At 52.7% G+C, this 71395-nt stretch overlaps 3 protein-coding genes across 5 annotated transcripts in view; 1 reads left to right on the top strand and 2 right to left on the bottom strand.

Moving 5' to 3' along the window:
* The window catches only part of CFAP119 (cilia and flagella associated protein 119), a 21723-nt gene extending 14879 nt beyond the window's left edge, over positions 1-6844 (top strand). The window contains exons 5-8 of the mRNA XM_077494032.1: positions 999-1069; positions 1291-1407; positions 1958-2012; positions 6406-6844. Coding sequence (XP_077350158.1) covers positions 999-1069; positions 1291-1407; positions 1958-2012; positions 6406-6650 — 488 coding nt within the window. The 3' untranslated portion in view covers positions 6651-6844. The remainder of the gene's footprint in view (positions 1-998; positions 1070-1290; positions 1408-1957; positions 2013-6405) is intronic.
* Positions 6845-20043: 13199 nt separating this feature from the next.
* PHKG2 (phosphorylase kinase catalytic subunit gamma 2) lies at positions 20044-38197 on the bottom strand. 2 transcript variants are annotated; one of them, XM_077494029.1, is made up of 9 exons: positions 37995-38197; positions 30798-30973; positions 28657-28711; positions 25732-25797; positions 25144-25307; positions 21763-21853; positions 21531-21684; positions 21248-21373; positions 20044-20649 (listed from the first exon to the last, which is right to left on the bottom strand). In XM_077494029.1, exons 1-9 carry the CDS (start codon positions 38087-38089, stop codon positions 20389-20391), a joined length of 1188 nt encoding a protein of 395 aa, XP_077350155.1. In that variant the 5' UTR covers positions 38090-38197; the 3' UTR covers positions 20044-20388. The 2 variants fall into 2 exon arrangements, with proteins under 2 accessions (XP_077350155.1, XP_077350156.1); XM_077494030.1 differs by lacking the exon at positions 30798-30973.
* Positions 38198-54864: 16667 nt separating this feature from the next.
* On the bottom strand, positions 54865-66795 carry TMEM265 (transmembrane protein 265). Of its 2 annotated transcripts, none has more exons than XM_077494027.1 (3): positions 64460-66795; positions 59263-59436; positions 54865-55540 (listed from the first exon to the last, which is right to left on the bottom strand). In XM_077494027.1, the coding sequence occupies exons 1-3, from the start codon at positions 64748-64750 to the stop codon at positions 55388-55390; spliced, it is 618 nt and encodes a 205-aa protein (XP_077350153.1). In that variant the 5' UTR covers positions 64751-66795; the 3' UTR covers positions 54865-55387. The 2 variants fall into 2 exon arrangements, with proteins under 2 accessions (XP_077350153.1, XP_077350154.1); XM_077494028.1 differs by lacking the exon at positions 64460-66795 and adding an exon at positions 61300-62219.
* Positions 66796-71395: the final 4600 nt, after the last annotated feature.

The following is a 71395-nucleotide window of genomic DNA, read 5'->3' as shown; positions in this document are numbered from 1 at the left end:
CAGCTTTATATTTTCCACCACACCACTCAGCCTTCTGTTTGTTCATATCACCTCCATGGTTTCCTAATGCCGCGTACACACGACCAGACTTAGGTCCGACGGAGTTCCAACAGACTTTCCGAATGAACGGACTTGGCCACACACAATCACACCAAAGTCCGACGGATTGGAACGTGATGACGTATGACCGGACTAGAATAAGGAAGTTCATAGCCAGTAGCCAATAGCTGCCCTCGCGTCGGGTTTTTGTCCGTCGGACCAGCACACACACGAGCGGATTTCTCAGTAGGAACTGGGTCCGGCGGAAAAATTTGAAACATGTTCCATTTCTAAAGTCTGTCAGACTTTTGCAAATCAAAAGTCCGCTGCGGCCCCACACACGATCGAATGGTCCGCCGGAATCATTCCGTCTGACTTTTGATGTTGAAAAGTCCGGTCGTGTGTACGGGGCATAAGTCATCCCACCTCTATGGTTTCCTCTGCACCTCGGCTTTTGTCAGTGGTCTCCTCTTCTCCTACATGTCCTCTGGACCCCCTTCATTAGTTTCATCTGGACTTCAGTTCTCTTAGCTTGTCGTAGTTTTTTTCTTTTGAGATGTCATGTAGACCTTGGTTCCTCTGTAATGGTTTCCTCTGATCCCATATCAAGTCTTCTCATATTCCGTAGATTTGGGTTCCTTTGTCTAGTCATCCCTCCTTCATGGTCCCTTCCAGACCGACATTTTCTGTCTAATCATCCGCCCCCCCCATTGCTTTCCGCCAGACCACCTTTTCCCTGCCTAGTCATCCCTCCACCATGTTCTCCTCTAGACATCCATTTCCCCAGCTAATCTCCCAGGTATCTTCGTAGAGCTCAGTTCCTATGTCTAGTCTTCTACAAGGTATCTCCCAGACCTCGGTACCCCTTTCTAACTCCTCGTTCTGAAGAGCACTGTTCTTACCTCTCCCTCTCTCCCTCTCTCCCTTAATATGCAGATAATTGTGTTTGTCCCATCTAGAGACCTCACTGGGAAATGTGGACGAGTGTTATCAGTACTTCAAGGAGCTGCTGCTGTGCCATGCTGTCCACGTGAGTGCCACAAACATTGGTAATACTAACACGGGGAGGGCGGGCATTCTGGATGGTGACATGGGGAGGGCGGGCATTCCGGATGGTGACACGAGGAGGGCGGGCATTCCGGATGGTGACACGAGGAGGGCGGGCACTACGGATGGTGACACGGGGAGGTGGTGACACAGCAGTATCGGGAGTATATGAAGCCCGATGTGACTCTCTTCTTTGTTTTTCAGAGACCTCCATTCAGTATCGCGGTTTTCACGCAGCAGCAGCTTCCACACATATCAGATTATGTTCTGAACACTTATTTCCGCCACTTCAAGCTTTATAAATACGTCTTTACACCTCAGGTAAGTGATCAGAGGGGGAAATCTCACACCAGTAGGGGATGTTTGGGATATATTTGGGGCTGAATTCAGCCATGGTGAGCCCATCTAAAGAGCATCTATCAGCATAAGGGAGCCGGGAAATTACTGGCAGCTTGAATGTATAACCCTTTTGTCTGGGGCTGTAATATGTATATCTGGTAACAGGAAGGGTGCGGGGTGTATATATGGGGGCGGAAAGGGTGCGGGGTGTATATCTGGGGGGCGGGAAGGGTGCTGGTGTATTTCTGGTAACAGGGTGTGGGGTGTCTATCTGATAATGGGAAGGGTGCGGGGTGTATATCTGGGTGCGAGGTGTATATCTGGTAACGGGAAGGGTGCGGGGTGTATATATGGGGGCGGAAAGGGTGCGGGGTGTATATCTGGGGGCGGGAAGGGTGCTGGTGTATTTCTGGTAACAGGGTGCGGGGTGTCTATCTGGGTCCGGGAAGGGCGCGGGATGTATATCTGGGGGCGGGAAGAGTCTGTTTGGCTCCTGGTGGTGATTCTTATAAGCGCCCCTCTTTTCTCCTAGGTGTGCTTGGACCTCACCGTCTCTTATGAGGAGGACTCGGAAAGCCCAGAACAAGGTGTGTACACGAAGGTGACGTACATATTTATGTCGGTTGCTGTTCCTTTGTACCTCTGTAACTGGGGCCCCACCTGGTAGAGAACACTGGGGTCCCTCCCCATCCTGTAGCTGTTGTAGAAGTGGATGGAAAAGAATGCCCCCTGTAGGGGGTTGTTGGTGCTCATCGTGGTTTTCTGCTCCGCTCTCCCCCACAGGCAGTTTTTGGGGTGCTTCTATTTGTTCCATCTTATTGCCCTCATGCTGCTGGGAAGGCATCTCATCTTCTCTGGTAGATATAATCCTCCCCCTACACACCGTGAGAAGATACGGTTTCCTGCCAGTAGGTGGAGCTCCAGCCTAACCTTAAATGCTTTATTGAAATAAAACCTTTTCACACTGAATAGCAAAGCTCAGATTACACACACAGCTGAAAGCATTAAGAGTGACTCCTCCCCCTTCCCCCGCTTTGACGCCTTATCTGAGATCTGATGTAGAACACCTCCTGGGTTCTCCGTGCCCCCCTCCCGCCACGCCTGCTCCCTGCAGGAAATACAGTATATGTGAGATAACAAACCATTCTTGTACCTCCATTGGTCACCACACAGCCCTCTGCCCTATATCCTCATACAGTGGGAGTGGCATGCAGCATATCAGGAAGCACATAATCACATGATTGGAGGGTTGTCATGGCTGCACTCAACGCGTGGAAAACCAGTGAGCAGTAAGACTTCTGCTTGCCCTGAATGGTATGTGAGCAGCTCCGGAGCAGAGAATGATGGAGAAACGGGGGGGGGGCTGGAGGAGGTACAGGAACATGTGATCCCCCCCCCACCACCACCTATCCACCTAGGACACTGACAGAAAAGACAGGAAGGCCCCTCCCTGTAACGAAAGGCTTCAGTTTCTGTAGCAAGCCACGGAGGGGTGGGATCTCCGTGTCCAGGCATCAACTGTACAAACTTGAGGTTCTAAAGACTGATGTCAAATCGCCCAAGTGGCCATCACCGAAAATAATGGATCTATACGGGATCCAACAAGAAATGTAAGACTTGGAAGCTGTATGACCTCCTCCAGCCAGCGAATCTGACTGACGAATTGCAGCAATCGATATCCGGTAACACCTGATCGCATAGACCACATTCATCGTGAGAAGAGCCTTGTCTCCTGACGGCTGCAGCTTAACATAGAAAGACTCTCCAAGGGAAGCTGGGTTCCACAGGCCCCCCACCCAAAGTGCCTCCCGTCACAAACGTTAACGCTGTGTCCAGGTTGGGCTGGAAGGACGGTGTCCAGGTTGGGCTGGAAGGAGGGTGTCCAGGTTGGGCTGGAAGGACGGTGTCCAGGTTGGGCTGGAAGGACGGTGTCCAGGTTGGGCTGGAAGGACGGTGTCCAGGTTGGGCTGGAAGGACGGTGTCCAGGTTGGGCTGGAGGGACGGTGTCCAGGTTGGGCTGGAGGGACGGTATCCAGGTTGGGCTGGAGGGACGGTGTCCAGGTTGGGCTGGAGGGACGGTGTCCAGGTTGGGCTGGAGGGACGGTGTCCAGGTTGGGCTGGAGGGACGGTGTCCAGGTTGGGCTGGAGGGACGGTGTCCAGGTTGGGCTGGAGGGACGGTGTCCAGGTTGGGCTGGAGGGACGGTGTCCAGGTTGGGCTGGAGGGACGGTGTCCAGGTTGGGCTGGAGGGACGGTAACACGGTGTCCAGGTTGGGATGGAAGGACGGTAACACGGTGTCGCTGTGTCCAGGTTGGGATGGAAGGACGGTAACACGGTGTCGCTGTGTCCAGGTTGGGATGGAAGGACAGTGTCCAGGTTGGGATGGAAGGACGGTAACACGGTGTCACTGTGTGCAGGTTGGGATGGAAGGACAGTGTCCAGGTTGGGATGGAAGGACGGTAACACGGTGTCACTGTGTGCAGGTTGGGATGGAAGGACAGTGTCCAGGTTGGGATGGAAGGACGGTAACACGGTGTCACTGTGTGCAGGTTGGGATGGAAGGACGGTGTCCAGTTTGGGATGGAAGGATGGTAACACGGTGTCCAGGTTGGGATGGAAGGACGGTGTCCAGTTTGGGATGGAAGGATGGTAACACGGTGTCGCGGTGTCCAGGTTGGGATGGAAGGACGGTAACACGGTGTCCAGGTTGGGATGAAAGGATGGTAACACGGTGTCGCTGTGTCCAGGTTGGGATGGAAGGACAGTGTCCAGGTTGGGATGGAAGGACAGTAACACAGTGTCCAGGTTGGGATGGAAGGACGGTGTCCAGTTTGGGATGGAAGGATGGTAACACGGTGTCGCTGTGTCCAGGTTGGGATGGAAGGACGGTAACACGGTGTCCAGGTTGGGATGGAAGGACGGTAACACGGTGTCCAGGTTGGGATGGAAGGACGGTAACACGGTGTCCAGGTTGGGATGGAAGGACGGTAACACAGTGTCCAGGTTGGGATGGAAGGACGGTGTCCAGTTTGGGATGGAAGGATGGTAACACGGTGTCGCTGTGTCCAGGTTGGGATGGAAGGACGGTAACACGGTGTCCAGGTTGGGATGGAAGGACGGTAACACGGTGTCCAGGTTGGGATGGAAGGACGGTAACACGGTGTCCAGGTTGGGATGGAAGGGCGGTAACACGGTGTCCAGTTTGGGATGGAAGGATGGTAACACGGTGTCGCTGTGTCCAGGTTGGGATGGAAGGACAGTGTCCAGGTTGGGATGGAAGGACGGTAACACGGTGTCACTGTGCAGGTTGGGATGGAAGGACGGTAACACGGTGTCCAGGTTGGGATGGAAGGATGGTAACATGGTGTCGCTTTGTCCAGGTTGGGATGGAAGGACGGTAACACGGTGTCCAGGTTGGGATGGAAGGATGGTAACACGGTGTTGCTGTGTCCAGGTTGGGATGGAAGGACAGTGTCCAGGTTGGGATGGAAGGACAGTAACACGGTGTCGCTGTGTCCAGGTTGGGATGGAAGGACAGTGTCCAGGTTGGGATGGAAGGATGGTAACACGGTGTTGCTGTGTCCAGGTTGGGATGGAAGGACAGTGTCCAGGTTGGGATGGAAGGACAGTAACACGGTGTCGCTGTGTCCAGGTTGGGATGGAAGGACGGTAACACGGTGTCCAGGTTGGGATGGAAGGACAGTGTCCAGGTTGGGATGGAAGGATGGTAACACGGTGTCGCTGTGTCCAGGTTGGGATGGAAGGATGGTAACACGGTGTTGCTGTGTCCAGGTTGGGATGGAAGGATGGTAACACGGTGTCCAGGTTGGGATGGAAGGACAGTGTCCAGGTTGGGATGGAAGGACGGTAACACGGTGTCGCTGTCCTTCCATCCCAACCAGGACAACAAACTGCAAAGCTTTTTGTCATCTACCTCCAAGGAGTGATCATTCAGTTAGATGATTGAGAGCTTGGAAAAGCACAAATTTATTTTGGTGGATTCAAAGAACCATTAGAAAGCATGAACCTTGGAGGGGGGCGGCTCTGAAATTCCACCCAATCTTCAGCAACCTCCACAAAAGCCTGCAAACATCCCCGTGACCCAAGCGAGTGTGGGCACCTCTTCATTGAGAAGGACTTATCCCTGAATTATAGGAGTCTTGGGAATTCACAGTTTCTGGGGTCACTGTGCCTGCGGAGGCCTGAGACTTCCGAAAGGAATGTTTCTTGGTAGAGGAGGGATCGGCAGGTTTTTGAACTGTAAGTAAATCCTTTTCAAGTGGTACCAGAGTACTTACCGTGTTACCGTCCTTCCATCCCAACCTGGACACTGTCCTTCCATCCCAACCTGGACACAGCAACACTGTGTTACCATCCTTCCATCCCAACCTGGACACCGTGTTACCGTCCTTCCATCCCAACCTGGACACCGTGTTACCGTCCTTCCATCCCAACCTGCACACAGTGACACCGTGTTACCGTCCCAGAGGCTTCACTAGTCCCTCTCAGCATATGACTATTCCAGGGCTCCCTGAATGGGTCCAACCTTCAACCATCATGGTGGGATTTGCCACAAGTGCCTTCGGGTACTCCTCTCCCCAGCTGGGGATCACTGCTTTGGGGTCCAGGTACCATTCCCGTGAGTGTTAAAAAGCTGTAGGAAAATGGATCTGGGTAAAACCAAATCCTTGATGGAAAGTTGAGAAACTATTTTCATGCAGAGAGCAGCACCGGCATGACCATCACTTAAGACACTAGCAAAAAACTGGAGCCTGGCCTACCTGGGAGGGGTTGTGGCTGGGAGGGGTTGTGGCTGGGAGGGGTTGTGCCTGGGAGGGGACTTCCTGTCTTTTTTGCCACTGTCCAATCACTTTAAGATAAGGTGGCAGCATAACCCTATTGTAATGAAGATGTGATGTACAATAATGAAAGAGGTTTTGTAGTTCTGATAACATTTCTCTGTTCACTTTTTGTATTCAGAAGAGAATGGAAATGTAACGTCTACATCTAGACCTCTGCAAGAACACGAGGACCAGCTCCTGGGCCAGGTAGTCCAGGAGGAAGGAGTGGAGACGAGAACCACATCTCCTGGAGGAAGGACTGAGGGAAGAGTGGAGACGAGTACCCGATTTCCCAAAGGAAGGACTGAGGGAAGAGTGGAGACGAGAACCACATCTCCTGAAGGAATTGCAGGGGGTAGAAAAGGGTCTGGCAGCCTGAAATGACCCCATCAGATTATCGCTGATCTTCTAACCCCAGAACATCGTATTCTGGATGAAGCTAATGGAGACCCAATACAAAGTCTTCCAGTGTCTCGGCCTCCCTCATCCTCCCTCATCCTCCCTCATCCTCCCAGCATGTTTTCCTCTGAATGCTTGTAGGATTTCCCATCTGGCAATAAAAGACTCATTATAGACTCTCTGGTGCCTTGCTGTCCATTTGGTGGCTAATTCTATTAACCGCTCGCCGACCACATCACTTGCATGCAAAGCGGCCTCTGCGCTGGATCGCATACATGATCCAGCACTTCCCGGTAGCGGGTGTGTGCACACGTGCCCGCCACCCCGTGATTGGTTACAGCACAAGCTGATCAGTGGGTGCCGACCAATGATTGACCGCCAGCACCCACTGATTGGCTCCGTCACTTCAGGGAAGGGAGCTCTGTGATGTAAAGCGAGCGCTAAATACTGACAGGCGATCTTACTGTGTTTTTTATTCCCTGCAAAGCAGGAAACGCAGCAAGATCACTTGGTAAAAGCACCCAGCCAGTGTCATTAGTACAGTGACAGTGTATAGTATTATCACTCATCTCTGTATTGGTGTCACCGGTGATGTCAGTGCAGTGGGAAATCAGACACTATATCACAGTCCCATTTATAAGTCGCTGATCATCGTCATTACTAGTATATAAAAATAAATTAATCCAGACCAGACGCTGTAAGTTTCACACAAACCAAATAACATCCACATATTGGGATTCCTTCTTTTTACCAGACATGTAGCGGATTCGATTTTGGCCTAAATTTATAGCAGAAAATATATAATTTCTTCTTCAGACATATCCAATAAAAATTGAAAAATCTAAACGGAAAAAGATGTTTTTTTTTTTTTTTTTTTTTTTTTTTTTTTGGTTTATTATTGCAAAAAATAAGAAACCCAGCGGAGATCAAATACCGCCTAAAGAAAGTTCCATTTGTGTTAAAAAAAAAAAAAAAAAATAATAATAAAATTTATATATATATATATATATATATACACATTTTGGATTCAATGTCACATGTCCGGGCAGTTATCAAAGTAGCACATTGCTGAATAGCACACAATGGCCTGGTCATGAAGGGGGGGGGGGGTAAATCGTCCGGAGGTCATGTGGTTAAGGCCAATGTATAGTTTCTCCTAAGCCGCCCTCATTCTGTCAGTCCCAGTAACAGCCCCCCCCCCCCGATCTAAGCGAAATGAACTGTTGTTGAGGCCGGGTTTGCACCTTCCCCGCATCTAGTAGGCATGACAGCAGATTGTGACTGGCTCTCCTCTATGGCTCGTTCTCTGGGGGCTCTCCTCTATGGCTCGCTCTATGGGGGCTCTCCTCTATGGGGGCTCTCCTCTATGGCTCATTCTATGGGGGCTCTCCTCTATGGCTCGTTCTATGGGGGCTCTCCTCTATGGGGGCTCTCCTCTATGGCTCATTCTATGGGGGCTCTCCTCTATGGCTCGTTCTATGGGGGCTCTCCTCTATGGCTCGTTCTATGGGGGCTCTCCTCTATGGCTCGCTCTATGGGGGCTCTCCTCTATGGCTCGCTCTATAGGGGCTCTCCTCTATGGCTCATTCTATGGGGGCTCTCCTCTATGGATTGCTCTATGGGGCTCTCCTCTATGGCTCATTCTATGGGGGCTCTCCTCTATGGCTCGCTCTATGGGGCTCTCCTCTATGGCTCATTCTATGGGGGCTCTCCTCTATGGATCGCTCTATGGGGCTCTCCTCTATGGCTCGTTCTATGGGGGCTCTCCTCTATGGCTCGTTCTATGGGGGCTCTCCTCTATGGCTCGTTCTATGGGGGCTCTCCTCTATGGCTCGCTCTATGGGGGCTCTCCTCTATGGCTCGCTCTATGGGGGCTCTCCTCTATGGCTCGCTCTATGGGGGCTCTCCTCTATGGCTCGCTCTATGGGGGCTCTCCTCTATGGCTCGCTCTATGGGGGCTCTCCTCTATGGCTCGCTCTATGGGGGCTCTCCTCTATGGCTCGCTCTATGGGGGCTCTCCTCTATGGCTCGCTCTATGGGGCTCTCCTCTATGGCTCGTTCTATGGCTCGTTCTATGGGGGCTCTCCTCTATGGCTCGTTCTATGGGGGCTCTCCTCTATGGCTCGTTCTATGGGGGCTCTCCTCTATGGCTCGCTCTATGGGGGCTCTCCTCTATGGCTCGCTCTATAGGGGCTCTCCTCTATGGCTCATTCTATGGGGGCTCTCCTCTATGGATCGCTCTATGGGGCTCTCCTCTATGGCTCGCTCTATGGGGCTCTCCTCTATGGCTCGCTCTATGGGGCTCTCCTCTATGGCTCATTCTATGGGGGCTCTCCTCTATGGATCGCTCTATGGGGCTCTCCTCTATGGCTCGTTCTATGGGGGCTCTCCTCTATGGCTCGTTCTATGGGGGCTCTCCTCTATGGCTCGTTCTATGGGGGCTCTCCTCTATGGCTCGCTCTATGGGGGCTCTCCTCTATGGCTCGCTCTATGGGGGCTCTCCTCTATGGCTCGCTCTATGGGGGCTCTCCTCTATGGCTCGCTCTATGGGGGCTCTCCTCTATGGCTCGCTCTATGGGGGCTCTCCTCTATGGCTCGCTCTATGGGGGCTCTCCTCTATGGCTCGCTCTATGGGGCTCTCCTCTATGGCTCGCTCTATGGGGCTCTCCTCTATGGCTCGTTCTATGGCTCGTTCTATGGGGGCTCTCCTCTATGGCTCGTTCTATGGGGGCTCTCCTCTATGGCTCGTTCTATGGGGGCTCTCCTCTATGGCTCGCTCTATGGGGGCTCTCCTCTATGGGGGCTCTCCTCTATGGCTCGCTCTATGGGGGCTCTCCTCTATGGCTCGCTCTCCTCTATGGCTCGCTCTATGGGGGCTCTCCTCTATGGCTCGCTCTATGGGGGCTCTCCTCTATGGCTCGCTCTATGGGGGCTCTCCTCTATGGATCGCTCTATGGGGCTCTCCTCTATGGATCGCTCTATGGGGCTCTCCTCTGTGGCTCATTCTATGGGGGCTCTCCTCTATGGGGGCTCTCCTCTATGGCTCGTTCTATGGGGGCTCTCCTCTATGGCTCGCTCTATGGGGGCGATAGCTCAGATGTGTGGTTTGAAAGCCGTTTACATTTGTGGGCGGGGCTTGTGTATGCTTCTGCGAGCTCAGGAGGGATGGGGCCCTTAAAAGTAAATATCCCTTGTACTAGGAATATGGCATGCCCGGGGCGGCACAGTGGTGTAGTGGTTGGCACTTTTGCCCAGTAGAATCCCGACTACGACACCATCTGCCTGGAGTTTGCATGTTCTCCCTGCACCTGCGTTGGTTTCCTCCGGGTACTCCGGTTTCCTCCCACACTCCAAAGACATGCTGGGAGGTTAATCAGATCCGGTCTAAATTGGCCCCAGTATATGAATGTGAGTTGGGGATCTTGGGTTGTAAGCTCCTTGAGGGCAGGGACTGATATCGATTGTAGATTCACAGATGTAGCGCCGTCAGTTTACGCAGCGCTTTACGAGTACCTGAAATAAACAATTATATATATTTTTAAATGACCGGTCCTCTTTAGAGTGAGATATGGAGTCAATAAGTCCTGGCTTCCCAGCCGAGGTGCATTTTTTTTCAAATGCAGTGGCCGGATGTGACGTCATACCATCGCGCCCGACCTCCGAACGATCATGTGATGTCGGGGACTTGAAGTGGAGATATCGGGGAGACGGCTGCAGCTGCAGGCATCACCCAGATGTCGTGTGTGTTTTTTTTTTTTTAGCCGGCGATTCCTTAGAATATAAAAGCCGTCATAGCGGCTCCTCCCATCTTTACAAAGTGATTTGGGAGCCGCTGTAGTGTCACATTTTGCTGCCTATCACAGGATGCTGCGGAAGTGACGTTGCCGCCAGAAATTGCGTACTGCGCATGCGCGATGCATTCCAAACACTCGCGCCGTGCGTTCCAACATAGTTTCGGCAATACAGATTCTGCGAAACCATCACATAATGTTACGGAAGTGACGTTACACACAACACAAACACTGGGCCGTGCGTCACAACACTAATACTTCCCTTGTTACCTAGTATCATTTACCAACCATGCTGAGCTACGTGCCGTGTTAGGTTCTGCATTGCTGGGACTTGTAGTGCTTATCCTGAGCTACATGCTTCAATGTTCAGTGTCCTCATCCCTATCCCCGAGCTTCAATGTTCAGTGTCCTCATCCTTATCCCCGAGCTTCAATGTTCAGTGTCCTCATCCCTATCCCCAAGCTTCAATGTTCAGTGTCCTCATCCCTATCCCCGAGCTTCAATGTTCAGTGTCCTCATCCCTATCCCCGAGCTTCAATGTTCAGTGTCCTCATCCCTATCCCCGAGCTTCAATGTTCAGTGTCCTCATCCCTATCCCCGAGCTTCAATGTTCAGTGTCCTCATCCTTATCCCCCTGCTTCAATGTTCAGTGTCCTCATCCTTATCCCCGAGCTTCAATGTTCAGTGGCCTCATCCTTATCCCCGAGCTTCAATGTTCAGTGTCCTCATCCTTATCCCCGAGCTTCAATGTTCAGTGTCCTCATCCCTATCCCCGAGCTTCAATGTTCAGTGTCCTCATCCTTATCCCCCTGCTTCAATGTTCAGTGTCCTCATCCCTATCCCCGAGCTTCAATGTTCAGTGTCCTCATCCTTATCCCCGAGCTTCAATGTTCAGTGGCCTCATCCTTATCCCCGAGCTTCAATGTTCAGTGTCCTCATCCTTATCCCCGAGCTTCAATGTTCAGTGTCCTCATCCCTATCCCCGAGCTTCAATGTTCAGTGTCCTCATCCTTATCCCCCTGCTTCAATGTTCAGTGTCCTCATCCCTATCCCCATGCTTCAATGTTCAGTGGCCTCATCCCTATCCCCGAGCTTCAATGTTCAGTGTCCTCATCCCTATCCCCAAGCTTCAATGTTCAGTGTCCTCATCCTTATCCCCGAGCTTCAATGTTCAGTGTCCTCATCCTTATCCCCGAGCTTCAATGTTCAGTGTCCTCATCCTTATCCCCGAGCTTCAATGTTCAGTGTCCTCATCCCTATCCCCGAGCTTCAATGTTCAGTGACCTCATCCTTATCCCCGAGCTTCAATGTTCAGTGTCCTCATCCTTATCTCCGAGCTTCAATGTTCAGTGTCCTCATCCTTATCCCCGAGCTTCAATGTTCAGTGTCCTCATCCCTATCCCCATGCTTCAATGTTCAGTGTCCTCATCCCTATCCCCATGCTTCAATGTTCAGTGTCCTCATCCCTATCCCCATGCTTCAATGTTCAGTGTCCTCATCGAAGCAGGGGATAAGGATGAGGACACTGAACATTGAAGCTCGGGGATAGGGATGAGGACACTGAACATTGAAGCTCGGGGATAGGGATGAGGACACTGAACATTGAAGCATGTAGCTCAGGATAGGCACTACAAGTCCCAGCAATGCAAAACCTAACACGGCACGTAGCTCAGCATGGTTGGTAAATGATACTAGGTAACAAGGGAAGTATTAGTGTTGTGACGCACGGCCCAGTGTTTGTGTTGTGTGTAACGTCACTTCCGTAACATTATGTGATGGTTTCGCTGAACTGTATTGCCGAAACTATGTTGGAACGCACGGCGCGAGTGTTTGGAACGCATCGCGCATGCGCAGTACGCAATTTCTGGCGGCAACGACCCTTCCGCAGCATCCTGTGATAGGCAGCAAAATGTGACACTACACCGGAGAATGAATCCGGCGGCAGTTTACCATAGAGAGGGCCGGGAGACCATCTGGTCCGTGGCCAGCTCTATGACCCTTAGAGGCCGAAAGCGAAGTCACGACGTCCCGTCCAGCACCGGCAGATTTAAACACCGACTTTTTTTGGTTTGCTGTCAGGCTTTCCAGCATACTGGAGAGAGATGTGAGAGCTTCTAGCCCTCAGATCTCACAATAAAGAGGACCCGTTGTGCCCTATTCCTACAAGGGGGTGCTGATCTGTATTGAGCTTTACCCAGAAAAACGAGGAAGCTGTAAATTGCCGGGTCTACTGGCCAATTTGTCTATATTCAATGGTGCAAAAATCAACAACTTATGGTTAGATCTTCTCTCTCTTCTTCAGGTGCAAAATGAACATGGCAGAAACATTCAATGTAGAAGAGCACAGGACCAGGATCGTGTTCCTGCCCCTCCGAGGGAAAGGTGCGAAGCAGATCCACCATGAAGTGCCACTAACGTTGGGTGACGGCGGCCCTTCATATGCAACAGGTAAATGTTGGGCTGTCAATTTTAAAACTGCCCATTTCGGTCTTGAAATTGAGAAAACCAATGGAAGGCCCTCTTTCTGTCTCTGTGAAAGCCACCCATGACATGATCACGGAGAACCGCCGAATATCAACCAAAAGTATTGCTACATATCTGGGAATATCACGTGAGAGAGTTGGTGCCGTTATCCACGATTTGGAAATGAGAGCTTGCAGCAAAGTGGATCCCAATAATTTTGACAGAAACTGGCCTTGCGCTGGGATGCTCTGGCCTTGCGCTGGCCATTTCGGTGTTGAAAGCCCCAGTGGGAGGCCTGTTTCTCTTTCATTCATCGACGATCACAGCATCTTCACCTTGACCTTAGGGTTATATCGCCACCTTCAGGAGAGGACTAGGCAAAACATGTTAAAAACAGCAAAACCGCACAGCACTGGCCAGGGGGCGGTCCTACTGGCCATTACCCCTCGCACTGCATCCAGCAGCTCAGTATTTTTCTGCCTAGTGTAGGAGAAGGACCGGTGGGGACCATTGATCCTGGGAATTTTTTCTGCATTTTTGATTATTGTAGATCACAGAAAACAGCCGGGCTGTGTAATAGATCCTTGTAGTCTTCCCAGCTTGGCCATTGAGCGCCTGCAGACCTTAGCTATGTGGTGGGTCGGCCACGACGCGGCCGGTGAGCTATATGCTTCGGGGCACACGTATGACTGGGCTATTGCTGTTGGCCGACAGCCACCCCGTACTGCTCGGGCGATGGGTCTGTCCGTGGAATGCGTCCAGCAGTCCCTACAGGAGGGGCAGGTATGTTTCCACCTTTCTCGGCAGGATGGAGCAGCTGGGCATTTGCTGGAAGGTCAACTAGGGGGTCTCTCTCTCTCTTCCCCCCCCCCCTTTCTCCTCCCTCCACTGTGTGACTGGGCACATGGGGGTGTGGTGTATGTAGCTGGCCGGGGGGGCTCGGGTCCTAGCAGGGGGCTGCGCTGGGTGTTGGGGGGTCTGCTTGTCCTCTTCCCTGTTCCTGGGGCATGGCGGGGTGTTTTGGTGTGTATGCCATGTGGGGAGGCCGCCGCGTGGACCGCAGACATTTTGCTGTAGCCACAGCCAGTTTTTTGTTTTTTTGCCTTTCAGCCATTTTCTGGAGGTCCGGCAGCCATTTTCCCGGTGCCGTCAGATGTTTTTTTTTTTTGCTGAGGCAGCTGGTGGCCATTTTCTAATAGCCTCAGGTAGTTTTACCTCTAGTGCTGGGTGCTTGTTTCTTTCTAGAACAGCGTGCTTTTTACACAGAACACCTTGTGACTGATGCAGGGGAGAGCGGACAGCAGCACAGTGCAGTACCTGGGTCAGGGTGGTGAGTCCTGCGGAGGGGCCCCTCAGTCTGTGGCAGCTAGGAGGGTGGACATTTTGTGCCACTTGCCTTAGGTTGCTAAGTGGTGACAGGTGAGAGTGGGTCAGCATGGTATCAGAAGCTGGTGCTTCTTCCCCAGACATCCCTGTTATGGCAACCGGTTCCCCCTGCACCTGCGGTGCCTATAGCCGCTCTGTCGGCGGTCCTGACGGCCTTTGTTGCCAGGGTGGAAGCAGCGTACGGGCTCAAGGGGGGGTAAAAAACACCCCCCACCGTCTTCTGGGGAAAGCTTAGGCTCCTTTGCCTAAGGTGGGACACGCCAGATGTGGATCTCCTGGCCTCTCGACTCAATCTGAAAGGTACACAGGTTTGTGGCTAGGTCAAAAGATCCCTGGGTGGATGCGGCAGATGCGTTGGTGGCTCTATGGGGGCGTTATCGGCTGATTTATGCCCCCCCCCCCAAACTTCTACCACATCTGCTTCGCAGAGTGGAGGCCGAGGGGATTCCGGTGATCTGATTGCCCCAGAATGGCCTCGGTGTCCCTTGTACGCTGACATAGTCAGAATGGTGGCGGATGTGCTTTGGGGGCTGCTGATGCGAGAGGACCTTCTGTCTCAAGGTCTAATACTTCATTCCTGCTTTACCGTCACTGGCTTTAATGGCATGGCTGTTGAAAGCCCGGTACTACGGGACTGAGGTCTGTCGGATTCAGTAATCTCCACAATGCTGAGGGCACAGAAGTCATCGTCTCTGAAGATTTATCATCGTACGTGGAAGGCCTACATCTCCAGGTGTGAGGAGATGGGGTGGCGTCCGCGCACATACTCAGTTTCCAGGATCCTGCTTTTTTTTGCAGAGAGGAGTGGATCAGAAACTGATCTGCCCCTTAATGGTGCTTGAGGTATCAGCTTTGGCTGTCTCTTTTTTCAGTGATCCTTGGTCAGTACGTTTGTTCAGGGGGGTCGACATGTGGCCCCTCCGGGTTGGACCACCGCTGCCTCTGTGGGATTTGAATCTGGTGCTCTCGGTGCTTCAGAAACCGCCGTTTGAGAACATCAGGGAGATCCCCTTATTGACACTGTCAGAAAGTAGTCTTTCTAGTGGCCGTTACATCTGCCAGGAGGGTTTCTGAGTTGGCGGCCTTGTCATACAAGTCTCCCTACTTGGTCCTCCACAAGGATAAGCTGCGCCCACAGCCTTCGTTTCCTCCAAAGGTCGTTTCGGCTTTTCATCTAAATCAGGGATCCTCAAACTGCGGCCCTCCAGCTGTTGCCAAACTACAAATCCCATGAGGCATTGTAATACTCTGGCATTCACAGACATGACTAGGCATGATGAGAATTGTAGTTCCTGAATAACTGGAGGACCATAGTTTGAAGACCCATGATCTAAATGATGACATTGTGCTTCCGTCCTTCTGTCCTCGGCTGTCACACCCCAAAGAGGTGGCTTTGCATTCCTTGGATGGACGTGGTCCGGGCTCTGCGGGTGCATCTGTCTGTTACGGCTCCTTTTCGGAGGTCGGACTCGCTTTTTGTATCAGTGAATGGTCCGAAGAAGAAGGGCCTGGCGGTCTCATCGGCCACCATTTCTTGGTGGAGCAGGCAGATCGTGGTTCAGGCTTATGCCATAAGGGGGCGGCACCCCCCCCCCCCCCACCTCTTTCCTGTCAGGGCACATTCTACCAGGGCAATTGGTGCCTCTTGGGCTTTCCGACATCAAGCGTCTGTTTCTCAGGTGTGTAAGGCGGTGACGTGGCCGTCCGTTCTCTTTCACTAAATTTTACAAGGTTGATGTGAGCGCATCTTCGGATCCTTGCTTCGGCCACAAGGCTTTGCAGGCGCCTGTTTAAGGTTGCAACTCCTCAGTGGAGGAGCTCTGGTTGTTATGGGTGGAGTTGTTGTTTGTTTGCTGTTCCCACCCCTCGTTTCTTTGACACTGTTTGGGGACGTCACTAAGGTCAAGATTAAAGTGGTGTGTCCGTCAATGAACGAAAGAGAAAATAGGATTTTTGTACTCACCGTAAAATCCTTTTTCTCTGAAGTTCATTGGTGGACACAGCTCCCTCCCCTCGTATTCATGTTTGTACTGCTTTTTGACGAACTGAGCTGCTGGAAGCAGTGTGAGGGGGTATAGCCAGTAGGACTGTTTTTTTGTGTGTTCTGCCTAGTCCTCTCCTGAAGGTGGTGATATAACCCTAAGGTCAAGATTAAAGGAGCTGTGTCCCTCAATGAACTTCAGAGAAAAGGATTTTACGGTGAGTACAAAAATCCTATTTCCTGTCAAGTTTTGGGATCCACTTTGCTGCAAGCTTTCTCATTTCCAAGTCATTGTGGATAACGGCACCAACTCTCTCTCACGTGATATTCCCAGATATATACCAATACTTTTGGTTGATAGTCGGCGGTTCTCCGTGATCATGTCATGGATGACTTTCACATTTGCAGGAAAAGAGACAGAAACAGGGCCTTCCACTTTCTTCACCGAAATGGGCAGTTCGAAAAAATTGGCAACCTTACATTTGAAAGCGGAGTTCTGGGCTGTTAGCAAACAAAAAAAGTAAGCAGCTACAAAAAGTGTAGCGGTGGACTTTCAATAACCAGCCACTTACCTGTTCCACGGTCCAGCGATGCGGCCGCACGGAGCCTCGCTCCTCTCCCCGGCGCCTTCATTGGAACTGTGGACACCTGGCCCTGACAGCTTGCGGCTGCACTGCGCTCTCCCAGTGAACAATCTTGCCGAGAGGGAGGGGCCAGCTAGGGGGAGAGGAGGAGTCACCTAGGCGGCCCGTAGGTGGAAGTGGGACAGGAAGTCCCACTCAAAACTAAGCCCCCCTCCCCCAAAAAAAATGACATGCCAAATGTGGCATGTAAGGGGGTGAGGAGTGTTTTAAAGCGAATGTTCCACTGTCGGGTGGAGCTCCACCTTAACTGTTGCATATGAAGGGCCGCTGTCACCCAAGGTTTGTGACATTTCATCGTGGATCGCGCCTTTCCCTCGGAGAAGCAGGAACTCGATCCTGGTCCTGTGCTCTTCCATATTGCATTGTCCTGGAGGTTCCGCCATGTTCACAACTTCCTCGCTCAAGTATTGAACCTTTACCCAGAAAAACGCATCGGCACTCCTCATATCACAAGAAATGGAAACGTCCCGACTAGGAAAAGAAATGCTTTTCAGCACTTTAAAATTGGAGCCGTTCCACAAGCGCTTTGATTTCTATTAAAGTGGGACATGTTTGTTATCTATTTACTCGGCTTAACATCTTTCACATTATAGAAAAAAATTGGGATAGAGTGTGAGTTATTTATTCCCCCCCCCCCCCAAAAATATTTTTTCTTATTTTTTTTTTATCACATTCAATAATTAAAAAAAAAAAAAATTGCAACGACCACCATTTTATTAGCTGGGGCCTGTGTGTGTGTTTGTGTATATAAGGGGCTGAAACGATTAATCGATAATAATGAAAATCGTTGTCAGCAGGCCAACTAATCGATAATAATCAATGAAAATTGTTGACAACGATTTTCATTGATTATTATTATCGATTAGTTGGCCTGCTAACGGCACGCACCATCTTCCCTGCCTTTCAGTCCCGTGTCCGAGTGTTACAATGCCCTGTGTAAAAGGCCGACGCCGCTGTATACCTCTCATGTGACCAGGCACGTCTGCCTCTCTCTGCTGACGTCAGCGGGGTATTCTCAGCCCCGCTCGCTTTGCTGCCTCGAGAGAGGAGAGAAGCAGCCGGTGACCGGTCACGTGAGCGCCGAGCTGCAATAAGGTAGCAGCCAACTTTTAAAATATAGTGAACTTTGCAAAGCATTCATCTTGGTATTTATGGGAGGACAAGTGCACCATCACTGGTGTTCTGGGGGGGGGAGCGCCCCATCATTGCTGTTTCCGGGGGGGGGGGGGAGATAGTGCCCCGTCATTGCTGTTCCTTGGGGCACTATTCCCTCCCCCCCAAGGAACAGCAATGACGGGGCACTATTCCCTCCCCCCCAGGAACAGCAATGACGGGGCACTATTCCCTCCCCCCCCCCCCCAAGGAACAGCAATGACGGGGCACTATTCCTCCCCCCCCAAGGAACAGCAATGACGGGGCACTATTCCTCCCCCCCCAAGGAACAGCAATGACGGGGCACTATTCCCTCTCCCCCCCCAAGGAACAGCAATGACGGGGCACTATTCCCTCCCCCCCAAGGAACAGCAATGACGGGGCACTATTCCCTCCCCCCCAAGGAACAGCAATGACGGGGCACTATTCCCTCCCCCCCAAGGAACAGCAATGACGGGGCACTATTCCCCCCCCCCCCCCCCCCAAGGAACAGCAATGACGGGGCACTATTCCCTCCCCCCCCCCCCCCCCCAAGGAACAGCAATGACGGGGCACTATTCCTTCCCCCCCAAGGAACAGCAATGACGGGGCACTATTCCCTCCCCCCCATCATTGCTGTTCCTTGGGGGGGGGGGGAGGGAATAGTGCCCCATCATTGGTGTCAGTTTGAGGAATACACAGAACTCTCCCACCCCCACTCTGATCCAGAGCCACCACCACTCCTTCCCACAGTCCAGTCCCTCCGGCCCGCTCCCTTGCCCCAGCCCACTCCCCGCTTTTGGGTCTGGTTCTTTGTCCAACCAAATTCTCTTTCTATCCCAACCCCCTCTGGTCCGGTTCCTCTCCCACATGCCTCTCTTCCAAACTCTCTCCCAACCCCCCCTCCCTCTAACGCCTGGTCTCCAAACGAGCCAAATCCCTCCCCCCCACCCTCCAGTCCGGTCCCCTCTCCCACTCAGGGCCGGCCCCCGCTCTGCATTCTCACTAATGAATGAGGAATTTACTTTAATCGTTATGTTGTGATGCAGTTTGAGTGCAACACTCCGTTTTGTCATTATTATTTTTATAAATGTTTTTTTTTTAATGATTGTTACCAATTATGAAAATAATTGTTAGTTGCAGCCCTAGTGTAAATCTATACATATCTGACAAGAAATGTGAGCGAGGGGTGTACTTACTTTTGTCTGTGTATATACACAAACAAAAAAATGTATTCAGATTATATATAAAAATCTGATTTTAGCAGTTTCATTACAATGTGGAAGAATGGAGAGGTAAAGGGATATATCAGAGGATGGCCGGTGTCTTGTAAAATAGCGTCCCCCATCAGATGCTGTCCCCTGCGTACTGCGCATGCGCAGTACACAGGAACACAGATTCCGAAAATTGCCGAGGATGAACGGCGCCTGCGCCGTGAGTCCAGGTTCTATCCCCACCATCCAAGTGGACATAGAGTTAGAATAAAAAAGAGCCGAGCGGAGCGAGGCCAAGCCCGAAGCGTGGCGAGCGAAGCTCGCCCGCGAGGGGCCCTCTAAAATTCTTAACCCTATGTCCGCTTCGATAGTGGGGCTACCTCCTCCACTCACGGCGCAGGCGCCGTTCAACTTCGGAGTTTTTCCGAAGCTTCGGCTGCTCCGTACTGCGCATGCACAGTACGGAGCGGACAGCATTTGATGGGCGGACTGTATTAGGCAGAACACCGGCCTGGCTAGACTGGTGATGAAAATCTAATAATTGGGGGGGGGGGGGGGGGGAGGGGCGACTATATCATTCTGTGGTGACTCTGCTGGACTTGTCATCCATTTCTGAGACTGTAATTTCCAGAGCAAAGCCTTTTTTTATTGGATAAGAGACAAGGTGGCCTGGACCTTGCTTGAAGGTTCTGGATACTTTGCCCACATTTTGGTGTCGTGACCCGAACCCATCACAGCCGCGGCAGAAAAAAAACGCAGAGCCCCGTCTTCTGTGGTTATCGATCATTTGACATTTTATTTTACGTTGTAACATAAATATGAATAAAAAAAAACACACGAATGGAAGTTGATGGTTAGTGCATCTCTTGTGACTGATGTACCCACAGAACGTGTCGTCCAATTCCCCTCTCACCACCCCAATCCTCCAGTCACCAGAACACAGAGAGACCACCATGCAGTAAACAGAGGTCTCTGAAGTTGGTCCCTGGCCAACCCGTCGAGTCCGGGGGGACGGCGTGTATTAGGAGATGGAACGTGGACAGGATTGCGGCGATAGATCACGATTCTTCAATCTGGGCCCATTTCCGGGCCACTGGACCCAATAAGGTGCAGTCACAGCTCGCCATCCTGATCCTCGTCCTCCCCCAGCGTCAGCAGCAGAGCCTTCGGCTGGTTCTGGAATAAAGCTGCCCGATTTTGTCTCTCTCCCTTTTTCACCCAGTGCCCATAGATCCGGAAGGCGCAGGCATCGATCAGCCGCCGTACACCCTTTATACCATACGGGTCCAGAACAAGAAGTTCGCTTGTGACGGGTCGGGCTCTCCGCCACCTCATCAGTATTCGCACACATGCCAAAGCTGCCCAGGCTGCCCTCTGCGGAGAGAAGATCCGGTTATTACAAAGCTTAAAAGGGGTTGTAAAGGTTCATTTTTTATTTTCTACATAGGTTCCTCTAAGCTAGTGCATTGTTTGTTCACTTACCTTTTCCTTCGATTTCCCTTATAAATGTTTTTTTTTCTTTGTCTGAATATCTCACTTCCTGTTTCTCCTCAGTAAACTTCTCACCATTATCCGAGCGGTGGTTAGTCAGCCAGAACAGCTTACTGAGAAGGAACAGGAAGTGAGAAATTCAGACAAAGAAAAAAAATATTTATAAGGGAAATCGAAGGAAAAGGTAAGTGAACCAACAATGCACTAGCTTTTAGGAACCTATTTTAGAAAATAAAAAACGAACCTTTACAACCCCTTTAACGCAGAACAAACTTCTGATTCTTCCAATCAGGTAGGGCGGGGGAAGAATTGGAACCTATTCTTCTCTGTATTCTCCTCAATTCCTGTCCAGGTGACCGGGGGTCAGACTGTACAAGAAGAGCAGAGGCGCTAACCCTTCTCCACCTCAGGGTGAAGATAATTTCATCATCACAATAAGCTCCTCCCCTCCCCCTCCCCGACCAATGGGAGGCAGACTGACCCGGAAACGGTAGTAAGGAGTGACAGTCGAGCCTTGCTCTCGCTGGTGACTCTGGAAGAAGGGATGCTGTAGTGCCTGGTCTGCCGAAAGACGCTTTTCTGGAGCGACCTCGAGGAGGCGGGTGATCTACAAGTCAAGAGAGCAGAGTTCAAATTAGGAGGAAGAGAGCGAACCTTTGGCGGGGTGGGGTGGGGGGGCTCCACATTCTCATTAACAACCCAACCCACACTGTGTACACATTGCACCGGGGGGGGGGAGGAGGAACGAAGAGATGTGACATTACCAGATCCTTCACGGTGGCCGATCGGTCATCCCACTCGGGAGAAGAGAACTGGAAGCGTCCATCCATGATCATACGAAGCATCAGCATCTGCCTGCGGTGCCAGAATGGAGGGGAGCCGGCCAGTAGGGTAAACATGATCACTCCGCATGCCCACCTACAAGAACAAGGCCACACCCAATTAATGTCCACTACTAGCCCACTGCTCCCCCTCCCCCGCACCTTTCATACTTACAGGTCCACCTCCTTCCCATATCCAGGGTGAGTCTCATCCATAGAACATTTCAGAATCTCTGGAGCCAAATACCCCGGAGTTCCACACAGCTCTGAAAACAACATGAAAGGAAGAGCTGATGAGATCCAAGAGACACTTTCCTCCTCCATATCAGACTCCGTCCTATCACCATCTCCTTCCCGCACCGCCTGCCTTACCCTACATACCCTCACATTGGTGATCAGTGAGAAGAATGTTCCTTACATTGGTGATCAGTGAGAAGAATGTTCCTTACATTGGTGATCAGTGAGAAGAATGTTCCTTACATTGGTGATCAGTGAGAAGAATGTCCCTTACATTGGTGATCAGTGGGAAGAATGTTCCTTACATTGGTGATCAGTGAGAAGAATGTTCCTTACATTGGTGATCAGTGAGAAGAATGTTCCTTACATTGGTGATCAGTGGGAAGAATGTTCCTTACATTGGTGGTCAGTGAGAAGAATGTTCCTTACATTGGTGATCAGTGAGAAGAATGTTCCTTACATTGGTGATCAGTGGGAAGAATGTTCCTTACATTGGTGATCAGTGAGAAGAATGTTCCTTACATTGGTGATCAGTGGGAAGAATGTTCCTTACATTGGTGATCAGTGAGAAGAATGTTCCTTACATTGGTGATCAGTGAGAAGAATGTTCCTTACATTGGTGATCGGTGAGAAGAATGTTCCTTACATTGGTGATCAGTGAGAAGAATGTTCCTTACATTGGTGATCAGTGAGAAGAATGTTCCTTACATTGGTGATCAGTGGGAAGAATGTTCCTTACATTGGTGGTCAGTGAGAAGAATGTTCCTTACATTGGTGATCAGTGAGAAGAATGTTCCTTACATTGGTGATCAGTGGGAAGAATGTTCCTTACATTGGTGATCAGTGAGAAGAATGTTCCTTACATTGGTGATCAGTGGGAAGAATGTTCCTTACATTGGTGATCAGTGAGAAGAATGTTCCTTACATTGGTGATCAGTGAGAAGAATGTTCCTTACATTGGTGATCGGTGAGAAGAATGTTCCTTACATTGGTGATCAGTGAGAAGAATGTTCCTTACATTGGTGATCAGTGAGAAGAATGTTCCTTACATTGGTGATCAGTGAGAAGAATGTACCTTACATTGGTGATCAGTGGGAAGAATGATCCTTACATTGGTGATCAGTGGGAAGAATGTTCCTTACATTGGTGATCAGTGAGAAGAATGTTCCTTACATTGGTGATCGGTGAGAAGAATGTTCCTTACATTGGTGATCAGTGGGAAGAATGTTCCTTACATTGGTGATCAGTGAGAAGAATGTCCCTTACATTGGTGATCAGTGGGAAGAATGTTCCTTACATTGGTGATCAGTGGGAAGAATGTTCCTTACATTGGTGATCAGTGGGAAGAACGTTCCTTACATTGGTGATCAGTGGGAAGAACGTTCCTTACATTGGTGATCAGTGAGAAGAATGTTCCTTACATTGGTGATCAGTGGGAAGAATGTTCCTTACATTGGTGATCAGTGAGAAGAATGTTCCTTACATTGGTGATCGGTGAGAAGAATGTTCCTTACATTGGTGATCAGTGGGAAGAATGTTCCTTACATTGGTGATCAGTGAGAAGAATGTCCCTTACATTGGTGATCAGTGGGAAGAATGTTCCTTACATTGGTGATCAGTGGGAAGAATGTTCCTTACATTGGTGATCAGTGGGAAGAACGTTCCTTACATTGGTGATCAGTGGGAAGAACGTTCCTTACATTGGTGATCAGTGAGAAGAATGTTCCTTACATTGGTGATCGGTGAGAAGAATGTTCCTTACATTGGTGATCAGTGAGAAGAATGTTCCTTACATTGGTGATCAGTGAGAAGAATGTTCCTTACATTGGTGATCAGTGAGAAGAATGTACCTTACATTGGTGATCAGTGGGAAGAATGATCCTTACATTGGTGATCAGTGGGAAGAATGTTCCTTACATTGGTGATCAGTGAGAAGAATGTTCCTTACATTGGTGATCGGTGAGAAGAATGTTCCTTACATTGGTGATCAGTGGGAAGAATGTTCCTTACATTGGTGATCAGTGAGAAGAATGTCCCTTACATTGGTGATCAGTGGGAAGAATGTTCCTTACATTGGTGATCAGTGGGAAGAATGTTCCTTACATTGGTGATCAGTGGGAAGAACGTTCCTTACATTGGTGATCAGTGGGAAGAACGTTCCTTACATTGGTGATCAGTGAGAAGAATGTTCCTTACATTGGTGGTCAGTGAGAAGAATGTTCCTTACATTGGTGATCAGTGAGAAGAATGTTCCTTACATTGGTGATCAGTGGGAAGAACGTTCCTTACATTGGTGATCAGTGAGAAGAATGTCCCTTACATTGGTGATCAGTGAGAAGAATGTTCCTTACATTGGTGATCAGTGAGAAGAATGTCCCTTACATTGGTGATCAGTGGGAAGAATGTTCCTTACATTGGTGATCAGTGGGAAGAATGTTCCTTACATTGGTGATCAGTGGGAAGAACGTTCCTTACATTGGTGATCAGTGAGAAGAACGTTCCTTACATTGGTGGTCAGTGAGAAGAATGTTCCTTACATTGGTGATCAGTGAGAAGAATGTTCCTTACATTGGTGATCAGTGAGAAGAATGTTCCTTACATTGGTGATCAGTGAGAAGAATGTCCCTTACATTGGTGATCAGTGAGAAGAATGTTCCTTACATTGGTGATCAGTGGGAAGAATGTTCCTTACATTGGTGATCAGTGAGAAGAATGTTCCTTACATTGGTGATCGGTGAGAAGAATGTTCCTTACATTGGTGATCAGTGAGAAGAATGTTCCTTACATTGGTGATCAGTGAGAAGAATGTTCCTTACATTGGTGATCAGTGGGAAGAATGTTCCTTACATTGGTGATCAGTGGGAAGAATGTTCCTTACATTGGTGATCAGTGAGAAGAATGTTCCTTACATTGGTGATCAGTGAGAAGAATGCTCCTTACATTGGTGATCAGTGAGAAGAATGTTCCTTACATTGGTGATCAGTGGGAAGAACGTTCCTTACATTGGTGATCAGTGAGAAGAATGTTCCTTACATTGGGGGTCAGTGAGAAGAATGTTCCTTACATTGGGGGTCAGTGTCCCCCCTTGATATGGTAGTTAGAATATCACCTTTACATATAGATAAAATGCTCCCTGGAGTCATGCTCCTGACTCTTATATGTGGCGCTGACCCTGGGACTATGTAGACACCAACAAATGGGAAGCCAATGGTTGGTGGCTCAGGGAAGGGATGTGTAGATGAACGGTGGGGTTCCCGGATGGGAAGGATTGCTGTAATCCCCACATCTGTATGCAGAAGGGGGTCGGTTGGAGACGCACCTCTCAGCTTCTCGGGGGGGTTCAGGACGCAGCTGAAGCCGAAGTCGGACAGTTTGATGTTGAGCGAGTCGTCCATCAGGATATTCTCTGGTTTCAGATCGCGGTGTACGATGTGATATCTGTGCAGAAAAGACACGGCCTCCAGCAGGGGGCGCATGATGCACCTACAATGACGAGAGAAAACAGGGGGATCTACGGAGGAAAGAGAGAAGAGCATGTAGGGAAGAGCAGACCATGGAGTGGGGGGGGGGATGGGATCTCCAGGAGGTTCTTCTATAGACTTCTCACGGTTGGCACCGGGTGCCGCGTCCGGTAACCCGCCTCACACTTCCACCTTGATCTCTGAAATCAGAACGCGGCTTCTGCATTGCTCGCCATGCTTTACCTCCCATCGGTGAGGTTGGCGCTGGGCACACGCCGGGCTCCTCTCCTAGGAAGGGGGCACCTCAGGAGAACACATTGTGTGATATTACCTCCCTACCGTACCTTAAAGGGGAACTCCAGGATCCTCACCCCCCCCCCCCCCCCAGAACCCGCCCACCGTGATCAGAATCGAGATCTACAACCACATCCTGAGGAACTCCTTACCGGGTCTCCTTCTCACTCAGCTTGACTTTCTCTGTCAGATAATCAAACAGCTCTCCTCTCTTCATCCTACGAGACAGACGGAGAATCCCCCCGTCACCAAATCAGAAAGACCACCCCCATAGACCCGTCCCGTAGACCCCGTCCCATAGACCCCGTCCCGTAGACCCCTCCCATAGACCCCTCCCATAGACCCCGTCCCATAGACCCCGTCCCATAGACCCCGTCCCATAGACCCCGTCCCATAGACCCCGTCCCATAGACCCTTCCCATAGACCCGTCCCATAGATCCGTCCCATAGATCCGTCCCATAGACCCCGTCCCATAGACCACCCGCATAGACCCCGTCCCATAGACCCCGTCCCATAGACCACCCGCATAGACCTTTCCCATAGACCCGTCCCATAGACCACCCGCATAGACCTTTCCCGTAGACCCCGTCCCATAGACCACCCGCATAGACGCGTCCCATAGACCACCCGCATAGACCCGTCCCATAGACCACCCGCATAGACCCTTCCCATAGACCCATCCCATAGACCACCCGCATAGACCCGTCCCATAGACCACCCGCATAGACCCGTCCCATAGACCACCCGCATAGACCCTTCCCATAGACCCATCCCATAGACCACCCGCATAGACCCGTCCTATAGACCACCCGCATAGACCCGTCCCATAGACCACCCGCATAGACCCTTCCCATAGACCCATCCCATAGACCACCCGCATAGACCCGTCCCATAGACCACCCGCATAGACCCTTCCCATAGACCACCCGCATAGACCCGTCCCATAGACCACCCGCATAGACCCTTCCCATAGACCACCCGCATAGACCCTTCCCATAGACCACCCGCATAGACCACCCGCATAGACCACCCGCATAGACCACCCGCATAGACCCCGTCCCGTAGACCACCCGCATAGACCCCGTCCCGTAGACCACCCGCATAGACCCATCCCATAGACCACCCGCATAGACCCTTCCCATAGACCACCCGCATAGACCCTTCCCATAGACCACCCGCATAGACCCTTCCCATAGACCCTTCCCATAGACCCTTCCCATAGACCCTTCCCATAGACCCTTCCCATAGACCCTTCCCATAGACCCCTCCCATAGACCCCTCCCATAGACCCCTCCCATAGACCCCTCCCATAGACCACCCCCATAGACCACCCCCATAGACCACCCCATAGACCACCCCCATAGACCACCCCATAGACCCGTCCCATAGACCCTTCCCATAGACCCGTCCCATAGACCACCCGCATAGACCCGTCCCATAGACCACCCGCATAGACCCGTCCCATAGACCACCCGCATAGACCCGTCCCATAGAACCCTCCCATAGACCACCCGCATAGACCCGTCCCATAGACCCCTCCCATAGACCCGTCCCATAGACCACCCGCATAGACCCGTCCCATAGACCCTTCCCATAGACCCCTCCCATAGACCACCCGCATAGACCCTTCCATAGACCCCTCCCATAGACCCCTCCCATAGACCCCTCCCATAGACCCCTCCCATAGACCCCTCCCATAGACCCCTCCCATAGACCCCTCCCATAGACCCTCCCATAGACCACCCCCATAGACCACCCCCATAGACCCGTCCCATAGACCACCCCCATAGACCCGTCCCATAGACCACCCGCATAGACCCGTCCCATAGACCCTTCCCATAGACCCCTCCCATAGACCACCCGCATAGACCCATCCCATAGACCCTTCCCATAGACCCTTCCCATAGACCCCTCCCATAGACCCCTCCCATAGAGCCCTCCCATAGAGCCCTCCCATAGACCCCTCCCATAGACCCCTCCCATAGACCCCTCCCATAGACCCGTCCCATAGACCCGTCCCATAGACCCCTCCCATAGACCACCCGCATAGACCCATCCCATAGACCCTTCCCATAGACCCGTCCCATAGACCCCTCCCATAGACCCCTCCCATAGACCACCCCCATAGACCCGTCCCATAGACCCTTCCCATAGACCACCCGCATAGACCCGTCCCATAGACCCACCCGCATAGACCCGTCCCATAGACCCTTCCCATAGACCCCTCCCATAGACCACCCGCATAGACCCATCCCATAGACCCTTCCCATAGACCCCTCCCATAGACCCCTCCCATAGACCACCCGCATAGACCCGTCCCATAGACCCTTCCCATAGACCCCTCCCATAGACCACCCCCATAGACCCGTCCCATAGACCCTTCCCATAGACCACCCGCATAGACCCGTCCATAGACCACCCCCATAGACCCGTCCCATAGACCACCCGCATAGACCCGTCCCATAGACCCTTCCCATAGACCACCCGCATAGACCCATCCCATAGACCCTTCCATAGACCCCCCCCATAGACCCTTCCCATAGACCACCCGCCCACCCGCATAGACCCGTCCCGTAGACCCTTCCCATAGACCCCTCCCATAGACCACCCGCATAGACCCATCCCATAGACCCCTCCCATAGACCCCTCCCATAGACCCCTCCCATAGACCCCTCCCATAGACCACCCCCATAGACCCGTCCCATAGACCCTTCCCATAGACCACCCGCATAGACCCGTCCCATAGACCACCCGCATAGACCCGTCCCATAGACCCCTCCCATAGACCACCCCCATAGACCCGTCCCATAGACCCCTCCCATAGACCCCTCCCATAGACCACCCCCATAGACCCGTCCCATAGACCCTTCCCATAGACCACCCGCATAGACCACCCCCATAGACCCGTCCCATAGACCACCCCCATAGACCCGTCCCATAGACCCTTCCCATAGACCCGTCCATAGACCACCCCCATAGACCCGTCCCATAGACCCTTCCCATAGACCCGTCCCATAGACCACCCGCATAGACCCGTCCCATAGGCCCCTCCCATATACCCCTCCCATATACTCACAAGTCAAACACCAGGAAGATGAACGTGGAAGACTCATAGGAATCAATGAGGGAGACTGGAAGAGAAGAGAGTCAAAGTCTGCCCGACAAAAACACCCCCAACCCCATTACATCCATCTCTTCTTCAGTATGCATGATGGGGGATGGAGAAGAGCTTATTAGAGGAGATTGATGGAGGAGGCAGAAATGGTAGGACAAGATATAAAATGATTGGTAGAGAATAACAGGGAGGAGTTGGAGATGATTGTAGAAGATGGTAGCGTAGAAGGTCGGTGGTGGAGAGGAGCAGGAGATGGTAGCGTAGAAGGTCGGTGGTGGAGAGGAGCAGGAGATGGTAGCGTAGAAGGTCGGTGGTGGAGAGGAGCAGGAGATGGTAGCGTAGAAGGTCGGTGGTGGAGAGGAGCAGGAGATGGTAGCGTAGAAGGTCGGTGGTGGAGAGGAGCAGGAGATGGTAGCGTAGAAGGTCGGTGGTGGAGAGGAGCAGGAGATGGTAGCGTAGAAGGTCGGTGGTGGAGAGGAGCAGGAGATGGTAGCGTAGAAGGTCGGTGGTGGAGAGGAGCAGGAGATGGTAGCGTAGAAGGTCGGTGGTGGGAGAGGAGCAGGAGATGGTAGCGTAGAAGGTCGGTGGTGGAGAGGAGCAGGAGATGGTAGCGTAGAAGGTCGGTGGTGGAGAGGAGCAGGAGATGGTAGCGTAGAAGGTCGGTGGTGGAGAGGAGCAGGAGATGGTAGCGTAGAAGGTCGGTGGTGGAGAGGAGCAGGAGATGGTAGCGTAGAAGGTCGGTGGTGGAGAGGAGCAGGAGATGGTAGCGTAGAAGGTCGGTGGTGGAGAGGAGCAGGAGATGGTAGCGTAGAAGGTCGGTGGTGGAGAGGAGCAGGAGATGGTAGCGTAGAAGGTCGGTGGTGGAGAGGAGCAGGAGATGGTAGCGTAGAAGGTCGGTGGTGGAGAGGAGCAGGAGATGGTAGCGTAGAAGGTCGGTGGTGGAGAGGAGCAGGAGATGGTAGCGTAGAAGGTCGGTGGTGGAGAGGAGCAGGAGATGGTAGCGTAGAAGGTCGGTGGTGGAGAGGAGCAGGAGATGGTAGCGTAGAAGGTCGGTGGTGGAGAGGAGCAGGAGATGGTAGCGTAGAAGGTCGGTGGTGGAGAGGAGCAGGAGATGGTAGCGTAGAAGGTCGGTGGTGGAGAGGAGCAGGAGATGGTAGCGTAGAAGGTCGGTGGTGGAGAGGAGCAGGAGATGGTAGCGTAGAAGGTCGGTGGTGGAGAGGAGCAGGAGATGGTAGCGTAGAAGGTCGGTGGTGGAGAGGAGCAGGAGATGGTAGCGTAGAAGGTCGGTGGTGGAGAGGAGCAGGAGATGGTAGCGTAGAAGGTCGGTGGTGGAGAGGAGCAGGAGATGGTAGCGTAGAAGGTCGGTGGTGGAGAGGAGCAGGAGATGGTAGCGTAGAAGGTCGGTGGTGGAGAGGAGCAGGAGATGGTAGCGTAGAAGGTCGGTGGTGGAGAGGAGCAGGAGATGGTAGCGTAGAAGGTCGGTGGTGGAGAGGAGCAGGAGATGGTAGCGTAGAAGGTCGGTGGTGGAGAGGAGCAGGAGATGGTAGCGTAGAAGGTCGGTGGTGGAGAGGAGCAGGAGATGGTAGCGTAGAAGGTCGGTGGTGGAGAGGAGCAGGAGATGGTAGCGTAGAAGGTCGGTGGTGGAGAGGAGCAGGAGATGGTAGCGTAGAAGGTCGGTGGTGGAGAGGAGCAGGAGATGGTAGCGTAGAAGGTCGGTGGCGGAGAGGAGCAGGAGATGGTAGCGTAGAAGGTCGGTGGCGGAGAGGAGCAGGAGATGGTAGCGTAGAAGGTCGGTGGCGGAGAGGAGCAGGAGATGGTAGCGTAGAAGGTCGGTGGCGGAGAGGAGCAGGAGATGGTAGCGTAGAAGGTCGGTGGCGGAGAGGAGCAGGAGATGGTAGCGTAGAAGGTCGGTGGCGGAGAGGAGCAGGAGATGGTAGCGTAGAAGGTCGGTGGCGGAGAGGAGCAGGAGATGGTAGCGTAGAAGGTCGGTGGCGGAGAGGAGCAGGAGATGGTAGCGTAGAAGGTCGGTGGTGGAGAGGAGTCGGAGATGGTAGGAGAGAAGAAGTGAGGAGGAGAACCCCGATGGGTCGGGAAGTTCTTACTGATGGAGGGATGGTGGGACACTTGGTGAAGGATCTCCATCTCCTTGGCGGTGGAAAGTCGCACCTCCTGCAGTTGCTCTGGACTCAGCCTCTCCGGAGTCACCTCGATAATCTTTGCAGCATATTCTCGCCCCGTTTCTCGGTGTATACAGCGCCGCACCGTGCTGGAGACTCCCCTGTGAGGAACATCCAGTGTGAGAGAAGATCGCCAACACGTGTCTGACATGCCATGTAACCGTGTCAATACTCCATACTGGGAAATGTGGCTGAGTATACTCACCGATCACATGACCTCCCCACACCGCCAAATCAATGATCACATGACCTCACCACCAACTCACCGATCACATGACCTCCCCACACCGCCAAATCAATGATCACATGACCTCACCACCAACTCACCGATCACATGACCTCCAACTCACCGATTACATGACCTCCAACTCGCCGATCACATGACCTCACCGATCACACGACCTCACCTCACCAATCACATGACCTCACCTCACCGATCACACGACCTCACCACACCGATCACACGACCTCACCACACCAATCACATGACCTCACCACACCAATCACATGACCTCACCACACCAATCACATGACCTCACCACACCAATCACATGACCTCACCTCACCGATCACACGACCTCACCACACCGCCAACTCACCGATCACATGACCTCCCCACACCAATCACATGACCTCACCTCACCAATCACATGACCTCACCTCACCGATCACCTGACCTCACCACACCGCCAACTCAACGATCACATGACCTCACCACACCGCCACCTCACCGATCACATGACCTCACCACCCCGCCAACTCACCGATCACATGACCTCACCAACCCAATCACATGACCTCACCACACCTCCACCTCACCGATCACATGACCTCACCACACCGATCACATGACCTCACCACACCTCCAACTCACCTCACCACACCGATCACATGACCTCACCGCCAACTCACCGATCACATGACCTCACCGCCAACTCACCGATCACATGACCACACCGATCACATGACCTTACCACACCTCCACCTCACCGATCACATGACCTCACCACCCCGCCAACTCACCGATCACATGACCTCACCAACCCAATCACATGACCTCACCACACCTCCACCTCACCGATCACATGACCTCACCACACCTCCAACTCACCTCACCACACCGATCACATGACCTCACCGCCAACTCACCGATCACATGACCTCACCGCCAACTCACCGATCACATGACCACACCGATCACATGACCTTACCACCCTCCACCTCACCGATCACATGACCTCACCACACCTCCACCTCACCGATCACATGACCTCGCTACACCGCCAACTCACCGATCACATGACCACACCGCCAACTCACCGATTACATGACCTCACCGCCAACTCACCGATCACATGACCTCACCACACCGCCAACTCACCGATCACATGACCTCACCACACCTCCAAATCACCGATCACATGACCTCACCACACCGATCACATGACCTCACCGCCAACTCACCGATCACATGACCTCACCACACCGATCACATGACCTCACCAACCCGCCAACGCACCGATCACATGACCTCACCACACCGCCAACGCACCGATCACATGACCTCACCACCCCGCCAACTCACCGATCACATGACCTCACCACACCGATCACATGACCTCACCGATCACATGACCTCACCGATCACATGACCTCACCGCCAACTCACCGATCACATGACCACACCGCCAACTCACCGATCACATGACCACACCGCCAACTCACCGATCACATGACCTCCCCACACCGCCAACTCACCGATCACATGACCACACCGCCAACGCACCGACCACATGACCTCACCACACCTCCACCTCACCGATCACATGACCTCACCACACCTCCAAATCACCGATCACATGACCACACCGCCAACTCACCGATCACATGACCTCACCACACCTCCACCTCACCGATCACATGACCTCACCACACCGATCACATGACCTCACCGCCAACTCACCGATCACATGACCTCACCAACCCGATCACATGACCTCACCACACCTCCACCTCACCGATCACATGACCTCACCACACCTCCACCTCACCGATCACATGACCTCACCACACCGATCACATGACCTCACCGCCAACTCACCGATCACATGACCTCACCACACCGCCAACTCACCGATCACATTACCACACCGCCAACTCACCGATCACATGACCTCACCACACCTCCACCTCACCGATCACATGACCTCACCACACCGATCACATGACCACACCGATCACATGACCTCACCACACCGCCACCTCACCGCCAACTAGGGTTGCCACCTTTTCTTCAAGCCAAACCCGAACACTTTAGCAGCACCGGTGTCCTATCATATAAGGTCCCCCATCCGATAGTGTCCGCTGTGTACTGCGCATGCGCAGTACACAGCAACACAGATTCCAAAAAATTGCCGAGGATGAACGGCGCCTGTGCACTGAGTCCAGGTTCTATCCCCACCATCCAAGTGGACACAGAGTAGGAATATAAAAGAGCCGAGCACAGCGAGGCCGAGCCCAAAGCGTGGCGAGCAAAGCGAGGGGCCCTCTAAAATTCACAACCCTATGTCCGCTTGGATGGTGGGGCTACCACCTCCACTCACGGCGCAGGCGCTGTTCAGCTTCGGAGATTTTCCGAAGCTTCATCTGCTCCGTACTGAGCATGCGCAGTATGGGGCGGACGCTATATGTTGGCAGGACACTATCTGCCAGAACATCGGCAAATATTTTTTTTTTGTAGTACATTAAATTCATTACCACTGTACGTTGTAATGAACATCTTTTTTATGTTGTATACACTATACATATAGTTTTGTGATTAAATAACATTTCTGGAGGGGGTGATGGGTGCAGTATGTACAGGAGAGGATTGCTATGATGGGTGCAGTATGTACAGGAGAGGAGTGTGGAGGGTATGATGGGTGCAGTATGTACAGGAGAGGGGTGCAGAGGGTATGATGGGTGCAGTATGTACAGGAGAGGGGTGCAGAGGGTATTATGGAGGCAGTATGTACAGGAGAGGGGTGCAGAGGGTATGATGGGGGCAGTATGTACAGGAGAGGGGTGCAGAGGGTATGATGGAGGCAGTATGTACAGGAGAGGGGTGCAGAGGGTATGATGGAGGCAGTATGTACAGGAGAGGGGTGCAGAGGGTATGATGGGGGCAGTATGTACAGGAGAGGGGTGCAGAGGGTATGATGGAGGCAGTATGTACAGGAGAGGGGTGCAGAGGGTATGATGGAGGCAGTATGTACAGGAGAGGGGTGCAGAGGGTATGATGGAGGCAGTATGTACAGGAGAGGGATGCAGAGGGTATGATGGAGGCAGTATGTACAGGAGAGGGGTGCAGAGGGTATGATGGAGGCAGTATGTACAGGAGAGGGGTGCAGAGGGTATGATGGAGGCAGTATGTACAGGAGAGGGATGCAAAGGGTATGATGGAGGCAGTATGTACAGGAGAGGGGTGCAGAGGGTATGATGGAGGCAGTATGTACAGGAGAGGGATGCAGAGGGTATAATGGGTGCAGTATGTACAGGAGAGGGGTGCAGAGGGTATGATGGAGGCAGTATGTACAGGAGAGAGGTGCAGAGGGTATGATGGAGGCAGTATGTACAGGAGAGGGGTGCAGAGGGTATGATGGAGGCAGTATGTACAGGAGAGGGATGCAGAGGGTATGATGGAGGCAGTATGTACAGGAGAGGGGTGCAGAGGGTATGATGGAGGCAGTATGTACAGGAGAGGGATGCAGAGGGTATGATGGAGGCAGTATGTACAGGAGAGGGGTGCAGAGGGTATGATGGAGGCAGTATGTACAGGAGAGGGGTGCAGAGGGTATGATGGAGGCAGTATGTACAGGAGAGGGATGCAGAGGGTATGATGGAGGCAGTATGTACAGGAGAGGGATGCAGAGGGTATGATGGAGGCAGTATGTACAGGAGAGGGATGCAGAGGGTATGATGGAGGCAGTATGTACAGGAGAGGGGTGCAGAGGGTATGATGGAGGCAGTATGTACAGGAGAGGGGTGCAGAGGGTATGATGGAGGCAGTATGTACAGGAGAGGGGTGCAGAGGGTATGATGGAGGCAGTATGTACAGGAGAGGGATGCAGAGGGTATGATGGAGGCAGTATGTACAGGAGAGGGATGCAGAGGGTATGATGGAGGCAGTATGTACAGGAGAGGGGTGCAGAGGGTATGATGGAGGCAGTATGTACAGGAGAGGGGTGCAGAGGGTATGATGGAGGCAGTATGTACAGGAGAGGGATGCAAAGGGTATGATGGAGGCAGTATGTACAGGAGAGGGGTGCAGAGGGTATGATGGAGGCAGTATGTACAGGAGAGGGATGCAGAGGGTATAATGGGTGCAGTATGTACAGGAGAGGGGTGCAGAGGGTATGATGGAGGCAGTATGTACAGGAGAGAGGTGCAGAGGGTATGATGGAGGCAGTATGTACAGGAGAGGGGTGCAGAGGGTATGATGGAGGCAGTATGTACAGGAGAGGGATGCAGAGGGTATGATGGAGGCAGTATGTACAGGAGAGGGGTGCAGAGGGTATGATGGAGGCAGTATGTACAGGAGAGGGGTGCAGAGGGTATGATGGAGGCAGTATGTACAGGAGAGGGATGCAGAGGGTATGATGGAGGCAGTATGTACAGGAGAGGGATGCAGAGGGTATGATGGAGGCAGTATGTACAGGAGAGGGGTGCAGAGGGTATGATGGAGGCAGTATGTACAGGAGAGGGGTGCAGAGGGTATGATGGAGGCAGTATGTACAGGAGAGGGGTGCAGAGGGTATGATGGAGGCAGTATGTACAGGAGAGGGATGCAGAGGGTATGATGGAGGCAGTATGTACAGGAGAGGGATGCAGAGGGTATGATGGAGGCAGTATGTACAGGAGAGGGGTGCAGAGGGTATGATGGAGGCAGTATGTACAGGAGAGGGATGCAGAGGGTATGATGGAGGCAGTATGTACAGGAGAGGGATGCAGAGGGTATGATGGAGGCAGTATGTACAGGAGAGGGATGCAGAGGGTATGATGGAGGCAGTATGTACAGGAGAGGGGTGCAGAGGGTATGATGGAGGCAGTATGTACAGGAGAGGGGTGCAGAGGGTATGATGGAGGCAGTATGTACAGGAGAGGGGTGCAGAGGGTATGATGGAGGCAGTATGTACAGGAGAGGGGTGCAGAGGGTATGATGGAGGCAGTATGTACAGGAGAGGGATGCAGAGGGTATGATGGAGGCAGTATGGGGAGGGATTGCTTGCGGTGTCTGTGGGGTGACTATGGAATGAAGTCTCTCAGCTGGGGGGTAGGAAGCGGCTCGGAGTGATGTCTGTATGAAGTGGTCTGGGGGTGATATAAGCTGGGGGGGGAGTTGGGGGCTGAGAAGTGGTCAGATAGGGATGTCTATAAATTAAAAAAAAAAAAAAGCTATTGTGATCATCTACTAAAATATACAACAATACTATTAAATAAAAACAATGTGCTATAAGATGCTGCCCCCAGCACTCTGTATGTACAGATGATGGGGAGGTCATGTATGACCATTCATATATCCCGTGTTATCCAGGCTCTGAGTCTGGACTATCAGGGGTGTAAACTCATCACATACACAAGGGGTTAAGTGAATGGTCATAAATCACATCACATAATCCTGACAGAGGATGGGGAAGTTTGTGTACATAGATAACTGTGCTGCTTGGGAGATCCTGTGATTGGACTGCAGACTCTCCCCCCCCCCCCACTCACTATTGTCTCTTCCGATTCTGCTTATCTTTAACCTTCACAAAAGAAACTCTCCGGGAACTTTGCTTAGTAAAATAAAAAGTCTGCTCACCTCTTGATGAGCAGTGGGCAGCCCGACAGCAGCTCCAGTGATCTCCTCCGCTCTGCCTCCCCCTTCTTCCAGACCACGGCACTAGTGATTGCAGAGGGGGAACAGAGATAATGGAGACCCTGCGGGAGCCTGGAGGGGGGGGGAGACAGAAAGGAGCTTCAGATTCCCAACACACACACACCAGCACAGTGTGTGTATTTATTGAGACAAAATGATACTGCTGCTGTGACTGTCTCCACAGTGGCATGTATTGTAATGAAGCTCCCCCCTGCCAGAATGGTCTGTCCGGTTTTCAGGCAGTCTGAAAACCGGGCAGATGATTCAGAACCCGGACTGTCCGGGTGAATCCCGTACAGGTGGCAACCCTACCGCCAACTCACCGATCACATGACCTCACCACACCTCCACCTCGCCGATCACATGACCTCACCACACCTCCACCTCGCCGATCACATGACCTCACCACACCTCCACCTCACCGATCACATGACCTCACCGATCACATGACCTCACCACACCTCCACCTCACCGATCACATGACCTCACCACACCGCCAACTCACCGATCACATGACCTCACCACACCTCCACCTCACCGATCACATGACCTCACCACACACGGGTATATAGTAGATATGGAGTAGAAGCACTAAAACAAATCCATAAAGTGTGGGGTACTTGGAATAATAATCTGAGTATTTCTATTGGTTGAGGAGAGGAGAGCTCCGGAGTATTCGCCATAATTATTTATTATTTCACCCCTTCAGATCTCCATGAGATCGGTGTGAGGGGGAGATTGTATGGGGGATGGAGGGTTCTGCCCCTGGAGGGGGGATAATAAAATCCACCCTCACCTAAGAAGACACTGAGCTCTGACTTCTATGGCTCCTCCCCCTCTGTGTTCTCCTATAGGTGAATCTGTGATGGGAGGAGTTACAATGACATTCCCACGCCTATAGGAGAGAAGTGGGCGTGATGCAGATGACTGGGCGGGTGTAGGAAGGTGGGGTGTTAGACAGCTGTGGGCGGGCTGTGAGAGGAGTGGGCGGGGTGTAGGAGAGGAGAGGGCGGGTAGTTGGAGAGCTGTGGGAGGGGTGCACGGGAGAAAGGGCGGGGTGTTGGGGAGGAGTGGGCGGGTAGTTGGAGAGCTGTGGGCGGGGTGCACCGGAGAAAGGGCGGGGTGTTGGAGAGGGTTGGGCGGGGTGTGACAAGAGTGAGAGGGCAGTGGGCGGGGTGTAGGGGAGGAGTGGGCGGGGTGTAGGGGAGGAGTGGGCGGGGTCTCACCGGCCGATGATCTCCTTCGGGTCGTACTTCTGGTAGAACTCTTTGGCTCCGGCCCAGTCCGGCAGCTCATCATGTGACTCCGCATCCCGCGTCATGGTGTGACGTCACCTCTTCTCCTCTCACCGACCGCAGAACCGATCACTTACCCGGCCGCCATCTTCCCGTCCTCCGCCACCGGAAATGACATCACAGCCTCTTCCGGCTCTGTCAGCTGAGCGTGCGGAGGGCGGGACTCCAGAGAACGTTTCCCCTCCCCCTCCCGGTACCTCACCCGCCCATCCCCCTCCTCCCTATCTATTATAGGACAGGAAATAGATATCGAGGGCGTGGTCATCATTCCACTTCCTGTGTCCCCACACTCCTGATATCGGGGCACTTCCTGTGTCCAGACACTCCTGATATCGGAGCACTTCCTGTGTCCCCACACTCCTGATATCGGAGCACTTCCTGTGTCCAGACACTCCTGATAACGGGGCACTTCCTGTGTCCAGACACTCCTGATATCGGGGCACTTCCTGTGTCCCCACACTCCTGATATCGGAGCACTTCCTGTGTCCAGACACTCCTGATATCGGGGCACTTCCTGTGTCCAGACACTCCTGATAACGGGGCACTTCCCGTGTCCAGACACTCCTGATATCGGGTCACTTCCTGTGTCCAGACACTCCTGATATCGGAGCACTTCCTGTGTCCAGACACTCCTGATATCGGGGCACTTCCTGTGTCCAGACACTCCTGATATCGGAGCACTTCCTGTGTCCAGACACTCCTGATATCGGAGCACTTCCTGTGTCCAGACACTCCTGATAACGGGGCACTTCCTGCGTCCAGACACTCCTGATATCGGAGCACTTCCTGTGTCCAGACACTCCTGATATCGGGGCGCTTCCTGTGTCCAGACACTCCTGATATCGGAGCACTTCCTGTGTCCAGACACTCCTGATAACGGGGCACTTCCCGTGTCCAGACACTCCTGATATCGGGGCACTTCCTGTGTCCCCACACTCCTGATATCGGAGCACTTCCTGTGTCCAGACACTCCTGATATCGGGTCACTTCCTGTGTCCAGACACTCCTGATATCGGAGCACTTCCTGTGTCCAGACACTCCTGATATCGGAGCACTTCCTGTGTCCCCACACTCCAGATATCGGAGCACTTCCTGTGTCCAGACACTCCTGATATCGGGGCACTTCCTGTGTCCAGACACTCCTGATATCAGGGCACTTCCTGTGTCCCCACACTCCTGATATCGGGGCACTTCCTGTGTCCCCACACTCCTGATATCGGGGCACTTCCTGTGTCCCCACACTCCTGATATCGGGGCACTTCCTGTGTCCAGACACTCCTGATATCGGGGCACTTCCTGTGTCCAGACACTCCTGATATCGGGGCACTTCCTGTGTCCCCACACTCCTGATATCGGGGCACTTCCTGTGTCCCCACACTCCTGATATCGGGGCACTTCCTGTGTCCCCACACTCCTGATATCGGGGCACTTCCTGTGTCCAGACACTCCTGATATCAGAGCACTTCCTGTGTCCCCACACTCCTGATATCGGGGCACTTCCTGTGTCCAGACACTCCTGATATCGGGGCACTTCCTGTGTCCAGACACTCCTGATATCAGAGCACTTCCTGTGTCCCCACACTCCTGATATCGGGGCACTTCCTGAGTCCAGACACTCCTGATATCGGGGCACTTCCTGTGTCCAGACACTCCTGATATCGGAGCACTTCCTGTGTCCCCACACTCCTGATATCGGAGCACTTCCTGTGTCCAGACACTCCTGATATCGGAGCACTTCCTGTGTCCAGACACTCCTGATAACGGGGCACTTCCCGTGTCCAGACACTCCTGATATCGGGTCACTTCCTGTGTCCAGACACTCCTGATATCGGAGCACTTCCTGTGTCCAGACACTCCTGATATCGGGGCACTTCCTGTGTCCAGACACTCCTGATATCGGAGCACTTCCTGTGTCCAGACACTCCTGATATCGGAGCACTTCCTGTGTCCAGACACTCCTGATAACGGGGCACTTCCTGCGTCCAGACACTCCTGATATCGGAGCACTTCCTGTGTCCAGACACTCCTGATATCGGGGCGCTTCCTGTGTCCCCACACTCCTGATATCGGAGCACTTCCTGTGTCCAGACACTCCTGATAACGGGGCACTTCCCGTGTCCAGACACTCCTGATATCGGGGCACTTCCTGTGTCCCCACACTCCTGATATCGGGGCACTTCCTGTGTCCAGACACTCCTGATATCGGGGCACTTCCTGTGTCCAGACACTCCTGATAACGGGGCACTTCCTGTGTCCAGACACTCTTGATAACGGGGCACTTCCTGTGTCCAGACACTCCTGATATCGGGGCACTTCCTGTGTCCAGACACTCCTGATATCGGGGCACTTCCTGTGTCCAGACACTCCTGATATCGGAGCACTTCCTGTGTCCAGACACTCCTGATATCGGGGCACTTCCTGTGTCCAGACACTCCTGATATCGGGGCACTTCCTGTGTCCAGACACTCCTGATATCAGAGCACTTACTGTGTCCCCACACTCCTGATATCGGGGCACTTCCTGTGTCCAGACACTCCTGATATCGGGGCACTTCCTGTGTCCAGACACTCCTGATATCGGGGCACTTCCTGTGTCCAGACACTCCTGATATCAGAGCACTTCCTGTGTCCCCACACTCCTGATATCGGGGCACTTCCTGTGTCCAGACACTCCTGATATCGGGGCACTTCCTGTGTCCAGACACTCCTGATATCGGAGCACTTCCTGTGTCCCCACACTCCTGATATCGGAGCACTTCCTGTGTCCAGACACTCCTGATATCGGAGCACTTCCTGTGTCCAGACACTCCTGATATCGGAGCACTTCCTGTGTCCAGACACTCCTGATATCGGGGCACTTCCTGTGTCCAGACACTCCTGATATCGGGGCACTTCCTGTGTCCAGACACTCCTGATATCGGGGCACTTCCTGTGTCTAGACACTCCTGATATCGGAGCACTTCCTGTGTCCAGACACTCCTGATATCGGAGCACTTCCTGTGTCCAGACACTCCTGATATCGGGGCACTTCCTGTGTCCCCACACTCCTGATATCGGAGCACTTCCTGTGTCCAGACACTCCTGATATCGGGGCACTTCCTGTGTCCAGACACTCCTGATATCAGGGCACTTCCTGTGTCCCCACACTCCTGATATCGGGGCACTTCCTGTGTCCCCACACTCCTGATATCGGGGCACTTCCTGTGTCCCCACACTCCTGATATCGGGGCACTTCCTGTGTCCAGACACTCCTGATATCGGGGCACTTCCTGTGTCCAGACACTCCTGATATCGGAGCACTTCCTGTGTCCAGACACTCCTGATATCGGAGCACTTCCTGTGTCCAGACACTCCTGATATCGGAGCACTTCCTGTGTCCCCACACTCCTGATATCGGGGCACTTCCTGTGTCCAGACACTCCTGATATCGGGGCACTTCCTGTGTCCAGACACTCCTGATATCAGAGCACTTCCTGTGTCCCCACACTCCTGATATCGGGGCACTTCCTGTGTCCAGACACTCCTGATATCGGAGCACTTCCTGTGTCCCCACACTCCTGATATCGGAGCACTTCCTGTGTCCAGACACTCCTGATATCGGAGCACTTCCTGTGTCCAGACACTCCTGATATCGGAGCACTTCCTGTGTCCAGACACTCCTGATATCGGGCACTTCCCGTGTCCAGACATTCCTGATATCGGGGCACTTCCTGTGTCCCCACACTCCTGATATCGGGGCACTTCCCGTGTCCAGACATTCCCGATATCGGGGCACTTCCTGTGTCCCCACACTCCTGATATCGGAGCACTTCCTGTGTCCAGACACTCCTGATATCGGAGCACTTCCTGTGTCCAGACACTCCTGATATCGGGGCACTTCCTGTGTCCCCACACTCCTGATATCAGAGCACTTCCTGTGTCCCCACACTCCTGATATCGGGGCACTTCCTGTGTCCCCACACTCCGGATATCGGGGCACTTCCTGTGTCCAGACACTCCTGATATCGGGGCACTTCCTGTGTCCAGACACTCCTGATAAACGGGGCTCTTCCTGTGTCCAGACACTCCTGATATCGGGGCACTTCCTGTGTCCCCACACTCCTGATATCGGGGCACTTCCTGTGTCCAGACACTCCTGATATCGGAGCACTTCCTGTGTCCAGACACTCCTGATATCTGGGCACTTCCTGTGTCCAGACACTCCTGATATCGGAGCACTTCCTGTGTCCAGACACTCCTGATATCGGAGCACTTCCTGTGTCCAGACACTCCTGATATCTGAGCACTTCCTGTGTCCAGACACTCCTGATATCGGAGCACTTCCTGTGTCCAGACACTCCTGATATCGGAGCACTTCCTGTGTCCAGACACTCCTGATATCGGGGCACTTCCTGTGTCCCCACACTCCTGATATCGGGGCACTTCCTGTGTCCAGACACTCCTGATATTGGGGCACTTCCTGTGTCCAGACACTCCTGATAACGGGGCACTTCCTGTGTCCAGACACTCCTGATATCGGGGCACTTCCTGTGTCCCCACACTCCTGATATCGGGGCACTTCCTGTGTCCAGACACTCCTGATATCGGAGCACTTCCTGTGTCCAGACACTCCTGATATCGGAGCACTTCCTGTGTCCAGACACTCCTGATATCGGGGCACTTCCTGTGTCCAGACACTCCTGATATCGGGGCACTTCCTGTGTCCAGACACTCCTGATATCGGGGCACTTCCTGTGTCCCCACACTCCTGATATCGGGGCACTTCCTGTGTCCAGACACTCCTGATATCGGGGCACTTCCTGTGTCCAGACACTCCTGATAACGGGGCACTTCCTGTGTCCAGACACTCCTGATATCGGGGCACCTCCTGTGTCCAGACACTCCTGATATCGGGGCACCTCCTGTGTCCAGACACTCCTGATATCGGGGCACTTCCTGTGTCCAGACACTCCTGATAACGGGGCACTTCCTGTGTCCAGACACTCCTGATATCGGGGCACTTCCTGTGTCCCCACACTCCTGATATCGGGGCACTTCCTGTGTCCAGACACTCCTGATATCCGGGCACTTCCTGTGTCCAGACACTCCTGATATCGGGGCACTTCCTGTGTCTCCACACTCCGGATATCGGGGCACTTCCTGTGTCCAGACACTCCTGATATCCGGGCACTTCCTGTGTCCAGACACTCCTGATATCCGGGCACTTCCTGTGTCCAGACACTCCTGATATCGGGGCACTTCCTGTGTCCAGACACTCCTGATATCGGGGCACTTCCTGTGTCCAGACACTCCTGATATCGGGACACTTCCTGTGTCCCCACACTCCTGATATCGGGACTCTTCCTGTGTCCAGACACTCCTGATATCGGGGCACTTCCTGTGTCCAGACACTCCTGATATCTGAGCACTTCCTGTGTCCAGACACTCCTGATATCGGGGCACTTCCTGTGTGCAGACACTCCTCTTATAGGGACACTTCCTGTGTCCCCACACTCCTGATATCGGGACACTTCCTGTGTCCAGACACTCCTAATATCGGGGCACTTCCTGTGTCCAGACACTCCTAATGTCGGGGCACTTCCTGTGTCCCCACACTCCTGATAACGGGGCACTTCCTGTGTCCAGACACTCCTGATATCGGGGCACCTCCTGTGTCCAGACACTCCTGATATCGGGGCACTTCCTGTGTCCAGACACTCCTGATAACGGGGCACTTCCTGTGTCCAGACACTCCTGATATCGGGGCACTTCCTGTGTCCCCACACTCCTGATATCGGGGCACTTCCTGTGTCCAGACACTCCTGATATCCGGGCACTTCCTGTGTCCAGACACTCCTGATATCGGGGCACTTCCTGTGTCTCCACACTCCGGATATCGGGGCACTTCCTGTGTCCAGACACTCCTGATATCCGGGCACTTCCTGTGTCCAGACACTCCTGATATCCGGGCACTTCCTGTGTCCAGACACTCCTGATATCGGGGCACTTCCTGTGTCCAGACACTCCTGATATCGGGGCACTTCCTGTGTCCAGACACTCCTGATATCGGGACACTTCCTGTGTCCCCACACTCCTGATATCGGGACTCTTCCTGTGTCCAGACACTCCTGATATCGGGGCACTTCCTGTGTCCAGACACTCCTGATATCGGGGCACTTCCTGTGTCCAGACACTCCTGATAACGGGGCACTTCCTGTATCCAGACACTCCTGATATCGGGGCACTTCCTGTGTCCAGACACTCCTGATATCGGGGCACTTCCTGTGTCCAGACACTCCTGATATCCGGGCACTTCCTGTGTCCAGACACTCCTGATATCGGGGCACTTCCTGTGTCCCCACACTCCGGATATCGGGGGAACTTCCTGTGTCCAGACACTCCTGATATCCGGGCACTTCCTGTGTCCAGACACTCCTGATATCGGGGCACTTCCTGTGTCCAGACACTCCTGATATCGGGGCACTTCCTGTGTCCAGACAGTCCTCTTATAGGGACACTTCCTGTGTCCCCACGCTCCTGATATCAGGGCACTTCCTGTGTCCAGACACTCCTGATATCGGAGCACTTTCTGTGTCCCCACACTCCTGATATCGGGGCACTTCCCGTGTCCAGACATTCCTGATATCGGGGCACTTCCTGTGTCCCCACACTCCTGATATCGGGGCACTTCCCGTGTCCAGACATTCCTGATATCGGGGCACTTCCCGTGTCCAGACATTCCTGATATCGGAGCACTTCCTGTGTCCCCACACTCCTGATAAACGGGGCACTTCCTGTGTCCAGACACTCCTGATATCGGGGCACTTCCCGTGTCCAGACACTCCTGATATCGGGGCACTTCCTGTGTCCCCACATTCCTGATATCGGGGCACTTCCTGTGTCCAGACACTCCTGATATCGGAGCACTTCCTGTGTCCCCACACTCCTGATATCGGGGCACTTCCTGTGTCCAGACACTCCTGATATCGGGGCACTTCCTGTGTCCAGACACTCCTGATATCGGAGCACTTCCTGTGTCCCCACACTCCTGATATCGGGGCACTTCCTGTGTCCAGACATTCCTGATATCGGGGCACTTCCTGTGTCCAGACACTCCTGATATCGGAGCACTTCCTGTGTCCCCACACTCCTGATATCGGGGGACTTCCTGTGTCCAGACATTCCTCTTATAGGGACACTTCCTGTGTCTCCACACTCCTGATATCGGGGCACTTCCTGTGTCCAGACACTCCTCTTATAGGGACACTTCCTGTGTCCCCACACTCCTGATATCGGGGCACTTCCTGTGTCCAGACACTCCTGATATCGGGGCACTTCCTGTGTCCCCACACTCCTGATATCGGAGCACTTCCTGTGTCCCCACACTCCTGATATCGGAGCACTTCCTGTGTCCCCACACTCCTGATATCTGGGCACTTCCTGTGTCCCCACACTCCTGATATCGGGACACTTCCTGTGTCCCCACACTCCTGATATCAGAGCACTTCCTGAGTCCAGACACTCCTGATATCGGGACACTTCCTGTGTCCAGACACTCCTGATATCGGAGCACTTCCTGTGTCCCCGCACTCCAGATATGGGGACACTTCCTGTGTCCAGACACTCCTGATATCGGGGCACTTCCCGTGTCCAGACACTCCTGATATCGAAGCACTTCCTGTGTCCCCGCACTCCTGATATGGGGACACTTCCTGTGTCCCCACACTCCTGATATCGGGGCTCTTCTTGTGTCCAGACACTCCTGATATCGGGGCACTTCCCGTGTCCCCGCACTTCTGATATCGGGGCACTTCCTGTGTCCAGACACTCCTGATATCGGGGCACTTCCCGTGTCCAGACACTCCTGATATCGAAGCACTTCCTGTGTCCCCGCACTCCTGATATGGGGACACTTCCTGTGTCCCCACACTCCTGATATCGGGGCACTTCTTGTGTCCAGACACTCCTGATATCGGGGCACTTCTTGTGTCCAGACACTCCTGATATCGAAGCACTTCCTGTGTCCCCGCACTCCTGATATGGGGACACTTCCTGTGTCCCCACACTCCTGATATCGGGGCACTTCTTGTGTCCAGACACTCCTGATATCGGGGCACTTCTTGTGTCCAGACACTCCTGATATCGAAGCACTTCCTGTGTCCCCGCACTCCTGATATGGGGACACTTCCTGTGTCCCCACACTCCTGATATCGAAGCACTTCCTGTGTCCCCGCACTCCTGATATGGGGACACTTCCCGTGTCCCCGCACTCCTGATATAGGGATGCTTCTTGTGTCCCCACACTCCTGATATCGGGGCACTTCCTGTGTCCAGACACTGCTGATATCGGGGCACTTCTTGTGTCCAGACACTCCTGATATGGGGACACTTCCTGTGTCCCCACACTCCTGATATCGGAGCACTTCCTGTGTCCCCACACTCCTGATATCGGAGCACTTCCTGTGTCCCCACACTCCTGATATCGGGGCACTTCCCGTGTCCCCGCACTCCTGATATGGGGACACTTCTTGTGTCCCCACACTCCTGATATCAGAGCACTTCCCGTGTCCAGACACTCCTGATATCGGAGCACTTCCTGTGTCCAGACACTCCTGATATCGGGGCACTTCCTGTGTCCCCACACTCCTGATATCGGGGCACTTCCTGTGTCCAGACACTCCTGATATCGGAGCACTTCCCGTGTCCAGACACTCCTGATATCGGAGAACTTGCCGTGTCCCCACACTCCTGATATCGGAGCACTTCCTGTGTCCAGACACTCCGGATATCGGGTCACTTCCTGTGTCCCCACACTCCTGATATCGGGGCACTTCCTGTGTCCCCACACTCCTGATATTGGAGCACTTCCTGTGTCCCCGCACTCCAGATATGGGGACACTTCCTGTGTCCAGACACTCCAGCTATAGGGACACTTCCTGTGTCCCCACACTCCTGATATCAGAGCACTTCCTGTGTCCAGACACTCCTGATACGGGGACACTTCCTGTGTCCATACACTTCTGATATCGGAGCACTTCCTGTGTCCCCACACTCCTGATATCGGGGCACTTCCCGTGTCCCCGCACTCCTGATATGGGGATGCGTCTTGTGTCCCCACACTCCTGATATCCGAGCACTTCCTGTTTCCCCACACTCCTGATATCGGGGCACTTCCCGTGTCCCCGCACTTCTGATATGGGGACACTTCTTGTGTCCCCACACTCCTGATATCAGGGCACTTCCTGTGTCCAGACACTCCTGATATCGGAGCACTTCCCGTGTCCTCACACTCCTGATATCAGAGCACTTCCTGTGTCCAGACACTCCTGATATTGGAGCACTTCCTGTGTCCCCGCACTCCAGATATGGGGACACTTCCTGTGTCCCCACACTCCTGATATCAGAGCACTTCCTGTGTCCAGACACTCCTGATATCGGGGCACTTCCTGTGTCCAGACACTCCTGATATGGGGACACTTCTTGTGTCCCCACACTCCTGATATCGGGGCACTTCCTGTGTCCCCACACTCCTGATATCAGAGCACTTCCTGTGTCCAGACACTCCTGATATCGGGGCACTTCCTGTGTCCAGACACTCCTGATATTGGAGCACTTCCTGTGTCCCCGCACTCCAGATATGGGGACACTTCCTGTGTCCAGACACTCCAGATATAGGGACACTTCCTGTGTCCCTACACTCCTGATATCAGAGCACTTCCCGTGTCCAGACACTCCTGATATCGGAGCACTTCCTGTGTCCAGACACTCCTGATATCTGAGCACTTCCTGTGTCCAGACACTCCTGATATCTGAGCACTTCCTGTGTCCCCACACTCCTGATATCGGGGGACTTCCTGTGTCCAGACACTCCTGATATCGGGGCACTTCCTGTGTCCAGACACTCCTGATATTGGAGCACTTCCTGTGTCCCCTTCACTCCAGATATGGGGACACTTCCTGTGTCCAGACACTCCTGATATAGGGACACTTCCTGTGTCCCCACACTCCTGATATCAAAGCACTTCTTGTGTCCAGACACTCCTGATATCGGGGCACTTCTTGTGTCCAGACACTCCTGATATAGGGACACTTCCTGTGTCCCCACACTCCTGATATCAAAGCACTTCCTGTGTCCAGACACTCCTGATATCGGGGCACTTCTTGTGTCCAGACACTCCTGAGACGGGGACACTTCCTGTGTCCATACACTCCTGATATCGGAGCACTTCCTGTGTCCCCGCACTCCTGATATGGGGACACTTCCTGTGTCCATACACTCCTGATATCGGAGCACTTCCTGTGTCCCCACACTCCTAATATCGGGGCACTTCCTGTGTCCCCGCACTCCTGATATGGGGATGCTTCTTGTGTCCCCACACTCCTGATATCGGAGCACTTCTTGTGTCCCCACACTCCTGATATCGTGGCACTTCCCGTGTCCCCACACTCCTGATATCGGAGCACTTACTGTGTCCAGACACTCCTGATATCGGAGCACTTCCTGTGTCCAGACACTCCTGATATCAGAGCACTTCCTGTGTCCAGACACTCCTGATATCAGAGCACTTCCTGTGTCCAGACAGTCCTGATATCGGGGCACTTCTTGTGTCCAGACACTCCTGATACGGGGACACTTCCTGTGTCCATACACTTCTGATATCGGAGCACTTCCTGTGTCCCCACACTCCTGATATCGGGGCACTTCCCGTGTCCCCGCACTCCTGATATGGGGATGCGTCTTGTGTCCCCACACTCCTGATATCCGAGCACTTCCTGTTTCCCCACACTCCTGATATCGGGGCACTTCCCGTGTCCCCGCACTTCTGATATGGGGACACTTCTTGTGTCCCCACACTCCTGATATCAGGGCACTTCCTGTGTCCAGACACTCCTGATATCGGAGCACTTCCCGTGTCCTCACACTCCTGATATCAGAGCACTTCCTGTGTCCAGACACTCCTGATATTGGAGCACTTCCTGTGTCCCCGCACTCCAGATATGGGGACACTTCCTGTGTCCCCACACTCCTGATATCAGAGCACTTCCTGTGTCCAGACACTCCTGATATCGGGGCACTTCCTGTGTCCAGACACTCCTGATATGGGGACACTTCTTGTGTCCCCACACTCCTGATATCGGGGCACTTCCTGTGTCCCCACACTCCTGATATCAGAGCACTTCCTGTGTCCAGACACTCCTGATATCGGGGCACTTCCTGTGTCCAGACACTCCTGATATTGGAGCACTTCCTGTGTCCCCGCACTCCAGATATGGGGACACTTCCTGTGTCCAGACACTCCAGATATAGGGACACTTCCTGTGTCCCTACACTCCTGATATCAGAGCACTTCCCGTGTCCAGACACTCCTGATATCGGAGCACTTCCTGTGTCCAGACACTCCTGATATCGGAGCACTTCCTGTGTCCAGACACTCCTGATATCTGAGCACTTCCTGTGTCCCCACACTCCTGATATCGGGGGACTTCCTGTGTCCAGACACTCCTGATATCGGGGCACTTCCTGTGTCCAGACACTCCTGATATTGGAGCACTTCCTGTGTCCCCTTCACTCCAGATATGGGGACACTTCCTGTGTCCAGACACTCCTGATATAGGGACACTTCCTGTGTCCCCACACTCCTGATATCAAAGCACTTCTTGTGTCCAGACACTCCTGATATCGGGGCACTTCTTGTGTCCAGACACTCCTGATATAGGGACACTTCCTGTGTCCCCACACTCCTGATATCAAAGCACTTCCTGTGTCCAGACACTCCTGATATCGGGGCACTTCTTGTGTCCAGACACTCCTGAGACGGGGACACTTCCTGTGTCCATACACTCCTGATATCGGAGCACTTCCTGTGTCCCCGCACTCCTGATATGGGGACACTTCCTGTGTCCATACACTCCTGATATCGGAGCACTTCCTGTGTCCCCACACTCCTAATATCGGGGCACTTCCTGTGTCCCCGCACTCCTGATATGGGGATGCTTCTTGTGTCCCCACACTCCTGATATCGGAGCACTTCTTGTGTCCCCACACTCCTGATATCGTGGCACTTCCCGTGTCCCCACACTCCTGATATCGGAGCACTTACTGTGTCCAGACACTCCTGATATCGGAGCACTTCCTGTGTCCAGACACTCCTGATATCAGAGCACTTCCTGTGTCCAGACACTCCTGATATCAGAGCACTTCCTGTGTCCAGACAGTCCTGATATCGGAGCTCTTCCTGTGTCCCCGCACTCCTGATATCAGGAGCACTTCCTGTGTCCCCGCATTCCAGATATGGGGGCACTTCCTGTGTCCAGACACTCCTGATATCAGGGCACTTCCTGTGTCCCCGCACTCCTGATATGGGGACACTTCTTGTGTCCCCACACTCCTGATATCGGGGCACTTCCTGTGTCCAGACAATCCTGATATCGGAGCACTTCCTGTGTCCAGAGACTCCTGATATCGGGTCACTTCCTGTGTCCAGACACTCCTGATATCGGGGCACTTCCTGTGTCCAGACACTCCTGATATCGGGACACTTCCTGTGTCCCCACACGCCTGATATCGTGACACTTTCTGTGTCCAGACACTCCTGATATCGGGACACTTCTTGTGTCCCCACACTCCTGATATCGGGGCACTTTCTGTGTCCCCACACTCCTGATATCGGGGCATTTCCTTTGTTCAGACACTCTTGATTAGGGATGAGCTATCTGTTCCAGTCAATCATGAGTTCGACTTGAACATTGGCTGTTCGTCCATTCATTGGAAATCGAACATTATGGGCCGTTCGCGCCAAATTCGAGCGGTGCGTAACAGCCTATAATGCACGGCAGGAGAGGAGTGCATTTCTGTATGTACAATCACATCGCCCTCAGCTAAGAGAGCCATAATTGGCCAAAGGCACGGTGCCTTTTCACTAATCACGGCTCAGGGGGACTAAGTCCACGCCCCTCACTATATAGGTCCCCCGGCCTCGTGCTGGGTGTTGTTGGCGTGGACGGGGAGAATATCATTTAGATTGAGTAGGCAAGCGGAATATTCAGTGAGCTGGAGTGTATTATATATATGACTGACTCTATATATATATATATATTAATTAGTTTAGCTATATATCACTGCAGGCCGTGTCTGGTGTACTGTTTCTAATATACTTAGAGTATACTAATATATGCTAATATTCAGTATGTAGTACCGTGCACCCATAGTGCAGTTGCTCCTACTTTCCTGCTGGTGTATAAAGTACACAATGTAGTGCGGTTTTGCTAAACAAAATTTACGCTCACAGGCCAATAAAGGATGGCAAGCAGGCTCTGTGTCTACAGTCCATAGTGCTGGTCGTGGACACGGGGTATCCTCAGCACGTGGTCATGGGACTTGTCCTTTTTTTCTGCAGCTGGCCGTGTTATTGAGCCAGAACATGCAGAAGAGTTGTTGGAGTGGATAACAAAGCCGTCCTCATCCTCCTCATCCTCTGTCACCCAGACTCACAGTAGTTTGTCTGCCAATGCAGCTGCCAAAGCAGCCTATTCCATCGGCTACATGCCAACAGTCACTCCTTCCCTAGCACCACCCTCATGCATGGCGCAGTCCCCCGAACTATTGGACCACAGTGTCGGATATATGCTGCAGGAGGATGCGCAGCGATTTGAATGCTCTGATGATGGTACCCAGGTTGAGAAGGGAGTATCCTGAGCCTAGAGAGAGGGGGTGCCCAATTTCCCATGTTCCCTGAGCTGCAGCATACTGCCAAGTTTGCTCCAGTGATGAGGAGGGAGGGAAAGATGAGGTCACTGACTCTACTTGGGTGCCTGATAGAAGAGAGGAGGAGGCACATCTCCAATGAGGCAGGATGCCCTCCAGGGGGCAGATTAAGGGCAGCCTCCCTATTCCATCACACCACAGAGCTAAGCAGTTGCAGAGCGCTGCTGACTCCCCACATATTTTGAAAAGTTCTTTGGTGTGAGCCTTTTTTTTGACACGTGTGCAGCAGATCGCACCGTTGCTGTTTACAACATATGTCTGAATCGTATCAAGCGTGGCCAAAACAGCAGCCGCTTGGGCACCACATGTTTGAGCAGACATATGACGACCTCCCATGCAGTCTGTTGGAAACAGCACTTAAAAGACCCACATCAAAGAACAAGGCGGACCTCTCCTTGCTCCTCATCAGCTGGGATCTCCAACCCCACTATACCTCCAGTCCTCTTAGAAACCAGCACTGAGAGGATTGAAGGTAGTAATAGGTGTCCCAAGTACTTGCGGCCAATCTGCTAGCGGCACACCAACATTGGATTTTAGCAGGCAAATTTCCCTACCCCAGTTGCTAAACCGTCTAAAGAAATTCGGTCCCAGCCATCCACATGCTCTGCATCTGAATGCTAGCTTAGCCAAATTGCTAGCACTGCAAACTGCTGCCTTTTCAGCTGGTAGACTCTGCCCCCTTTCGTGAATTTGTGAAATGTGCGGTACCTCAGTGGTAGGTTCCCAAATGCCATTTCTTTTCTCGGAAGGCCATTTTGGCTCTCTACCAGCAGGTGGAAGGCAATGTCTTGGCCTCGTTGGACAGGGTGGTCAGCAGTAAGGTGCATATTACTGCTGGCTCATAGTCTAGCAGGCATGGACGTTACCTTTCTTTCACAGCACACTGGCTAACTCTGCTGGCAGCTGGGAAGGATGCATGACAGGGTTCAGTATTGTTGGAGCTTGTTCCGCCACCACGCCTCCAAAATGCTACTAGTGGTGACTCTGACACACCTCTCTCCTCCACCCCTCCTCTTCTTCCTCTATGGCCTCTTCCTCTGCAGATTTCGCCTCTGAACCAGCGGTGCTCCATAGGCGTTCAAGCGTCTACGTAAGCACTCAGGCAAAAAGACACCATGTGGTGCTTGAGTTGGTCTGCTTAGGGGACAGGAGCCACACTGGGGCAGAGATTGTCAGCTTTGCAGGAACAGGCTCAGAGGAGGTTGACGCCACACCAGCTTCAGCCAGAAATGGTTGCATGCAACAAGGGCACCAACCTCCTCTCTGCCCTCTCTGTGGCTACTGATCAAGAATGCACTGTCCTGTCACCATTTGAGGAGGCCACGATGGTGAGCAGTGCATGCATCAGTGATACTGTCCCTCTTGTCTTCCTGTTGGAGCACACGCTTCATGGAATAATGGACAGGGCACTTGAGACAGAACAGTGGGAGGAATAGGAGTTCCTTACTTCTCAAGGCCCCCTTTATCCAGATACTAGTATTCCTGCAGGCCCGCAAATCACACAGGAGGAGGAGGATTGTGTCAGCATGGAGGTGGGGGCAAACACTCGGCAGCAGTCTTCAAGGGATTGTATTCAGTACCCAGAAAACCATGGAGTTGTACGTGGCTGGGAGAAGGTGGTTGAGGATCATGTGATCCTTAGTGACCCAGAGGACTCGGGATAGAATGCCCCTGCATGGCCTCCCTGATCCTGCAAAGCCTCCAAAAGGACCCTAGGATTTGTGGTATCAAGGAGAGGGATCATTACTGGCTGGCAACCCTTCTTGATCCACGTTACAAGGGTAAGGTTGCAGAACTTATCCAGCCTTCGCAGAGGATGAAACATCTTCAGGAGGCCTTGCAGAAAGGTTTGTGCAATGCGTTTCCATAGCCTGGGAGGTTACAATATCCTGGTGCTGGACAATGTGTTGCTGAGCCTTTGTGCGCTCACAGAAAGAGCGGTGGAGAAGGTGGCAGGGTGACTGATGCCTTCAGACAGTTCTTCAATCCTCAGCGCCCAGCATCTGAATTACATGGTGCAGGAATATATAGGGGCAAGATCAGACTTGGAGACCTTTCCAACAGAGAATCTACTGAGTCTTGAGGATGAACCACTGGCCAGAGCTTTCTCAATATGCAATTAAGTTACTGGCCTGTCCTGCATCCAGCGTTCTTCCTGAACGCACATTCAATGCTGCTGGAGGCTTTGTATCTGATCACAGAGTGCACCTGTCCACAAACTCTGTTGATCGGCTCACATTCATAAAAATGAATCAGTCTTGGATCACCAGCTACCAAGTACTTGATGCTGATGTAACAAATAGATTTTTTTTATGGATGTGGGATCCCTTGAAGACTGCATATGCTGTGTGACTATCCTATTGTTGAGTGGCTATCCTATTCCTCCTCAATCTTAATGATGATAAATTCTAGGAATATTTTCAATGCAGTGCCGCACAACATCACTTCTTCTTAGCTCCCTAGTAACGTTAGCATACAATTTTTTAGACTTTTTTTGGGGGGGTGGGGTGCAAGAAGCCGTGCTATACTCTCTTACAGCTCCTGTCCCTAGGGGGGTCATAAGGGAAGTCCCCTCATCCACTTGGCCTCCACCAGGTACACGACTGGTTGGATCTTTGAAGTGTCTGTCAGGATTCTGTATGAACTCTGTTACCTTCCTGTCTGGACGTGGCAGGGAATGTCACAGAGACTTGGGCAGAATTCCTGGATGCCCTGTTACAGCCATTGCTTGTAAAGGGTTAACTACAAGTTACCAACTCCCAGTGACCATGACTGTCAGCCTGCGAGCTGGAAAATCTCTGAAAGGGTGGGATCTGAGAGTGCCAATGTATGTTTACTAATTTACATGGAAATACCGACCCCCCCCCCAAATTGGACCCAATCCCAGAACCGCATGTGCTCCTCCCATCTCGATCATGGCAGCCATTCACTGCGCGCCATAAGGTTTTCACCTGACCAATCTCTCGCTGACCAGCATCTGAATATCAAATTTTAATCTACCGCTCATAGGAAATCTCATCCCCATCGTTCAAACAAATATTGCCCTACATCAACAAAGACAAGTCCAAGTTTTTTTTATAAAACTGTATAGAAAAATATTTAATAACATACAAATAATACAAAACATGGTTGGAGTCTGTACACGGGGTATATTCAGTGTGGGGTGGAGTCTGTACATGGGGCATATTCAGTGTGGGGCGGAGTCTGTACACGGTGCATCTTTAGTGTGGGGCGGAGTCTGTGCACTGTACATCTTTAGTGTGGGGTGGAGTCTGTAAACGTGGCATATTCAGTGTGGGGCGGAGTCTGTAAACATGGCATATTCAGTGTGGGGCGGAGTCTGTAAACATGGCATATTCAGTGTTGGGCGGAGTCTGTAAACGTGGCATATTCAGCACTGGGGGGATGGTGTACAGTGGAGGGCGGAGTCTGTAGATGGGATGGTGTCATCATGGTGTACAGTGCAGGGGGAGATTGGTAAATCCAATGAACGCTCTCCATAGATGACCTTCAGCTGACCAATCCAGTGGTGTCCTGGTAGTCTGACGCCCTGCAGACTGTAACATGTAACAGGGTGGCGATCATTCCATGAGCGTCATGATGTATGATATGAGGACCACCAGCAACGGCAGAAGCACCAACCCACCCACAAACAGCAAAATGCTCAGCACTGCGAATCTCCGTGACCTCCGAGTCAGGACTGCATAATTCTTCTCATCAACTTCCCGCTCCGCCTGTCAGAGAGAAGACAACAATATGTAACCAGATCTTTCTTCCCGCAAAGATGATGGGAGTGATAATGTAGGATGGAGAAGCAGAGGATGATGGGAGTGGATGAAGGAAGCAGAGGATTATGGGAGTGGATGAGGGAAGCAGAGGACGATGGGAGTGGATGGAGAAGCAGAGGATGATGGGAGTGGATGAGGGAAGCAGTGGATGATTGGAGTGGATGGGGAAGCAGAGGACGATGGGAGTGGATGGGGGAGGCAGAGGATGATGGGAGTGGATGGGGAAGCTGAGGACGATGGGAGTGGATGGGGAAGCAGAGGACGATGGGAGTGGATGAGGGAAGCAGAGGACAATGAGAGTGGATGGGGAAGCAGAGGACGATGGGAGTGGATGAGGGAAGCAGAGGACAATGAGAGTGGATGAGGGAAGCAGAGGACAATGGGAGTGGATGAGGGAAGCAGAGGACGATGGGAGTGGATGGGGAAGCAGAGGATGAGGGAAGCAGAGGATGATGGAAGTGGATGAGGGAAGCACAGGACGATGGGAGTGGATGAGGGAAGCAGAGGACGATGGGAGTGTATGAGGGAAGCGGAGAATGATGGGAGTGGATTAGGGAAGCAGAGGATGATGGGAGTGGATGGGGGAAGCAGAGGATGATGGGAGTGGATGGAGAAGCAGAGGATGATGGGAGTGGATGAGGGAAGCAGAGGATGATGGCAGTGGATTAGGGAAGCAGAGGATAATGGGAGTGGATTAGGGAAGCAGAGGATGATGGGAGTGGATGGGGGAAGCAGAGGATGATGGGAGTGGATGGAGAAGCAGAGGATGATGGGAGTGGATGAGGGAAGCAGAGGATGATGGGAGTGGGTGGGGAAGCAGAGGATGATGGGAGTGGATGAGGGAAGCAGAGGACGATGGGAGTGGATGAGGGAAGCACAGGACGATGGGAGTGGATGAAGGAAGCAGAGGATTATGGGAGTGGATGAGGGAAGCAGAGGACGATGGGAGTGGATGGAGAAGCAGAGGATGATGGGAGTGGATGAGGGAAGCAGAGGACGATGGGAGTGGATGAGGGAAGCAGAGGACGATGGGAGTGGATGGGGAAGCAGAGGACGATGGGAGTGGATGGGGGAGGCAGAGGATGATGGGAGTGGATGGGGAAGCTGAGGATGATGGGAGTGGATGGGGAAGCTGAGGACGATGGGAGTGGATGGGGAAGCAGAGGACGATGGGAGTGGATGAGGGAAGCAGAGGACAATGAGAGTGGATGAGGGAAGCAGAGGACAATGGGAGTGGATGAGGGAAGCAGAGGACGATGGGAGTGGATGGGGAAGCAGAGGATGAGGGAAGCAGAGGATGATGGAAGTGGATGAGGGAAGCACAGGACGATGGGAGTGGATGAGGGAAGCAGAGGACGATGGGAGTGTATGAGGGAAGCGGAGAATGATGGGAGTGGATTAGGGAAGCAGAGGATGATGGGAGTGGATGGGGGAAGCAGAGGATGATGGGAGTGGATGGAGAAGCAGAGGATGATGGGAGTGGATGAGGGAAGCAGAGGATGATGGCAGTGGATTAGGGAAGCAGAGGATAATGGGAGTGGATTAGGGAAGCAGAGGATGATGGGAGTGGATGGGGGAAGCAGAGGATGATGGGAGTGGATGGAGAAGCAGAGGATGATGGGAGTGGATGAGGGAAGCAGAGGATGATGGGAGTGGGTGGGGAAGCAGAGGATGATGGGAGTGGATGAGGGAAGCAGAGGACGATGGGAGTGGATGAGGGAAGCACAGGACGATGGGAGTGGATGAAGGAAGCAGAGGATTATGGGAGTGGATGAGGGAAGCAGAGGACGATGGGAGTGGATGGAGAAGCAGAGGATGATGGGAGTGGATGAGGGAAGCAGAGGACGATGGGAGTGGATGAGGGAAGCAGAGGACGATGGGAGTGGATGGGGAAGCAGAGGACGATGGGAGTGGATGGGGGAGGCAGAGGATGATGGGAGTGGATGGGGAAGCTGAGGATGATGGGAGTGGATGGGGAAGCTGAGGACGATGGGAGTGGATGGGGAAGCAGAGGACGATGGGAGTGGATGAGGGAAGCAGAGGACAATGAGAGTGGATGAGGGAAGCAGAGGACGATGGGAGTGGATGAGGGAAGCAGAGGATGATGGGAGTGGATGGGGAAGCACAGGACGATGGGAGTGTATGAGGGAAGCAGAGGACGATGGGAGTGGATGAGGGAAGCAGAGGACGATGGGAGTGTATGAGGGAAGCAGAGAATGATGGGAGTGGATTAGGGAAGCAGAGGATGATGGGAGTGGATGGGGGAAGCAGAGGATGATGGGAGTGGATGGAGAAGCAGAGGATGATGGGAGTGGATGAGGGAAGCAGAGGATGATGGCAGTGGATTAGGGAAGCAGAGGATAATGGGAGTGGATTAGGGAAGCAGAGGATGATGGGAGTGGATGGGGGAAGCAGAGGATGATGGGAGTGGATGGAGAAGCAGAGGATGATGGGAGTGGATGAGGGAAGCAGAGGATGATGGGAGTGGGTGGGGAAGCAGAGGATGATGGGAGTGGATGAGGGAAGCAGAGGACGATGGGAGTGGATGAGGGAAGCACAGGACGATGGGAGTGGATGAGGGAAGCAGAGGACGACGGGAGTGGATGAGGGAAGCAGTGGATGATGGCAGTGGATTAGGGAAGCAGAGGATGATGGGAGTGGATGGGGGAAGCAGAGGATGATGGGAGTGGATGAGGGAAGCAGAGGATGATGGGAGTGGGTGGGGAAGCAGAGGATGATGGGGGAGGCAGAGGATGATGGGAGTGGATGGAGAAGCAGAGGATGATGGGAGTGGATGAGGGAAGCAGAGGATGATGGGAGTGGGTGGGGAAGCAGAGGATGATGGGGGAGGCAGAGGATGATGGGAGTGGATGGAGAAGCAGAGGATGATGGCAGTGGATGAGGGAAACAGGATGATGGGAGTGGATGAGGGAAGCAGAGGATGATGGGAGTGGATGGGGAAGCAGAGGACGATGGGAGTGGATGAGGGAAGCAGAGGATGATGGGAGTGGATGAGGGAAGCAGAGGACAATGGGAGTGGATGAGGGAAGCAGAGGATGATGGGAGTGGATGAGGGAAGCAGAGGATGATGGGAGTGGATGAGGGAAGCAGAGGATGATGGGAGTGGATGAGGGAAGCAGAGGACGATGGGAGTGGATGAGGGAAGCAGAGGACGATGGGAGTGGATGGGGAAGCAGAGGATGATGGGAGTGGATGAGGGAAGCAGAGGATGATGGGAGTGGATGGGGAAGCAGAGGACGATGGGAGTGGATGGGGAAGCAGAGGACGATGGGAGTGGATGGGGAAGCAGAGGACAATGGGAGTGGATGAGGGAAGCAGAGGATGATGGGAGTGGATGAGGGAAGCAGAGGACAATGGGAGTGGATGAGGGAAGCAGAGGATGATGGGAGTGGATGAGGGAAGCAGAGGATGATGGGAGTGGATGAGGGAAGCAGAGGACGATGGGAGTGGATGAGGGAAGCAGAGGACGATGGGAGTGGATGGGGAAGCAGAGGATGATGGGAGTGGATGGGGAAGCAGAGGATGATGGGAGTGGATGAGGGAAGCAGAGGATGATGGGAGTGGATGGGGAAGCAGAGGATGATGGGAGTGGATGGGGAAGCAGAGGATGATGGGAGTAGATGAGGGAAGCAGAGGATGGGACTCACCCGCAGAGCCAGGAGTAAGGCTTTGATGCCCACACAGGAGATGCCGCACACAATACTCATAATGGCCAGTCTTCGGAGGCTGCAGGATGGAGATGACCGGCGTTGCTTCTTGTAGATGAGTCCTTCCTCCAATAAGCCATTCTGGATATTTCCATCTGAGGGGTTTGGATGTTCCTGAAGGAGAAGATAATAGAAGGATGAGATGGATTCATGGTGGAGCGTCAGATGTTTCGGGTCACTCTGGAGAGCCGGTTGTCTGGAAGTAGAAGTCACTTTTCTAGTTTTGGATGGAGTTTGGAATATCAAATTCTGGGCCATGGGGGAGATTTCTCTCACGTCCTGTTCCTGGAGATCCATGAAGAACATAAACAGGTGACACCAACAATCCGATCCATTTCAAGGAGCGTATCAGAGAGCTCCTCCAATCACACCCGTCTGTGTCACCCCCAGCAACCAATAAGATTCAGGCTTTCATTACTGCCTGTCACTGAGGCCTGACTGATAAAGACAAATGTTTCTAGGCATTTGTACAAGTAGAAGATCACGTTGCACCGTCTGTCGGAGGTCACGTCATGCGGAATGTCTCTGTCGGAGGTCACGTCATACGGAACGTCTCTGTCGGAGGTCACGTCATATGGAACGTCTCTGTCGGAGGTCACGTCGCACGGAACGTCTCTGTCGGAGGTCGCGTCGTACGGAACGTCTCTGTCGGAGGTCACGTCATATGGAACGTCTCTGTCGGAGGTCACGTCGCACGGAACGTCTCTGTCGGAGGTCACGTCATATGGAACGTCTCTGTCGGAGGTCACGTCGCACGGAACGTCTCTGTCGGAGGTCACGTCATATGGAACGTCTCTGTCGGAGGTCACATTGCACGGAACGTCTCTGTCGGAGGTCACGTCATACGGAACGTCTCTGTCGGAGGTCACGTCACACGGAACGTCTCTGTCGTAGGTCACGTCCCACGCAACATCTCTGTCGGAGGTCATGTCACGCGGAACGTCTCTGTCGGAGGTCACGTCATACGGAACGTCTCTGTCGGAGGTCACGTCATACGGAACGTCTCTGTCGGAGGTCACGTCACACGGAACGTCTCTGTCGAAGGTCACGTCATACGGAACGCCTCTGTCGGAGGTCACGTTGCACGGAACGTCTATGTCGGAGGTCACGTTGCACGGAACGTCTATGTCGGAGGTCACGTCGTATGGAACGTCTCTGTCGGAGGTCACGTCACACGGAATTTCTCTGTTGGAGGTCACGTCGTACGGAACGTCTCTGTCAGAGGTCACGTCACACGGAATTTCTCTGTTGGAGGTCACGTCGTACGGAACGTCTCTGTTGGAGGTCACATCGTACGGAACGTCTCTGTCGGAGGTCACATCGTACGGAACGTCTCTGTCGGAGGTCTCGCCACGCAGAACGTCTGTCGGAGGTCACGTCGCACAGAACGTCTCTGTCGGAGGTCACGTCGCACAGAACGTCTCTGTCGGAGGTCACGTCGCACAGAACGTCTCTGTCGGAGGTCACGTCACACGGAACATCTCTGATGGAGGTCTCGCCACGCAGAACGTCTGTCGGAGGTCACGTTGCACAGAACGTCTCTGTCGGAGGTCACGTCGTACGGAACGTCTGTCGGAGGTCACGTCATATGGAACGTCTCTGTCGGAGGTCACGTCGTACGGAACGTCTCTGTTGGAGGTCACGTCGCACGGAACGTCTCTGTCGGAGGTCGCGTCGTACGGAACGTCTCTGTCGGAGGTCACGTCATATGGAACGTCTCTGTCGGAGGTCATGTCGTACGGAACGTCTCTGTTGGAGGTCACGTCGCACGGAACGTCTCTGTCGGAGGTCACGTCACACGGAACGTCTCTGTCGGAGGTCACGTCGTGCAGAACGTCTGTCGGAGGTCACGTTGTACGGAACGTCTCTGTCGGAGGTCTCGCCACGCAGAACGTCTGTCGGAGGTCACATGCGGTCCTGAGAGGGCAGATACGTTTTACAGCACTATAGCATTGGGGACTGACTGGTCCCACTTACCTTCATCTCTAGTGTGATCAGCTTTCCCTCTGATTGAGACTCGATGGCCGATGACATTATTCCCAAATTCTCTTCATGAGAGGACAAGTACAGATTGTAGCCTGTGAGTGCGCAGTCCTCGTAGAGGTTGTAGAGTCCCTCCTGTAGGGTCCTCGGTGTATACAGTCCCTCCTGTAGGGTCCTCGGTGTATACAGTCCTGAGGGTAGGGTCCTCGGTGTATACAGTCCTGAGGGTAGGGTCCCCGGTGTGTACCGTCCTGAGGGTAGGGTCCCTGGTGTGTACAGTCCTGAGGGTAGGGTCCCCGGTGTGTACAGTCCTGAGTGTAGGGTCCCCGGTGTGTACAGTCCTGAGGGTAGGGTCCCTGGTGTGTACAGTCCTGAGGGTAGGGTCCCCGGTGTGTACAGTCCTGAGTGTAGGGTCCCCGGTGTGTACAGTCCTGAGGGTAGGGTCCCCGGTGTGTACAGTCCTGAGGGTAGGGTCCCCGGTGTGTACCGTCCTGTAGGATCTTCTGCTGGCACTCCTGTGTGTGTTGTGGCTCTCGGTCCCCTCTGTACATGGTGTAGATGGTGTGACGCAGGCGGAGAGGAATGTCATACCTGTAGTAGGTGTGGATTCTCAGGCTGTGACTCAGAGAGCTCAGAATGTCAGGACATTCCTCACACTTCCCAGCCTGTAGAGTGGGTGGAAGTGATACCAGAGTCTCCGTGCTGGGACACACATAAGTGAGGACACTCCCGCTACGTCTACAATCCTATCTAGGGACTTTCCAAGGGGGATTCTGCCAGTTCACTCACTGTCCACACCGGTGATAGTGAATGTATGAGATATAGGAGGCCTCAACTGTCCACACCGGTGATAGTGAATGTATGAGATATAGTTGGCCTCAACTGTCCACACCGGTGATAGTGAATGTATGAGATATAGGAGGCCTCAACTGTCCACACCAGTGATGGTGAATGTATGAGATATAGGGGGCCTCAACTGTCCACACCAGTGATGGTGAATGTATGAGATATAGGGGGCCTCAACTGTCCACACCGGTGATAGTGAATGTATGAGATATAGGGGGCCTCAACTGTCCACACCAGTGATGGTGAATGTATGAGATATAGGGGGCCTCAACTGTCCACACCGGTGATAGTGAATGTATGAGATATAGGGGGCCTCAACTGTCCACACCGGTGATAGTGAATGTATGAGATATAGGGGGCCTCAACTGTCCACACCAGTGATGGTGAATGTATGAGATATAGGGGGCCTCAACTGTCCACACCGGTGATAGTGAATGTATGAGATATAGGGGGCCTCAACTGTCCACACCAGTGATGGTGAATGTATGAGATATAGGGGGCCTCAACTGTCCACACCGGTGATAGTGAATGTATGAGATATAGGGGGCCTCAACTGTCCACACCAGTGATGGTGAATGTATGAGATATAGGGGGCCTCAACTGTCCACACCGGTGATAGTGAATGTATGAGATATAGGAGGCCTCAACTGTCCACACCGGTGATAGTGAATGTATGAGATATAGGGGGCCTCAACTGTCCACACCGGTGATAGTGAATGTATGAGATATAGGGGGCCTCAACTGTCCACACCAGTGATGGTGAATGTATGAGATATAGGGGGCCTCAACTGTCCACACCGGTGATAGTGAATGTATGAGATATAGGAGGCCTCAACTGTCCACACCGGTGATAGTGAATGTATGAGATATAGGGGGCCTCAACTGTCCACACCGGTGATAGTGAATGTATGAGATATAGGAGGCCTCATCTGTCCACACCAGTGATAGTGAATGTATGAGATATAGGAGGCCTCAACTGTCCACACCAGTGATAGTGAATGTATGAGATATAGGAGGCCTCATCTGTCCACACCAGTGATAGTGAATGTATGAGATATAGGAGGCCTCAACTGTCCACACCGGTGATAGTGAATGTATGAGATATAGGGGGCCTCAACTGTCCACACCGGTGATAGTGAATGTATGAGATATAGGAGGCCTCATCTGTCCACACCAGTGATAGTGAATGTATGAGATATAGGAGGCCTCATCTGTCCACACCAGTGATAGTGAATGTATGAGATATAGGAGGCCTCATCTGTCCACACCAGTGATAGTGAATGTATGAGATATAGGAGGCCTCAACTGTCCACACCAGTGATAGTGAATGTATGAGATATAGGAGGCCTCATCTGTCCACACCAGTGATAGTGAATGTATGAGATATAGGAGGCCTCAACTGTCCACACCGGTGATAGTGAATGTATGAGATATAGGAGGCCTCATCTGTCCACACCAGGGATAGTGAATGTATGAGATATAGGAGGCCTCAACTGTCCACACCAGTGATAGTGAATGTATGAGATATAGGAGGCCTCAACTGTCCACACCAGTGATAGTGAATGTATGAGATATAGGAGGCCTCATCTGTCCACACCATTGATAGTGAATGTATGAGATATAGGAGGCCTCAACTGTCCACACCAGTGATAGTGAATGTATGAGATATAGGAGGCCTCAACTGTCCACGCCAGTAAGAATTAATGTATGAGATATAAGGGGGGCCTTATTTTCACCCCTGATGTCACCAAGGGGCCACACATAATAATCAGCATATGGAAGGATTGATGCCATCGATAAAAGCTCAAACGTGACAGAAGTGCACATGCTGTGCTGGGTGGTTGGAGACTGAAAACTGCCTGGGCACCGAGTACATCATGAGTCAATGCCCCCACTATTGGCTCCTGGGATCCAAGGGCCACACAAGTACCACATGGCTTCAGATTTGGCACCAGAGGTCACCACAGCCTGGACACACACAGAACCCCTCAGAGGGCATTTATACAGGGATTGCCCAAATAGTGTCATCTCAGCAGTCATCAGTAGAAGAGATGAGAACTCCAACCCCCACAATAGACAGGAGAAGAGGAAGGAGTCATCTCCAGGATGGAGGGGTCACCAGTCTGTGTCCCCCACCATAGACTCCCCACATTTTGCCACCTTATCACCCCTTGTGCACAGCTGGGTCAGACTTCCACAGGGAACCATTAGAGGAAACATTCGTCTTCCTGACTTAGACGTCTGCAGTAAAGATTTCAGGTAAAACAGGTTCTGTGGAATGTCTAACAATTGTTTGATGAAAACGCACCTTGGTATTCTGTGGCGTGGCCCAGCGTGGCCTGGAGACGATACTGCTCAGAACATAGAACCTGGATCCGTTCCTTTCATCCATTTCCCAGGAGTCAGTAGGGACCCCCACCTCCAATCTGATGCTCTTGTTTGCTTCCCCCGTGGCTGTAACTTTAGTATTAGGGAGCTTGAGGGTGTCCGGTATTTGAATCCAAGTAAATGGGCTCCTCTTCCCCATTTCTGGTAATTGGGGCGCCATTGAAATGCAGGTCTGAACTTCTTCCATCTCTGGTGTAAAGCCATTAGACATATTGCCAGGAACACGGAGTGTCTCACACACCGGGCTGTAGAATTTGCATATACAAAGGGAGCTGCTGGGATATTTCCAGGGAGGGGGAAGGGTGGGGGTGAGTGAGGGTCTCTGGGGCTGTTCTGTGTACACATTGTCACACAATGACAATCTCCCTCCTAAGCCTGGTACACACAATCAGATTGTTAGCTCCCCATGTGGCGGTGTGTGGATGGCTCCCTCATGTGGCAGCGTCTGGTAGTGTGTGGATGGCTCCCTCATGTGGCAGCGTCTGGTAGTGTGTGGATGGCTCCCTCATGTGGCAGCGTCTGGTAGTGTGTGGATTGCTCCCCCATGTGGCACTGTCTGGATTTCTCCCTCATGTGGCAGTGTCTGGTAGTGTGCAGATTGCTCCCCCATGTGGCAGTGTCTGGCAGTGTGTGGATTGCTCCCCCATGTGGCAGTGTCTGGATTGCTCCCCCATGTGGCAGTGTCTGGTAGTGTGCGGATTGCTCCCCGATGTGGCTGTGTCTGGCAGTGTGTGGATGGCTCCCCCATGTGGCGGAGACTGGTAGTATGTGGATGGCTCCCCCATGTGGCAGTGTCTGGTAGTGTGCGGATTGCTCCCCCATGTGGCAGTGTCTGGCAGTGTGTGGATGGCTCCCCCATGTGGCAGTGTCTGGCAGGCTCCCCCATGTGGCAGTGTCTTGTAGTGTGTGGATTGCTCGCCCATGTGGCAGTGTCTGGCAGGCTCCTCCATGTGGCAGTGCCTGGATTGCTCCCCTATGTGACGGAGACTGGTAGTGTGTGGATGGCTCCCCCATGTGGCAGTGTCTGGATTGCTCCCCCATGTGGTGGAGACTGGTACTGTGTGGATGGCTCCCCCATGTGGCAGTGTCTTGTAGTGTGTAGGTGCTCCCCCATGTGGCGGTATCTGGCAAGCTCCCCCATGTGGCAGTGTCTTGTAGTGTGTGGATGGCTCTCCCATGTGGCAGAGACTGGTAGTGTGCGGATTGCTCCCCCATGTGGCAGTGTCTGGCAGTGTGTGGATGGTTCCCCCATGTGGCGGAGACTGGTAGTGTGTGGATGGCTCCCCCATGTGGCAGTGTCTGGTAGTGTGCGGATTGCTCCCCCATGTGGCAGTGTCTGGCAGTGTGTGGATGGCTCCCCGATGTGGCGGTGTCTGGCAGTGTGTGGATGGCTCCCACATGTGGCAGTGTCTGGTAGTGTGTGGATTGCTCCCCCATGTGGCAGTGTCTGGCAGTGTGCGGATTGCTCCCCCATGTGGCAGTGTGCGGATTGCTCCCCCATGTGGCAGTGTCTGGCAGTGTGTGGATGGCTCCCCCATGTGGCAGTGTCTGGTAGTGTGTGGATGGCTCCCCCATGTGGCAGTGTCTGGTAGTGTGCGGATGGCTCCCCCATGTGGCAGTGTCTGGCAGTGTGTGGATGGCTCCCCATGTGGCAGTGTCTGGCAGTGTGTGGATGGCTCCCCCATGTGGCAGTGTCTGGTAGTGTGCGGATTGCTCCCCCATGTGGCGGTGTCTGGCAGTGTGTGGATTGCTCCCCCATGTGGCAGTGTCTGGTAGTGTGTGGATGGCTCCCCCATGTGGCAGTGTCTGGTAGTGTGCGGATTGCTCCCCCATGTGGCAGTGTCTGGCAGTGCGTGGATGGTTCCCCGATGTGGCGGTGTCTGGCAGTGTGTGGATGGCTCCCACATGTGGCAGTGTCTGGTAGTGTGCGGATTGCTCCCCCATGTGGCAGTGTCTGGCATTGTGCGGATTGCTCCCCCATGTGGCAGTGTCTGGTAGTGTGCGGATTGCTCCCCCATGTGGCAGTGTCTGGCATTGTGCGGATTGCTCCCCCATGTGGCAGTGTCTGGCAGTGTGTGGATTGCTCCCCCATGTGGCAGTGTCTGGTAGTGTGCGGATTGCTCCCCCACATGGCAATGTCTGGCAGGCTCCCCCATGTGGCGGTGTCTGGCAGTGTGTGGATGGCTCCCCCATGTGGCGGAGACTGGTAGTGTGTGGATTGCTCCCCCATGTGGCAGTGTGTGTGGATGGCTCCCCGATGTGGCGGTGTCTGGTAGTGTTCGGATTGCTCCCCCATGTGTCGGAGACTGGTAGTGTGTGGATTGCTCCCCCAGGTGGTGGGGGAGCAATCCGCACACTGCCACATGAGGGAGAAATCCACACACTACCAGACACTGCCACATGGGGGAGCAATCCACTGATTTCTATACCCTGCCACATGGGGGAGCAATCCACACACTATGTAGCAGTGTCTTGTAGACATGAGCGCCGTCAATAAATTCGTTTTGTTCCGTTCCGTGTTAGAATTAATTCGTACTTCGTATTTCGTGTCCGAAACTCAATTTCAATTCGTACGAAGTACGAATTGTCGTTAGGTTCGTTAACCACTTGCTTACTGGGCACTTAAACACCCTTCCTGCCCAGACCAATTTTCAGCTTTCGGTGCTCTCACACTTTGAATGACAATTACTCAGTCATGCAACACTGTACCCAAATGAATTTTGTGTCCTTTTTTTCCCACAAATAGAGCTTTCTTTTGGTGGTATTTGATCACCTCTGGGGTTTTTATTTTTTGCGCTATAAATGAAAAAAGACCGAAAATTTTGAAAAAAAACGCATATTTCTTTGTTTCTGTGACAGAATTATGCAAATTATTAATTTTTCTTCATAAATTTTGGCCACAATTTATACTGCTACATATCTTTGGTAAAAATAACCCAAATTAGTGGATATTATTTGGTCTTTGTGAAAGTTAGAGAGTCTACAAGCTGTGGTGCGAATCGCACAAAATTGATCACATCTGATGTACTGGTGGCCTATCTCGCTTCTTGTGACCCAAACAAGTCAGGAAAGTACAAATACCCCCCAAATGACCCCTTTTTGGAAAGTAGACATTCCAAGGTATTTAGTAAGAGGCATGGTGAGCTTTTTGATGTTGTCATTTTTTTCCCACAATTCTTTGCAAAATGAAGATTTTTCATTTTCTTTATTTTTCTCCACAAAATTGTCATTGTAATAGGTTATTTCTCTCACGTGGCATGTGTATACCACAAATGACACCCCCCAAAAAATTCTGCTACTCCTCCTGAGTATTACAATACCACATGTGTGGGACTTTTTCGCAGCCTGGCCACATAGAGAGGCCCAACATGCAGGGAGCGCCATCACGTGTTCTAGGAGCATAAATTACACATCTAACTTGTTGACTACTTATTACACTTTTGAAATACCAGGACAATGACACGTGACACTGATGACAGATGGCACTGATACGTGGCAATGATGACACTTATACGTGGCACTGATGACACGTGGCACTGATGACAGATGACACTAATATGTGGCACTGATGACACGTGGCACTAATACGTGGCACTGATGACACGTGGCACTAATACGTGGCACTGATGACACGTGGCACTAATATGTGGCACTGATGACACGTGGCACTAATACGTGGCACTGATGACATGTGGCACTAATACGTGGCACTAATACGTGCCACCGGTGACAGATGGCACTAATACGTGGCACCAATGACACGTGACACTGATGACAGATGGCACTGATAAGTGGCATTGATGACACGTGACACTGACAACAGATGGCACGTGACACTGACAGGTGGCACTGATGACAAATGGCACTGATACGTGGCACTGATGACAGATGGCACTAATACGTGGCACTGATGACAGATGGCACTATGTGGCACTAATAACACGTGGCACTGATGACAGATGCCACTTATACGTGGCACTGATGACAGATGGCACTGGGGACAAATGGCACTGACAACAGGTGGCACTGGGGACAGATAGCACTGCGGGCAGGTGGCACTGGGGTGGGGTGGATTGCACTGGGGTGGATGGCACTGGGGCGGATGGCACTGGGGCAGGATGGCACTGGGGCGGATGGCACTGGGGCGGATGGCACTGGGGCAGGATGGCACTGGGGCAGGATGGCACTGGGGGGGGGGGGGGCATGGCACTGGGGGGGGGGTGGCACTGGGGGAGGATGGCTCTGGGGGAGGATGGCTCTGGGGGAGGATGGCACTTTTTATTAAACTTTTTTTTTACTTTTTTTTTTTTTTTTTTTTACACTGACGGCTGCTGCAGCCGTTCTTCTCTCCCCTCTCACACGCTGTCTGTGTGAGGAGGGAGAGCGGCGCTGAGAGATGATCTCATATGTTTACATATGAGATCATCTCCCATTGGACACGCCGATCACGCTGTAAACGGCCGCTGTGATTGGCCGTTTACAGCGATCTGTGTTTGCCTGTCCCCGGGGGACACGGCAAACACAGAACTTCCGCGATGCGCGCCCGCGGCGGCGCGCATTGCGGAAGTAAACACCAGGCCGTCCAGGGACGGCCAGGCGTAGGAAGCCGCCCGCCCTAAGGCCGGCATTCGGCTATAGGGCGGGCAGGAAGCGGTTAACTTGTACGAACATTCTTTACGATGAATTTAAAGGAAAAAAATATATACCTCAATATGACAATATGTCCAAATTTCGTTACTACGGAAACAACATGTGACTTGGTTGACCAATCAGAGGTTTTCTTCTGCTGCTGAGGCCTACAGGGCAGGCCCGATCATGTGACTTCCCTTTGTGGGTTAGTTAGTGTAGTGGAGCAGATCACACGATTATTTGTCTGTGCATCTGAGCGAATATCTTTGCAATCCTTAGTTTTTCATGGTTGATTTTAGTTTATAACTGTTGTAGTTTGCAAGTGTATCTTCTTAGTTTAGTTTCTGGTTTTATTCGTATTTTGGTTGGTTTTGAGAGCATTTTTTTTGGCATGTGCTCATTATGAGGGGCTCCCACCATCCCTGTGCTGACTTCCTCCTGGGGCTGCTTATTATGAGGGGCTCCCACCATCCCTGTGCTATGCTGACTTCCTCCTGGGGCTGTACCTCTGCTGTGCATATTATGAGGGGATCCCACCATCCCTGTGCTATGCTGACTTCCTCCTGGGGCTGCTTATTATGAGGGGCTCCCACCATCCCTGTGCTATGCTGATTTCTTACGGGTGCTGTACCACTGCTGTGCATATTATGAGGGGCTCCCACCATCCCTGTGCTATGCTGACTTCCTCCTGGGGCTGCTTATTATGAGGGGCTCCCACCATCCCTGTGCTATGCTGATTTCTTACGGGTGCTGTACCACTGCTGTGCATATTATGAGGGGCTCCCACCATCCCTGTGCTGTGCTGACTTCCTCCTGGGGCTGCTTATTATGAGGGGCTCCCACCATCCCTGTGCTGTGCTGAATTCCTCCTGGGGCTGTACCCCTGCTGTGCTCAGTATGTCAGTACAGCACAGGAATGGTGGGAGCCCCTCATAATATGCACAGAGGTACAGCCCCAGGAGGAAGTCAGCATAGCACAGGAATGGTGGGAGCCCCTCATAATATGCACAGCAGAGGTACAGCCCCAGGAGGAAGTCAGCATAGCACAGGGATGGTGAGAGCCCCTCATAATATGCACAGCAGAGGTATAGCCCCAGGAGGAAGTCAGCACAGCACAGGGATGGTGGGAGCCCCTCATAATAAGCAGCCCCAGGAGGAAGTCAGCACAGCACAGGGATGGTGGGAGCCCCTCATATGTACAGCAGAGGTACAGCCCCAGGAGGAAGTCAGCATAGCACAGGGATGGTGGGAGCCCCTCATAATATGCACAGCAGAGGTACAGCCCCAGGAGGAACTCAGCACAGCACAGGGATGGTGGGAGCCCCTCATAATATGCACAGCAGGAGGTACAGCCCCAGGAGGAAGTCAGCACAGGGATGGTGGGAGCCCCTCATAATAAGCAGCCCCAGGAGGAAGTCAGCACAGCACAGGGATGGTGGGAGCCCCTCATAATATGCACAGCAGAGGTACAGCCCCAGGAGGAAGTCAGCATAGCACAGGGATAGTGGGAGCCCCTCATAATAAGCAGCCCCAGGAGGAAGTCAGCACAGCAGAGGGATGGTGGGAGCCCCTCATAATATGCACAGCAGAGGTACAGCCCCAGGAGGAAGTCAGCATAGCACAGGGATGGTGGGAGCCCCTCATAATAAGCATAATGACTGAGTCGTCGATGCGACGACAACTGATCCGAAATTCGTAAACAAAAGTTTGTATTGCGTACAGAATTCGGACGCATGGCAATTCGTATTTCGGATCCTTCCAAAATGTACGAATTTTGGGAAATTCGTATGAATTTGAGATTCGTATGAAACAAATCGAACATGTCTAGTGTCTTGTAGTGTGTGGATGGCTCCCCCATGTGGCGGTGTCTATTGGTGTGTGGATTGTGCCTTATGTGGCACACCGGCTGTGGTGTTGTTCCTTGGTACGGTGTCATTTCTCACCCAACAGAAAGTTACTTGTGCTGGACGGCAGTCATGATATATGATTGGTGCAAAATCCTTCAGATGACTTTTATAGTCTAGTGTTAGATCTACAGATGCAACCTCTATTAGGGTCTCCTTGAGTTTTATATAATTGTTCTGACACATGACCAACACTCGGCCCGCCAGACTTAGAAATATTATGAGAATGACTGTAATGGTGTAGGTCGCACACCACTGACTGCTTGGGCAGACCGCCATGGTGTTCTATCTTCTGCCTCCAAGAATGTTCCTTGTGGACGATG

Source organism: Lithobates pipiens, unplaced genomic scaffold (assembly GCF_037356315.1).
Source record: "Lithobates pipiens isolate NorthernLeopardFrog02 unplaced genomic scaffold, aLitPip1_a1.2 Scaffold_22, whole genome shotgun sequence".
Lineage (NCBI taxonomy): Eukaryota > Metazoa > Chordata > Amphibia > Anura > Ranidae > Lithobates > Lithobates pipiens.
The sequence above is the reverse complement of the archived record's forward strand: the minus strand, read 5'-3'. Positions and strand labels throughout refer to the sequence as shown.

What these genes read in the sequence shown, in the direction of transcription:
- PHKG2 (XM_077494029.1), bottom strand. Translation starts at nt 38,089, where the DNA reads ATGACGCGGGATGCGGAGTCACATGATGAGCTGCCGGACTGGGCCGGA. An exon ending in CCCCCCCGAGAAGCTGAGAG is followed by an intron (nt 21,854 to 25,143) that starts GTGCGTCTCCAA and finishes TGTTGTTTTCAG; the next exon opens with AGCTGTGTGGAACTCCGGGG. An exon ending in TATGGGAAGGAGGTGGACCT is followed by an intron (nt 21,685 to 21,762) that starts GTAAGTATGAAA and finishes TTGTTCTTGTAG; the next exon opens with GTGGGCATGCGGAGTGATCA.
- TMEM265 (XM_077494027.1), bottom strand. Translation starts at nt 64,750, where the DNA reads ATGTCTAATGGCTTTACACCAGAGATGGAAGAAGTTCAGACCTGCATT. An exon ending in CCACGCCACAGAATACCAAG is followed by an intron (nt 59,437 to 64,459) that starts GTGCGTTTTCAT and finishes CTTCTCCTTCAG; the next exon opens with GAACATCCAAACCCCTCAGA. An exon ending in CCTTACTCCTGGCTCTGCGG is followed by an intron (nt 55,541 to 59,262) that starts GTGAGTCCCATC and finishes TCTCTCTGACAG; the next exon opens with GCGGAGCGGGAAGTTGATGA.